Genomic DNA, 72,089 nt, shown 5'->3' on the forward strand with positions numbered 1-72,089 from the left:
TAGATCACACACACCTTCAACTGAATCAAAAAAGGGTGCTAGGTCAAAGCAATTTCATACAAAAAAGTACCCAAAGTTTACCAGAAAAAAATAATTAATTAATTAATGTTCTCTTGGCTCACGGCCTCCACGACTGCCGTTTCAGTTACATCCACCTTTGTCAAGAGTCAGCCACATGAATGAGCACAAATGAAGGCTTAATATAGCAAATATGCAACAGTTAATAGCAGCCTCCTGCACATACATACCCTACACCTGTGTAGCCTCCATCACCAGGGAATGACCCCCATCTAGTATACCCTGTGGATCCTCTGCACGCTCTTGGGAATGACTGTTTAGAAAGGTATATTTCCCCTTTTGTACTTGTACCTGGAAGTGACGTGCAGTGAGGGCGGAAGTGCAGTTCCTTGCCCACAGAGTTCACTAAAAAAAGAAAATTGTCCCCTCACGGGCTTGCCACACTTTGAGCTCAGTTATATTCCCCCTCAATGCCCTCTTGTATGGTAGGGAATGATGTTGGACAGTAACTGATGATGTCAGGGTACAGAAACTGAAGGGGATATAGCTGTAACCATGACTGTCCCGCTCTACCAGAAGTGACGTTGTGGGACCAGGACTGTCAACATCCAGTCAGCCAGACCAATGTGCTCAATCCCAGAGCGACAATGGACCCCAAAAGGGAACACAATATGCGGAACCCATGTATCCAACACTCATTCAGGGGAACAGAAAAGCAGACTCATCATGCCGTAAGTGACGTCGCCAGTCCCCGAGTCCCAACCTCCGGCCGGCAACAGCAGCTAGCTGAACCACCAAGCAGATTGGACCCACAAGGGAACCACAATCCCGGAAGTGACGTCATGAGATCTTGGCATAACAAAAAATGTATATATATTAAATATACTAAAGTGCATGTAAGACACAATTAAATCTAGATCCAAAACCAAATCTAAATAACATTTATCAAAACACATCTAACAGAATCTAATACACAAAAATCTATATTAGTATGGGGACATGGCAGGCCCCTTAAACAGCCCCCAGCAGCCCAAAATATTACCGACAGATGAGATGACCAATCAGAGAATGAGGTGTCCACATAATAAGACAATCTTAACCAAAAAAATTATATAATTACTAACAATTAACAATAAATTGTAGAAATAGCATAAGTCACTAAATATATAATATAAACAAAAATGGGTATGTATGTGAAGTAAAAAGCCATGTCACAACCACTTTAATCCAGAAGCGATATTAGGATGACAAAAAATGTGGAACTAATAATAATTCCTAAATGGAGAATGTAGCATAGTATGTAGTTACACAAAAATATTAAGCTTAATTTAAAAGAAAACACACTAGCAAGCAGCCCATTACAAACATCAACAATTTAGATAAAAGGTGTTAATATCAGTTCCTCATTTAGCCCATTCAGTGAGATCGTGTTTAATTTTTAGATCCACTCACACTCCCATTGAAGTAAAACATGATGCCTATCACCCCCTCTATGTAGAGGTGGGATATGGTCCACTGGCATAAATATAAAGTCTCTCAATGTGTGGCCACACTCCTCAAAGTGTTTCACCACTGGTGGTGTGCTGGAATCAATTGAATTGGTGGCTTTTATAGTCGAACTCCTGTGCATATTTTTTAGTCGAACTCCTGTGCATGCCGATGCGTTCTTTCGACATTCTAATCATTTTTCCCACATTGATTTTATTACAGGGACAAATGATTAGGTATATTATATATAGGTATATTATATACTTTGATTCACAAGTCATCCGATAGCGCATAGGGTAATGTCTGCCAATTGTATGGCGAAAGCTGGTCCCAGTGCTCATGAACCCATGTTGGATACATGGGTTCCGCATATTGTGTTCCCTTAGTGGGTCCAATGCCATTCTGTGGTTGAACACATTGCTCGGGCTGACCAGATGTTGACAGTCATAGTCCCGTAATGTCACTTCGGTACAGCGGAACAGTTGTTCCCCAGAGTGTGCGGAGGATTCCACAGGGGTTACAGTTAGATCCCCTTCAGTTTCTTTACCCTGACATCATCAGTTACTGTCCAACGTCATTCCCTACCATCCAAGTGGCCATAGAGGGGGAATATAATCTTGTGGCAAGTGTATTGAGCCATTGAGTCTGAAGTGCGGCGAGCAAACCTGCGAGGGGACTATTTTCTTTTATTATTGAACTGTGTGGGTTGGGAACCGCACTTCTGCCCTCACTGCACGTCACTTCCAGGTATAAATACAGAAGGGGAAATATACCTTTCCATTCCACAGGGTACAATACACGGGAGGTGTTCCCTGATTATGGAGGCTACACAGGTGTAGGGTATGTATGTGCATGTAAACATGTTTTGATTTTTTCATACTATGGTGGTTTGCTGGTCTCATGCAGTATATTTTTTCTGGTATACTTTGGGTACTTTTTTGTATATATATATATATATATATATATATAAATATAAATATATATATATATATACCGTTCATAATTTGCAACACTTCAGTCAATTTGTTGAAAGTGCAGGTCCCCATCATTGACCCCTTCGTTATAGGGTCATGCACAATAAATAAGTATGGGGCAAACAATCGTGAAGTATGTTTCTCCTTCATCCACCAGGGGACACTAGAGTATATACAATGGGGTATAGGCGGCTGATGAGTGGAGCCTGGCACTTTAAATTTCTTCAGAAGTGTAGTTGGCTCCTCCCCCTCTATACCCCACCTGAACTCTGTTTAGATTAACTAAGCCCAAGAGGAGAGGTATAAAAAAAGCCAAGAGAAGAGGCTGCCTGCGGCTAGTGTCCAGGTACCGGGGCCACAGGGTCAACGAGTCCTGGTGAGACCCTCCACAGCTGTCTGCGGCTTGTGTCAGTGTCCCCACATGCCCAACTGCGCATCGGTCGGCGTGTGTATGCTGTCCCGATGCAGGAGTGTCAGCCGATAAATGGCTTTTAACACTCCTGCAATGGTCGGGATTGGGTGGTCACATCCTTTGTACAGTTTAATATTTATCCTTTCGACCTCCCGATTCCAGAGAAGCCCATACACACTGTGCTATGTCTTGATGTGTACGCGGCTGACAGGGGGTCACACTGGGGACAGACTGCACGGCTGATTGGGACAGATTTACCCAATCAGCCTGCAATCAAAAAAGTGTGTACCCAACTTTAGAAAATGATTTAAAGTGAACTCCCGTGCAGCGGGGACCTGACGTAGCTGCTTGCAGCTGGGTCCAGGTCCCTGTTGTCCGCTGCTCTCCAGAGGAGTGGTTAAGTACCCAGCCTTCTCCGATTAGCGGGGACTGGCTGGTCAGCACAGCTGCCCTTCCTGCCATATCTAATACATCTCCCATGCTGCATTGTTTTTATCAGATGGGACTGCCGTTAATTACTATGTTGGTTAGATAATCATATTATAACTACCATACTGCAGCCTACGGCCAGGTCCAATGAAAGTAGCAGCAATATATCTCTACTATGACTTGACACTGAATATGTGTATGTGTATATGTATGTTGATTTTCTAGTTGGTTCCTCCTTGTCACTCTTCTCTTGCCTTTTTTTATACCTCTCCTCTTGGGCTTAGTTAATCTTAACCGAGTTCAGGTGGGGTATAGAGGGGGAGGAGCCAACTACACTTCTGAAGAAATTTTAAGTGCCAGGCTCCACTCATCACCCATCTATACCCCATTGTATATACTCCAGTGTCCCCTATGGATTCGGAGAAAGGGATTTATCGGTACGTACCAAAATCCTATTTTTTTTTAAACAATTTAGTTCAGCTGAAAAATTATTTAAAGCATTAATATACTTATCTGTGATTCCATGCTGAGGGCCTGAATCAGAGATGTATACAATGCGATATTTATGCAGATTGAGTGATTGTTTGCCATTGTGCATGCGTGTAAGCTGCACTGCACATGCACAGCAATTTCTTTGTGATTACGCACACACAAAGGATTCAATCGCAAAGTGATTGACAGGTGGTCAGCATTTGGGGGAAGGTAACAGGGGTTGGCTAGGCAAAATCAGGCATGTCTGACCGTTTAAACACCATTACATGGGCATGCATAATTTAAGCATTACGATTTCCTTCACAGCATGAGAGCTCTCTGCATGTCAGGAGAGATGCTGTGTTTGAGACAGGTCAGACATGCCACATATGCTGCTGGGCTGCCCGATCTGCATTGATGTTACTGATGTTTAACATTAACATATTTTTGCAGCTACATTCCATGCAATATTGCAGCTGTGATTGCATTAAAGTACAGATATATCCTGCTACATCTTTGCTCATAGTGAGCCATACCGGCTTCTAAGTCACGGCAGGAGAATATCGCAGCATGGCGCGGTAAGGTGCAGCGAGACTTGACAACATCCATGGCATGCAATACACAGCTTCACTGCTGGGTTGTCAGTGTTCCACTAAATAAGTGTGAATACAGTGTAAGTGGTGAATAATACAGCAGTGGATGGATGCAGTATGCACTACAGAATACAATAGAACAGTAAGCCCTGACAGGTGGACCAATCCCATACTGTAGAGTATTGCAGAGAGTAAACAGTGACTTTAATACAGTATACAATACAGCAGTAATTCTGCACAGCAGGCCATTTTCGGCAGTGATGTACGGCACTCACACAGTGATGGCATGCCTTAGAAATTAGTAGTTGGGTTTTAGCAGCGCTGTATGAAATTATCAATGAACCACACATCTCAGTCCAGAAAGAGGTGTCTTTAGAATGCAAACTGCATGATTTATGCAGCACACTTGTGGCACACTGCTGTGCCGATTGGAGTTTGCACAACATGTCACTAAGCGGTACACATCAGTAAGTCCCAGTCACTATGGCTCTGCAGAAAGTGGTGTGCAGACTCACATAGTGACTAGCAGTGGCGTCTGAACAGTGGTGCATAAAACCATCACTGAACTACAAGTCACTGAACTGAGACCCCCAGAAAGAGGGTCTCAGCCCAAAAAGAGTTGTCTCTGAATTACAAGCTGACTGTGTGTTTTATGCCGCACACCTGTGGCAATGTCGGCACTACTGTGCCGCTTGGAGTTTGCACAATATGTCTCTAATCAGTACACATCAGTAAGTGCCGGTCATCTTTGGAGCGGGTGCTTGATCACATTACAAGCTTGGTGTGCCTTCTAGGTTTCTTCCCCCAAAGCAAGCAAGAGCCTTACATAAACATAATAAAAAATGCTTTGTTAGCCATTTAAGCAGTCAGCTCAAAGTCTGCCCTTGCAATTACAGTACTTGTGTCCTGAAAAGGAGAGGAATGGTGACCATTTCTAGGACACCATCCTCCAGCCGCTAGGAGAACAGCTGTGCTGCTAGGAATGTGTTGGTCACTGCGGCATTATAGAAAGTAAAAGCCGAATGCAACATGGCCCCTGCCTTCGTGTGTACCCAGCTTTTTAGGGATGACCATCGGTGGGTTACCCATCAATGGTTTCATCCACCAGTGGTCATCCCTGTTTTAATACTGGATGTACAACGGGCCGAGCAAAACTAGTTAACATGCATGTAGGTCTGACGTGCGATGTCGTTGATGACACGCAGGGGCATGCATCTTCAGCGACATAGCGGGTACACACTGCCCAACGTGGACAATATTATAATTCTTTTATTTTACTTGCATTGTTTGTCTAGTCAAAAAACATGCCTAAGCCTAACCCCTAACCCTTAACCCTAACCCTCCCCTCTAACCCCACTACTTACCGTCAGGATGCTGGCGGAGCCGTAACTAGACTTTTAGGTGCCCTGTCCCAGAAAGAGCATTGGTGCCCCCCATCCCAATTTTATCAAATAGGGACATAAGATGTGCACCCAAAACAGGGCCATGGCTTTATGGGGAAGGGCCAAGGAAGACATAGGGGAGGCCAGGAAAGGCTGGTGATAAAAGAAGTGGAAGCTACAAGTGAAAATGATAATAAACAGAAAATTGACAGGCCGGAACAGCGCCCCCTGACCTGCGATGCCCTGTGCCATGGCACAGATCGCACCACCCTAGTTATGGCCCTGGATGCTGGCACCAGGATTCTGACTGGTGTCAGGATTCCGGTGCCGGCATAGACAGTCAGGATTTAAACTACATCCCCGTTAGCATACCTTTACTATTGTTCTAGAATAAAAAGAAGTGGTAGGTTTCCACTCATTGTCCACTAGAGAGCGCATTAGAAATATAAATAACTGTATACTATAACAAAGATATTTTTATTCAAAATGTACAAATGTAACATTAGCTAAAAATGCAGTTGTTTCTATACATTTCACATCTCTTATTTCATACATTTGTCTTCACATATTTTGTTGTACTGTATATATTTAAATTTTTCACTTGTTTCCAGATGGGGCTGCATACAGCACAAAGCTGCTTGCAAGACCCCTCATCAGTGTCAAGTGACATGTCATACCAGGAATGCTGATGAGGGGACTCAGGAGTCTTTCTGTGCTGTATGTAGAGATGAGCGGGTCTGGTTCAGAGAACTGGACCACTCGAACTTCACGATCCAGGCCGGGATCCAAGTCTGGCTCAGATTTTCCCGCCTGACTCAGATCCCAAAACAAGGCAACATGTCATCATCCCGCTGTCAGATTCTCGCCTGTTTGGATACAATAAAAGTACCCATTCATCAGCTCCATTTCACTCTGGCTGTGGAGAGTGAAGTGAACAGACATGTTGGGTCTGTCATGGGGTGATGTGTCTGTCCAGGGTTGCTTTGTCCTTCCAGGGGTGCTGTGTCTGTCTAGGGCAGGGGCTGCTGTGTCCATCAGGGGTTGATGTGTCCATCCATGAGCAGTGGCTGCTGTGTCCATCCAGGGCAGGGGCTGCTATGTCCAACCAGGGCAGGGTCTGCATCCATATAGTAGCTGCTATGTCCATACAGGGCAGGGGCTGCGGGTTTCCATCCAGGGGCAGGGGCTGCTGTGTCCATCCATGGGTGCTCTGTCCATCCAAGGGTGCCCAGTGTAAAAAAAAAAATAATAATATATATATTTTTTTTGTGCTGTACCCCAGTGTACAGTAATAATTAATTTAATTTTACTGTGTTGCTGCCGGTCAGACCGCAGTGTAATATTCATACTCGTATTGTGACACTATAAGTCATAGCACAGTGTAATATTCATAATCGTATTGTGACACCGTAAGTGTAACCGAAGTGTAATATACACATATTGTGACACTGTAAGTGGTAGCGCAGTGTATTCATAAAAAAATATAGTGACACTGTAAGTGGTAGCGCAGTGTATTATTCATAAAAAATATTGTGACACTGTAAGGGGTAGCGTAGTGTATTATTCATAAACAATATTGTGACACTAAGTGGTAGTGCAGTGTATTATTCATAAAAAATATTGTAACACTAAGTGGAAACGCAGTGTATTTTTCATAAAAAATATTGTGACACTAAGTGGTAACTCATTGTATTATTCATAAAAATATTACAACACTGTAAGTGGAAATGCAGTGTAATATTCATACACGTATTGTGACACTGTAAGTTGAAACAGTGTAATATTCACAGTTTTACAATTTAATAAAACAAAATTAGCAATAAAAAAATGCAACTTTACACTTCTTTCCTCAATCGTGAATAAATTATTAGTCTACACGCCGACTACAAGACTACAACAAAGTGCTAACATGCGTAATATATAAAACATAATGACATCACAAATGCCTCAGCTGAGATTCACATAAACATGTAACATAACTATCCAGTGGAGGAGTTATCCAGAATTGGTCCCTTGATAAAAGAGTCTGTGAGAGGTTTCCAGAGACCTCCACCATGTATATATATATATATATATATATTAGGGGTGAGCGGGTTCGGATTTCTGAAATCCGAACCCCCCCAAGCCCCCCCTCGATCCGAGGCAGATCCGAGTCAGGCTCGACTTTTCCCGCCTGACTCGGATCTGAAATCGAGGCAAAACGTCATCATCCCGCCTTCCGAGTCTCGCGGGTTTTGGATCCTATATAAGGTACCCGCGTCGGCGCCATTTTCTCACTCGGCTGTGGACAGTGAAGAGGGAGGGTGGGAGTTAGGGCTGGCTGGGCTGTGTAGTGTAGTGTAGTGCAGAGTAGTGTTGTGCTGTGCTGTGCTGTGCTGTGCTGTGCTGCTGTTGTCCACTACTTCAAAGTCCATAGGGGCTGGCTGTGTTGTGCTGTGCTGCTGTTGTTAATAGGGGCTGTGTCCACTACTTCAAAGTCCATAGGGGCTGGCTGGACTGTGTTGTGCAGTCAGTTCTCCATAGGGGCTGTGTCCTCTCCAAAGTCCTGTGCAGTGTCCCAGTCCTAAAGGGGTGCTGTAGTGTTGTCCAGGGGGTGCTCTGTCCATTAGGGGTGCTCCCCCCAAGAGCTAAAAAAATAATATTTTTTGTGTGTTTGTGAATTGTGTGCGCAGTAGCCGCACGTGCATCAACAAAGTAGTGCCAAGCGTGCGCCTGTGTCATAAGTAAAGGGCCGGCTGGCTTGACCGATAAAGGGTGCTGTAACCCCCAAAGTACACTCCAAACCAAAAAAATATATATTTTCTGTGTTTGTGAATTGTGTGCGCAGTAGCCGCACGTGCATCAACAAAGTAGTGCCAAGCGTGCGCCTGTGTCATAAGTAAAGGGCCGGCTGGCTTGACCGTTAAAGGGTGCTGTAACCCCCAAAGTACACTCCAGTCCAAACCTAAAAAAAATATATTTTCTGTGTTTGTGAATTGTGTGCGCAATAGCCGCACGTGCATCAACAAAGTAGTGCCAAGCGTGCGCCTGTGTCATAAGTAAAGGGCCGGCTGGCTTGACCGTTAAAGGGTGCTGTAACCCCCAAAGTACACTCCAGTCCAAACCAAAAAAAAAATAATTTTCTGTGTTTGTGAATTGTGTGCGCAGTAGCCGCATGTGCATCAGCAAAGTAGTGCCAAGCGTGCGCCTGTGTCATAAGTAAAGGGCCAGCTGGCTTGACCGTTAAAGGGTGCTGTAACCCCTGAAGTACACTCCAAACCAAAAAAAAATTATTTTCTGTGTTTGTGAATTGTGTGCGCAGTAGCCGCACGTGCATCGACAAAGTAGTGCCAAGCGTGCGCGTGTGTCATAAGTAAAGGGCCGGCTGGCTTGACCATTAAAGGGTGCTGTAACCCCCAAAGTACACTCCAGTCCAAACCAAAAAAAAATTATTTTCTGTGTTTGTGAATTGTGTGCGCAGTAGCCGCACGTGCATCAACAAAGTAGTGCCAAGCGTGCGCCTGTGTCATAAGTAAAGGGCCGGCTGGCTTGACCGTTAAAGGGTGCTGTAACCCCCAAAGTACACTCCAGTCCAAACAAAAAAAAAATTATTTTCTATGTTTGTGAATTGTGTGCGCAGTAGCCGCACGTGCATCAACAAAGTAGTGCCAAGCGTGCGCCTGTGTCATAAGTAAAGGGCCGGCTAGCTTGACCGTTAAAGTGTGCTGTAACCCCCAAAGTACACTCCAGTCCAAACCAAAAAAAAAATTATTTTCTGTGTTTGTGAATTGTGCGCGCAGTAGCCGCACGTGCATCACCAAAGTAGTGCCAAGCGTGCGCCTGTTGCATAAGTAAAGGGCCGGCTGGCTTGACCATTAAAGGGTGCTGTAACCCCCAAAGTACACTCCAGTCCAAACCAAAAAAAAAAATATTTTCTGTGTTTGTGAATTGTGTGCGCAGTAGCCGCACGTGCATCAACAAAGTAGTGCCAAGCGTGCGCCTGTGTCATAAGTAAAGGGCTGGCTGGCTTGACCATTAAAGGGTGCTGTAACCCCCAAAGTACACTCCAGTCCAAACCAAAAAAAAAATAATTTTCTGTGTTTGTGAATTGTATGCGCAGTAGCAGCACGTGCATCAACAAAGTAGTGCCAAGCGTGCGCCTGTGTCATAAGTAAAGGGCCGGCTGGCTTGACCATTAAAGGGTGCTGTAACCCCCAAAGTACACTCCAGTCCAAACCAAAAAAAGAATTATTTTCTGTGTTTGTGAATTGTGTGCGCAGTAGCCGCACGTGCATCAACAAAGTAGTGCCAAGCGTGCGCCTGTGTCATAAGTAAAGGGCCGGCTGGCTTGACCATAAAAGGGTGCTGTAATCCCCAAGGTACACTCCAGTCCAAACCAAAAAAAAAATTATTTTCTGTGTTTGTGAATTGTGTGCGCAGTAGCCGCACGTGCATCAACAAAGTAGTGCCAAACGTGCGCCTGTGTCATAAGTAAAAGGCCGGCTGGCTTGACCGTTAAAGGGTGCTGTAACCCCCAAAGTACACTCCAGTCCAAACCAAAAAAAAATTATTTTCTGTGTTTGTGAATTGTGTGCGCAGTAGCCGCACGTGCATCAACAAAGTAGTGCCAAGCGTGCGCCTGTGTCATAAGTAAAGGGCCGGCTGGCTTGACCATTAAAGGGTGCTGTAACCCCCAAGGTACACTCCAGTCCAAACCAAAAAAAAAATTATTTTCTGTGTTTGTGAATTGTGTGCGCAGTAGCCGCACGTGCATCAACAAAGTAGTGCCAAGCGTGCGCCTGTGTCATAACTAAAGGGCCGGCTGGCTTGACCATTAAAGGGTGCTGTAACCTCCAAAGTACACTCCAGTCCAAACCAAAAAAAAAATTATTTTCTGTGTTTGTGAATTGTGTGCGCAGTAGCCGCACGTGCATCAACAAAGTAGTGCCAAGCGTGCGCCTGTGTCATAAGTAAAGGGCCGGCTGGCTTGACCGTTAAAGGGTGCTGTAACCCCCAAAGTACACTCCAAACCAAATAACAAAATATTTTCTGTGTTTGTGAATTGTGTGCGCAGTAGCCGCACGTGCATCAACAAAGGAGCAGCGCCAATCATGCGCCTGTGTCCCATAAGTAAAGAGCCGGCTGGCTCATTTCTTAAAGGCTGGTGTAACCCACAAAGTGCACTACTCTCCAGCAAAAATAAAAAATATTTTATGTGTTTATCCGCACGGATATATCAAATCGATATAACATAAATGGAGGACCAAACTTTCTCCGATAAAAATAAAATAGAGAAAGATCAAGAACCACTTCCTCCTAGTGCTGATGCTGCTGCCACTAGTCATGACATAGACGATAACATGCCATCAACGTCGTCTGCCAAGGCCGATGCCCAATGTCATAATAGAGGGCACATACAATCCCAAATGACAAAGTTCAGGAAAATGACCTTGAAAAAAACATTTTAATCAGCTGAAGAGAAACGTAAACTTGCCAATATGCCATTTACGACACGGAGTGGCAAGGAACGGCTAAGGTCGATCCCTAGTATGTTCATGACTAGTGGTTCCGCTTCACATGACGATGGAAGCCCTCCTCCCACTAAAAAAATCAAAAGAGTTAAGCTGGCAAAAGCACAGCGAAGAACTGTGCTTTCTAAGAAGATATCACAAATCCCCAAGGAGAGTCCAAGTGTGGTGGTGGTTGCGATGCCTGACCTTCCCAGCACTGGACGGGAAGAGGTGTCTCTTTCCACCATTTGCACGCCCCCTGCAAGTGCTGAAAGGAGCACCCACAGTCCACTTGCTGATATGCAAATTGAAGATGTCACTGTTGAAGTACAACAGGATGAGGATACTGGTGTAGCTGGCGCTGAGGAGGAAGTTGGCGAGGAGGATTCTGATGGTGATGTGGTTTGTTTAAATCAGGCTCTGGGGGAGACAGTTGTTGTCCGTGGGATGAAAAAGCCCATCACGGTCATGCCTGGGCAGAAGACCAAACATTCCACCTCTTTGGTCTGGCAATATTTCTATCCAAATCCGGACAACAACTGTCTTGCCATATGTACCTTATGTAAAGGTGGAATAAGTAGGGGTAGGGGTAGGGACGTTAACCACCTAGGAACATCCTCCCTTATACGGCACCTGCAGCGCGTTCATAATAAGTTACTGTCAAGTTCAGAAACTTTGGCTAAGACCGTAAGCAGTCCAGGGACACCTAAATCCCGTTGTCCTGTTGTATCCAAGCGCCTGCAAACCACACCGTCAACTCAATTTCCTCCTTAGTCAGGATCGGAAGTAGTCCTGCAGGCTATGTCACTGGCATGACTGACTCTCCTATCGGGGATTCCTCCGGAGGATCCTGCATTGCTACGCCTCCTGCTGCCGCAGCTGCTGTTGCTGCTGCTGGGAGTTATTCATCATCCCAGAGAGGAAGTGGGAACACCACTACTTTTACTAAACAATTGACCCTCCAACAGTCCTTAGCGAGGAGGATGAAGTACGACAGCAGTCATCCTGAAGCAAAACGTATAACTGAGGCCTTGACTGCTATGTTGGTGTTAGACGTGCGTCCGGTATCCGCCATTAGTGCAGTGGGATTTAGACAATTGATGGAGGTAGTGTGTCCCCGGTTCCAAATCCCGTCTAGATTCCACTTCACTAGGCAGGCGATACCGAGACTGTACAGAAACGTCAGAAAAAGTGTCCTCAGTGTCCTGAAAAATGCCGTTGTACCCAATGTCCACTTAACCATGGATATGTGGACAAGTGGAACAGGGCAGACTAAGGACTATATGACTGTGACAGCCCACTGGGTAGATGTATCACCTTACGCAGCAACAGCAGCAGCGTCACCAGTCGCAGCATCTCGTTCCAAGGCAGGCTACACTGTGTATCACCGGTTTCAGTAAGAGGCACACCGCCGACAACCTCTTAGAGAAACTGAGGGAAATCATCGCCCAGTGGCTTACTCCACTTAGACTCTCCTGGGGATTTGTGATATCTGACAATGCCACCAATATTGTGCGGGCATTACATCTGGGCAAATTCCAGCACGTCCCATGTTTTGCTCACACAATAAACTTGGTGGTGCAGAATTTTCTGAAAAGCGACAGGGGCGTGCAGGAGACGCTTTGGATGGCCCGAAAAATTTCTGGCCACTTTCGCCATTCAGCGACTGCGTGCCGAAGACTGGAGCGCCAGCAAACACTCTTGAACCTGCCCCGCCATCACCTGAAGCAAGAGGTTGTGACGCGGTGGAACTCAACCCTCTATATGCTTCAGAGGATGGAGGAGCAGCAAAAGGCCATACAAGCCTATACATCCACCTATGACATAGGCAAAGGAGGGGTATGCACCTGACTCAAGCGCAGTGGAGAATGATTTCCGTGTTGTGCAAGGTTCTCCAGCCCTTCGAACTTGCCACACGTGAAGTCAGTTCAGACACTGCCAGCTTGAGTCAGGTCATTCCCCTCATCAGGCTTTTGCAGAAGCAGCTGGAGAAAGTGAAGGAGGAGCTAAGACGGAGCGATTCTGCTCAGCATGTGAGACTTGTGGATGAAGCCCTTCATTCGCTTTGCCAGGATTCCAGGGTGGTCAATCTGTTGAAATCAGACCACTACATTTTGGCCACCGTGCTCGATCTTAGGTTTAAAGCCTATGTGGTGTCTCTCTTTCAGGCCGACACAAGCCTGCAGAGGTGCAAAGACCTGCTGGTGAACACACTGTCAGCTGAAGCGGAACGTGACACGTCAACAGCTCCTTCTTCATTTTCTCCCGCAACTGGGGCTGCCAGGAAAAAACTTAGGTATCCTAAGCAACCCGCTGGCAGTGATGCAGGGCAGGCAGGACCAAGTTTGGACATCTGGTGGGGACTGAAGGACCTGGCAACAATTTCTGACATGTCTACTGTCACTGCATATGATACTGTCACCATTGACAGAATGGTGGAGGATTACATCGGTGACAGCATCCAAGTAGGCATGTCAGACAGTCCATACCTGTACTGGCAGGAAAAAGAGGCAATTTGGAGGCCCCTGTACAAACTGGCTCTATTTTACCTGAGTTGCCCCCCCTCCAGTGTGTACTCCGAAAGAGTGTTTAGTGCAGCCGGGAACCTTGTCAGCGAAAGGCGTAGGAGGTTGCTTCCACAGAATGTGGAGAAGATGATGTTCATCAAAATGAATTATCAGCTCTTCCAGGGAGACCAGCCTCCAGAACGTACAGAGGGACCTGTGGTGGTGGATTCAAGTGGGGATGAGTTAATACTTTGTGAGGATGAGGATGTACACACTGAAGAGGGAGAGGAATCGGTGGATGAGGAGGATGAGGATGACATCTTGCCTCCGTAGAGCCAGTTTGTGCAGGGACAGATTAACTTCCAGCTTGTTTTGTGGGGGCCCAAACGAACCAATCATTTCAGCCACAGTTGTGTGGCAGACCCTGGCGCTGAAATGATTGGTTTGTTAAAGTGTGCATGTCCTGTTTATACAACATAAGGGTGGGTGGGAGGGCCCAAGGACAATTCCATCTTGCACCTCTTTTTTTTCTTTGCATTATGTACAGTTTGGGGCCTAGTTTTTCAAACTGCCATCCTGTCTGCCACTGCAGTATCACGCCTAGATGGGTCACGTGTTTGTGCCGCCCACTAGTGTCGCTTAGCATAGTCATCCAGCTACCTCGGTGTAGCCTTTTGGACATAAAAACACTATTGTGAGGTGTGAGGTGTTCAGAATAGACTGGAAATGAGTGGAAATTAAGGTTATTGAGGTTAATAATAGCATAGGAGCAGAAAAACCTACAAATTCTGTGATTTTAGCTGTTTTTATGCTTTTTTTAAAAAAAATACAGATCCAAAACACAAAACCCAGAACCCAAAACACAGAAGGGTGGTTTTGGAAAAACCAATCCAGATCCAAAACACGAAGAAAGATCCAGATCCAAAACCAAAACACAAAACACGAAAAGTGGCCGTGCACACCCCTAATATATATATATATATATATATATATATATATATATATATATATATGTGAAAAACAAGAGAATTGACAATCAGGCGACTAGTTTGCTAGATGTGTAAATTCACACACAGTAAAATGTACAGTAGATAAGTTAATGGTTTACAAATGTAGTTATACCTCAAACCATATAGAGGGGCGTGTTTCACGCTAATTAATAAATATAATAAACCAATAAATAGCAAAGTGCTTAGTGCAAAATATGATATATCTGATTACATCTAGATAAAAAAAAAAAAAAATTTTTGTTGAACTCATATAGACAACAAAGTGCTAGTGCAAAAATATAATGAATCTGAAACAAAGTGCTAGTGCCAAGTATAATAAAAATTATGACAATTTATTGAAAAACAGTGCACATAAAAATATATAAATAAATATGACCATAAAAACAACGACTGGCAGTAAATAGATAAAAACAAAGTAGAGGAAAGTTGATATTTTTAAGCAGCTTATCTGATTGAAGGAGAGAGGTAGTTCTCCACAGTGCATGATGCAGCCAACAGTCCCAACGCGTTTCGTCACTATGACTTCATCAAGGGGATATTGCTTCAGTGTGGTGGTCCTGTATTCATACCACACTGAGTTCAAATGAGAGTCAGGTGTTCACCCTACTTCCTTTGTCTTAGGGAGACCTCAAAACCAAGCGATTTCATAATTCAGCAAGCCATCATTTAAAATAGTTTGTGTTACAGGGTTTCCCATAAAGAAATGTTAGTTATAAATAGTCAAACGGCGATCTTTTAAGTTCAACTTCCGCCCTTTGTGAACTGGCCTCTGCCCTTAATTGGAGCGTCACATCCGTTCCCGGCAGCTGTGTTAGACCATAGCGCGCGATCAAGCACTTCCGTTTTCTTCCTCGTGTTCCGAACTGGGCACGTCACTTCCGCCCGCCGTGTGTTGACGTGTTTGGAGGTGAGCCGTGTCACTTCCACCAACCCTTCTGTCGTTTCGCTCCAGGACGCGGCACATCACTTCCGCCCTTACTTAATAGATGTGTTGAGCTCTTCCGCCCCATTGTTTTCTCCGGACTTATTGCTTCCGCCCTTCTTGTCTATAGAATTAGTATGTTTTTTGCCCAAGTGTGAATAATGAGTAGGTGGTGTCTTCCATATTATCTGAAACTAAAATAATAAAGGATAAGCATTCCATTTAAGGAGGGTAATCTGTTTTGATGCTGGATATATAGGTTAGATCATTAAATGATTAGTCTAAGTATAACATTCTCCTTAGGCATAGATATATATTAGAATAATAATATATTAATAGTTTGATCTAAAAAACACTATGAATATGTACTGAATTGTTTTATGTATATAATTATATTGGATATTGTAAAAAGGAATTTCTTTAAAAGTTCAACCAAGAGGAGCAGAAATTCAGGGATATAATAAGTTGTGAAATGTTCTTAAGGTATGGGGATCATTCTTTCACTCTTTTCCTTGAAGAAGAGGTTCCAAAGACTCTGAAAATTTCTTGGATTTTCATATTGGTCCGACTCAGACAAACGACCTCTTTTCATCCAGTTAGATAGTTACAATCGGTTTTAAGATGTACTTGAAGTATGGGGATCATTCTTTTACTCTTTTTCTTGAAGGGGAGGTTCCAAAGACTCTAAGGATTTCTTGGATAATCATATAAGTCAAACCCAAGATCCACCTCTTTCCATTCAATTGGGTAGTTAGAATTGTAAAGTTCTGATATCATTAATCACTCCTTGGCCTTAAGGCTTGCAATTGTGAATATGCTATAATTCCCTTTTTAGGCATTATCATTCTCTAGCCTGGTTATATTCCAAACCGCCGGCTGAATTTGCAGCACCAGGTATTCTCAATGGGTTACCTTCCTTGGTACTAACCTGGCCCAATCATGCTTTGCTTCCAAGATCGGACGAGATTGGGCTCACACATGATGGTATGGCAGCAAATACATATTTCGATGGTCCATAATGCCAGATATTCTACCAAACCTGGACTTCCCTCAGAAGATGAACCTTCAGGGTACTACTCAGGCCCCTCCATAACCTGGGGGTATATTGGTAGATAGGAATGGAGCATATCACAAGAAAGGAGCAATTTCGTAGTATTCATTGAAGCCTTTCGGTGCCAGTGTGTCCAGTTCAAACAGCCAGAACATCTCTCTTCTTGATAGCAGATTGCCCAAATCCCCACCTCTTTCTCCCAGAGTAACGTGTTCTATTGCCTTGAAGGTGATATCTTCGGGATCCGAATTATGTTTTATTGAGAAGTGTTTGGAGACTGCATGTCCTTCAACTCTGTTTCTAATGTTCCTAATGTGCTCCTGAATTCTGATTTTTAGTGGTCTCTTGGTTTTTCCTATGTACTTGAGTCCACATGTGCACTCTAACAGGTATATCACTGATGTGGAGTTACAGTTCATAAAATTCTTTATAGTGTATTCCTTAGATCCGTCCGAATTCGTGAATGTTTTTCTCTTGGGGTGAAGAAATTTACAAATATTGCAATGTCCGCATTTATAGCTTCCATTGCACTTCAAAGTGTTCATAGTTGGTCTTTCATTTCCTTTATCCCTCAGCATACTCGGTGCCAGTAAATCTTTTAAGTTCCTTGATTTTCTATATATAATCTGTGGTTTTGTCGGTAGGATCTTTTGGAGTAAAGGATCCATCAGAAGGATATTCCAGTTTTTGTTAAGAGATTTTTTAATATGATTCTCGTGTCCATTATATGTTGTAATAAATGGTACCATTTCTTCTTTTTGTGGTTTCTCCGTCTTATATTGTAGTAGATTATTTCTCTGTAGGTTTTTCGTTTTCTGCATAGCTGTATTGATGATTGCTTCCGGATACTCTTTTTCTCTAAACCTGGTTGCATAAATATCAAGTTGTTCATTACAGACGTTAGCATTGCTGCAATTACGTTTAATTCTGTAGAACTGGGAGTATGGTATGTTGTTCTTCCATTTGTCCAGGTGACAGCTTTTGTAATGCAGGTAGCTGTTCGCATCTACTCCTTTTATAAAAAATTTTGTGCAAATTTGGTCACCTTCTGATGTTAAAATCAAATCCAAAAACTCAATACTTCTGTTGTTAAAATTTGATGTAAATTTAAGATTCATATTGTTATTTGAAATAAAAATTAAAAAATCGTTAAAAGATTCTTCCGATCCTTCCCAAATAATTAAAATATCATCAATATATCTCTTATAAAAAATGATATTGTCTTTAAAAGGGTTATTACTGTAAACATAATTCTTTTCCCAACATCCCATGAACAAATTCGCAAAGCTGGGAGCAAAAGTTGTACCCATTGCGGTTCCACAGATTTGACGATAAAATTGATTTAAAAATTTAAAATAATTATGAGTAAGTATAAAAGACATAAGATCACATAAAAACTCTTTGTGTGGAACTTCAATTTCTTCATCCAACTCTAAAAACATTCTTGATGCGTTGATACCTTTTTCATGCTCAATACATGTATATAATGATTGTACATCGATAGTTATCCAGTTATAAGTTGATCTCCATGTTATATTTTCGGTTTGCTGTAATACACTCGTAGTATCCTTTAGATAAGATTCTAGTTTGATAACATATTTTTGTAAAAAGATGTCAACATATTTGGAGAGGTTGGATGTGAGGGAGTCAATACCTGCTATTATAGGCCTCCCTGGAGGTTCTGTAAGTGACTTATGTATTTTTGGTAAAAAATAGAAAATCGGGGTTGTGGGGTTTGATTTCATTAAGAATTGAAATTCTTCTTTGGTTAAAATATTCCTCTGTAAACCAAAGAGTAGAATGATTCTAAGTTCTTCTGTATATTCTTCAACTGGATCTTTGGTCAATTTTTCATAAGAAATTTGGTCATCCAGTAATCTATGTGCTTCTTTTAAGTAGTAAGCATAATCCATGATAACCAAACCCCCCCCTTTATCAGCTGGTTTTAGAACTATCTCACGGTTTTCTTTTAAGTTTTTTAGTGCCTCCTTTTCTCTATTACTTAGATTTTGTTTTTTTATTGGTGCATAGTTTGTCTGATTATTGCAAAGGTCCTTCTTTACCATTTCATAGAAAACGTTTATGTGAGTCCCTTTTGATTCCAGTGGGTAATATGTTGATTTACCTCTAAGACCGGATTTTGAATTAGGGGCAATATAGTTCTTTAGAGGTGCTGATTCTTTTCTCAGGAAATGTCGTTTGAGTGTGAGATTTCTCACAAACTTGTTTAAATCAATAAAAGTGTCAAATTTGTTCATGCTTCTTGTCGGGGCAAAGTTCAAGCCTTTGCTTAATAACGTTATTTCAGATTTAGTGAGTGTATGCTGGGATAAATTAAATATGCCTTTGGATTTCGGATCTATTAAAAATTCCTCCTTTTTTGGTTTCTTCCTCCTGCCACCCCGTTTTCCTCTTCTTCTCTGTACCTTCGCTTCAGGGGGGAGGCTGTTTTGGTGGTTTCTCTGAACATTGGATTTTTGTTGCTTAAATGATCTTGTGCTGGTGATAAAAAAAAGCTCATTATCACTGTTTGAGTCCAGATGTTGTAATGTGGAAAACCTATTTCTAGGTTTAAGTCCTATTGGGCCAGTATAAGTAGTGGGGTCTCTGTTTCTTCTGTAGCTAAACCTTCTTGTGGGTGCTACTTTCCAGCTAAATCCTTCTCCAGACTCATATCTGGTGTTGGTTCTCTCTTTTTTCTGGAATCTCGTCCAATTCTTAACTTTATTCAACTCGTAGTCCTTCTTATCTCTAATAAACTTCTTTTCTTTGCTCTTCATGACTGATTCTTCTACTCTCTCCACCTTTCTAAGTAGTACTTTTTCATTTTCTTTGAATTCCTCTTTTTCTTTGTGTTCTTCCATCTGGGGTTCCATTCTAATGATTTCCTTCTCTAAATTTGAGAGTACTGCCTTTTTTTCCTCAATTATTAGTTTTATAAGCTCTAATGAGCATTTGTGTAAAATGTCATCCCATTTTTTTAAAAAATCTGAATTATCCAGTCCAAACGTTGGATTCTTAATAAGTCTTAGACCTCTTGGGATTCTGTTAACAGATAAATAGTGTTCCAGTCCCCTAATGTCCCACCATGCCTTTACTTCTTTTGTGAGCATTTTTTCCATTTCCCAGAACATATTATCCATGTTCTGTGTGGGGACATTTTCACATATTGGGGTGTTTTCATTGAACACTCTTTGGCATAGGTCACTCCTTTTATTCACACGATCTTTATTTCTAAACATATTAAACAAGTATAGGCAGCTATTCCCCCAATCAACACCAAAAAGAAAGAAGTATCAAGCAATAGATGGGTACAGCGCCACTACCTGTGTGACTTACTGAGTGAAACAAATAAATATTCAAATGTATAGCAACTTAGCCTATTATTTTTTTCGGCGTCCGCTCTGAGACAATAGTGTAATACTAGTGTGAGTATTTTTAAAAAGTGAAAAACAAGAGAATTGACAATCAGGTGACTAGTTTGCTAGATGTGTAAATTCACACACAGTAAAATGTACAGTAGATAAGTTAATGGTTTACAAATGTAGTTATACCTCAAACCATATAGAGGGGCGTGTTTCACGCTAATTAATAAATATAATAAACCAATAAATAGCAAAGTGCTTAGTGCAAAATATGATATATCTGATTACATCTAGATAAAAAAAAAAAAAAATTTTTGTTGAACTCATATAGACAACAAAGTGCTAGTGCAAAAATATAATGAATCTGAAACAAAGTGCTAGTGCCAAGTATAATAAAAATTATGACAATTTATTGAAAAACAGTGCACATAAAAATATATAAATAAATATGACCATAAAAACAACGACTGGCAGTAAATAGATAAAAACAAAGTAGAGGAAAGTTGATATTTTTAAGCAGCTTATCTGATTGAAGGAGAGAGGTAGTTCTCCACAGTGCATGAGGCAGCCAACAGTCCCAACGCGTTTCGTCACTATGACTTCATCAAGGGGATATTGCTTCAGTGTGGTGGTCCTGTATTCATACCACACTGAGTTCAAATGAGAGTCAGGTGTTCACCCTACTTCCTTTGTCTTAGGGAGACCTCAAAACCAAGCGATTTCATAATTCAGCAAGCCATCATTTAAAATAGTTTGTGTTACAGGGTTTCCCATAAAGAAATGTTAGTTATAAATAGTCAAACGGCGATCTTTTAAGTTCAACTTCCGCCCTTTGTGAACTGGCCTCTGCCCTTAATTGGAGCGTCACATCCGTTCCCGGCAGCTGTGTTAGACCATAGCGCGCGATCAAGCACTTCCGTTTTCTTCCTCGTGTTCCGAACTGGGCACGTCACTTCCGCCCGCCGTGTGTTGACGTGTTCGGAGGTGAGCCGTGTCACTTCCACCAACCCTTCTGTCGTTTCGCTCCAGGACGCGGCACATCACTTCCGCCCTTACTTAATAGATGTGTTGAGCTCTTCCGCCCCATTGTTTTCTCCGGACTTATTGCTTCCGCCCTTCTTGTCTATAGAATTAGTATGTTTTTTGCCCAAGTGTGAATAATGAGTAGGTGGTGTCTTCCATATTATCTGAAACTAAAATAATAAAGGATAAGCATTCCATTTAAGGAGGGTAATCTGTTTTGATGCTGGATATATAGGTTAGATCATTAAATGATTAGTCTAAGTATAACATTCTCCTTAGGCATAGATATATATTAGAATAATAATATATTAATAGTTTGATCTAAAAAACACTATGAATATGTACTGAATTGTTTTATGTATATAATTATATTGGATATTGTAAAAAGGAATTTCTTTAAAAGTTCAACCAAGAGGAGCAGAAATTCAGGGATATAATAAGTTGTGAAATGTTCTTAAGGTATGGGGATCATTCTTTCACTCTTTTCCTTGAAGAAGAGGTTCCAAAGACTCTGAAAATTTCTTGGATTTTCATATTGGTCCGACTCAGACAAACGACCTCTTTTCATCCAGTTAGATAGTTACAATCGGTTTTAAGATGTACTTGAAGTATGGGGATCATTCTTTTACTCTTTTTCTTGAAGGGGAGGTTCCAAAGACTCTAAGGATTTCTTGGATAATCATATAAGTCAAACCCAAGATCCACCTCTTTCCATTCAATTGGGTAGTTAGAATTGTAAAGTTCTGATATCATTAATCACTCCTTGGCCTTAAGGCTTGCAATTGTGAATATGCTATAATTCCCTTTTTAGGCATTATCATTCTCTAGCCTGGTTATATTCCAAACCGCCGGCTGAATTTGCAGCACCAGGTATTCTCAATGGGTTACCTTCCTTGGTACTAACCTGGCCCAATCATGCTTTGCTTCCAAGATCAGACGAGATTGGGCTCACACATGATGGTATGGCAGCAAATACATATTTCGATGGTCCATAATGCCAGATATTCTACCAAACCTGGACTTCCCTCAGAAGATGAACCTTCAGGGTACTACTCAGGCCCCTCCATAACCTGGGGGTATATTGGTAGATAGGAATGGAGCATATCACAAGAAAGGAGCAATTTCGTAGTATTCATTGAAGCCTTTCGGTGCCAGTGTGTCCAGTTCAAACAGCCAGAACATCTCTCTTCTTGATAGCAGATTGCCCAAATCCCCACCTCTTTCTCCCAGAGTAACGTGTTCTATTGCCTTGAAGGTGATATCTTCGGGATCCGAATTATGTTTTATTGAGAAGTGTTTGGAGACTGCATGTCCTTCAACTCTGTTTCTAATGTTCCTAATGTGCTCCTGAATTCTGATTTTTAGTGGTCTCTTGGTTTTTCCTATGTACTTGAGTCCACATGTGCACTCTAACAGGTATATCACTGATGTGGAGTTACAGTTCATAAAATTCTTTATAGTGTATTCCTTAGATCCGTCCGAATTCGTGAATGTTTTTCTCTTGGGGTGAAGAAATTTACAAATATTGCAATGTCCGCATTTATAGCTTCCATTGCACTTCAAAGTGTTCATAGTTGGTCTTTCATTTCCTTTATCCCTCAGCATACTCGGTGCCAGTAAATCTTTTAAGTTCCTTGATTTTCTATATATAATCTGTGGTTTTGTCGGTAGGATCTTTTGGAGTAAAGGATCCATCAGAAGGATATTCCAGTTTTTGTTAAGAGATTTTTTAATATGATTCTCGTGTCCATTATATGTTGTAATAAATGGTACCATTTCTTCTTTTTGTGGTTTCTCCGTTTTATATTGTAGTAGATTATTTCTCTGTAGGTTTTTCGTTTTCTGCATAGCTGTATTGATGATTGCTTCCGGATACTCTTTTTCTCTAAACCTGGTTGCATAATTATAAAGTTGTTCATTACAGACGTTAGCATTGCTGCAATTACGTTTAATTCTGTAGAACTGGGAGTATGGTATGTTGTTCTTCCATTTGTCCAGGTGACAGCTTTTGTAATGCAGGTAGCTGTTCGCATCTACTCCTTTTATAAAAAATTTTGTGCAAATTTGGTCACCTTCTGATGTTAAAATCAAATCCAAAAACTCAATACTTCTGTTGTTAAAATTTGATGTAAATTTAAGATTCATATTGTTATTTGAAATAAAAATTAAAAAATCGTTAAAAGATTCTTCCGATCCTTCCCAAATAATTAAAATATCATCAATATATCTCTTATAAAAAATGATATTGTCTTTAAAAGGGTTATTACTGTAAACATAATTCTTTTCCCAACATCCCATGAACAAATTCGCAAAGCTGGGAGCAAAAGTTGTACCCATTGCGGTTCCACAGATTTGACGATAAAATTGATTTAAAAATTTAAAATAATTATGAGTAAGTATAAAAGACATAAGATCACATAAAAACTCTTTGTGTGGAACTTCAATTTCTTCATCCAACTCTAAAAACATTCTTGATGCGTTGATACCTTTTTCATGCTCAATACATGTATATAATGATTGTACATCGATAGTTATCCAGTTATAAGTTGATCTCCATGTTATATTTTCGGTTTGCTGTAATACACTCGTAGTATCCTTTAGATAAGATTCTAGTTTGATAACATATTTTTGTAAAAAGATGTCAACATATTTGGAGAGGTTGGATGTGAGGGAGTCAATACCTGCTATTATAGGCCTCCCTGGAGGTTCTGTAAGTGACTTATGTATTTTTGGTAAAAAATAGAAAATCGGGGTTGTGGGGTTTGATTTCATTAAGAATTGAAATTCTTCTTTGGTTAAAATATTCCTCTGTAAACCAAAGAGTAGAATGATTCTAAGTTCTTCTGTATATTCTTCAACTGGATCTTTGGTCAATTTTTCATAAGAAATTTGGTCATCCAGTAATCTATGTGCTTCTTTTAAGTAGTAAGCATAATCCATGATAACCAAACCCCCCCCTTTATCAGCTGGTTTTAGAACTATCTCACGGTTTTCTTTTAAGTTTTTTAGTGCCTCCTTTTCTCTATTACTTAGATTTTGTTTTTTTATTGGTGCATAGTTTGTCTGATTATTGCAAAGGTCCTTCTTTACCATTTCATAGAAAACGTTTATGTGAGTCCCTTTTGATTCCAGTGGGTAATATGTTGATTTACCTCTAAGACCGGATTTTGAATTAGGGGCAATATAGTTCTTTAGAGGTGCTGATTCTTTTCTCAGGAAATGTCGTTTGAGTGTGAGATTTCTCACAAACTTGTTTAAATCAATAAAAGTGTCAAATTTGTTCATGCTTCTTGTCGGGGCAAAGTTCAAGCCTTTGCTTAATAACGTTATTTCAGATTTAGTGAGTGTATGCTGGGATAAATTAAATATGCCTTTGGATTTCGGATCTATTAAAAATTCCTCCTTTTTTGGTTTCTTCCTCCTGCCACCCCGTTTTCCTCTTCTTCTCTGTACCTTCGCTTCAGGGGGGAGGCTGTTTTGGTGGTTTCTCTGAACATTGGATTTTTGTTGCTTAAATGATCTTGTGCTGGTGATAAAAAAAGCTCATTATCACTGTTTGAGTCCAGATGTTGTAATGTGGAAAACCTATTTCTAGGTTTAAGTCCTATTGGGCCAGTATAAGTAGTGGGGTCTCTGTTTCTTCTGTAGCTAAACCTTCTTGTGGGTGCTACTTTCCAGCTAAGTCCTTCTCCAGACTCATATCTGGTGTTGGTTCTCTCTTTTTTCTGGAATCTCGTCCAATTCTTAACTTTATTCAACTCGTAGTCCTTCTTATCTCTAATAAACTTCTTTTCTTTGCTCTTCATGACTGATTCTTCTACTCTCTCCACCTTTCTAAGTAGTACTTTTTCATTTTCTTTGAATTCCTCTTTTTCTTTGTGTTCTTCCATCTGGGGTTCCATTCTAATGATTTCCTTCTCTAAATTTGAGAGTACTGCCTTTTTTTCCTCAATTATTAGTTTTATAAGCTCTAATGAGCATTTGTGTAAAATGTCATCCCATTTTTTTAAAAAATCTGAATTATCCAGTCCAAACGTTGGATTCTTAATAAGTCTTAGACCTCTTGGGATTCTGTTAACAGATAAATAGTGTTCCAGTCCCCTAATGTCCCACCATGCCTTTACTTCTTTTGTGAGCATTTTTTCCATTTCCCAGAACATATTATCCATGTTCTGTGTGGGGACATTTTCACATATTGGGGTGTTTTCATTGAACACTCTTTGGCATAGGTCACTCCTTTTATTCACACGATCTTTATTTCTAAACATATTAAACAAGTATAGGCAGCTATTCCCCCAATCAACACCAAAAAGAAAGAAGTATCAAGCAATAGATGGGTACAGCGCCACTACCTGTGTGACTTACTGAGTGAAACAAATAAATATTCAAATGTATAGCAACTTAGCCTATTATTTTTTTCGGCGTCCGCTCTGAGACAATAGTGTAATACTAGTGTGAGAATTTTTAAAAAGTGAAAAACAAGAGAATTGACAATCAGGTGACTAGTTTGCTAGATGTGTAAATTCACACACAGTAAAATGTACAGTAGATAAGTTAATGGTTTACAAATGTAGTTATACCTCAAACCATATAGAGGGGCGTGTTTCACGCTAATTAATAAATATAATAAACCAATAAATAGCAAAGTGCTTAGTGCAAAATATGATATATCTGATTACATCTAGATAAAAAAAAAAAAAAATTTTTGTTGAACTCATATAGACAACAAAGTGCTAGTGCAAAAATATAATGAATCTGAAACAAAGTGCTAGTGCCAAGTATAATAAAAATTATGACAATTTATTGAAAAACAGTGCACATAAAAATATATAAATAAATATGACCATAAAAACAACGACTGGCAGTAAATAGATAAAAACAAAGTAGAGGAAAGTTGATATTTTTAAGCAGCTTATCTGATTGAAGGAGAGAGGTAGTTCTCCACAGTGCATGAGGCAGCCAACAGTCCCAACGCGTTTCGTCACTATGACTTCATCAAGGGGATATTGCTTCAGTGTGGTGGTCCTGTATTCATACCACACTGAGTTCAAATGAGAGTCAGGTGTTCACCCTACTTCCTTTGTCTTAGGGAGACCTCAAAACCAAGCGATTTCATAATTCAGCAAGCCATCATTTAAAATAGTTTGTGTTACAGGGTTTCCCATAAAGAAATGTTAGTTATAAATAGTCAAACGGCGATCTTTTAAGTTCAACTTCCGCCCTTTGTGAACTGGCCTCTGCCCTTAATTGGAGCGTCACATCCGTTCCCGGCAGCTGTGTTAGACCATAGCGCGCGATCAAGCACTTCCGTTTTCTTCCTCGTGTTCCGAACTGGGCACGTCACTTCCGCCCGCCGTGTGTTGACGTGTTTGGAGGTGAGCCGTGTCACTTCCACCAACCCTTCTGTCATTTCGCTCCAGGACGCGGCACATCACTTCCGCCCTTACTTAATAGATGTGTTGAGCTCTTCCGCCCCATTGTTTTCTCCGGACTTATTGCTTCCGCCCTTCTTGTCTATAGAATTAGTATGTTTTTTGCCCAAGTGTGAATAATGAGTAGGTGGTGTCTTCCATATTATCTGAAACTAAAATAATAAAGGATAAGCATTCCATTTAAGGAGGGTAATCTGTTTTGATGCTGGATATATAGGTTAGATCATTAAATGATTAGTCTAAGTATAACATTCTCCTTAGGCATAGATATATATTAGAATAATAATATATTAATAGTTTGATCTAAAAAACACTATGAATATGTACTGAATTGTTTTATGTATATAATTATATTGGATATTGTAAAAAGGAATTTCTTTAAAAGTTCAACCAAGAGGAGCAGAAATTCAGGGATATAATAAGTTGTGAAATGTTCTTAAGGTATGGGGATCATTCTTTCACTCTTTTCCTTGAAGAAGAGGTTCCAAAGACTCTGAAAATTTCTTGGATTTTCATATTGGTCCGACTCAGACAAACGACCTCTTTTCATCCAGTTAGATAGTTACAATCGGTTTTAAGATGTACTTGAAGTATGGGGATCATTCTTTTACTCTTTTTCTTGAAGGGGAGGTTCCAAAGACTCTAAGGATTTCTTGGATAATCATATAAGTCAAACCCAAGATCCACCTCTTTCCATTCAATTGGGTAGTTAGAATTGTAAAGTTCTGATATCATTAATCACTCCTTGGCCTTAAGGCTTGCAATTGTGAATATGCTATAATTCCCTTTTTAGGCATTATCATTCTCTAGCCTGGTTATATTCCAAACCGCCGGCTGAATTTGCAGCACCAGGTATTCTCAATGGGTTACCTTCCTTGGTACTAACCTGGCCCAATCATGCTTTGCTTCCAAGATCAGACGAGATTGGGCTCACACATGATGGTATGGCAGCAAATACATATTTCGATGGTCCATAATGCCAGATATTCTACCAAACCTGGACTTCCCTCAGAAGATGAACCTTCAGGGTACTACTCAGGCCCCTCCATAACCTGGGGGTATATTGGTAGATAGGAATGGAGCATATCACAAGAAAGGAGCAATTTCGTAGTATTCATTGAAGCCTTTCGGTGCCAGTGTGTCCAGTTCAAACAGCCAGAACATCTCTCTTCTTGATAGCAGATTGCCCAAATCCCCACCTCTTTCTCCCAGAGTAACGTGTTCTATTGCCTTGAAGGTGATATCTTCGGGATCCGAATTATGTTTTATTGAGAAGTGTTTGGAGACTGCATGTCCTTCAACTCTGTTTCTAATGTTCCTAATGTGCTCCTGAATTCTGATTTTTAGTGGTCTCTTGGTTTTTCCTATGTACTTGAGTCCACATGTGCACTCTAACAGGTATATCACTGATGTGGAGTTACAGTTCATAAAATTCTTTATAGTGTATTCCTTAGATCCGTCCGAATTCGTGAATGTTTTTCTCTTGGGGTGAAGAAATTTACAAATATTGCAATGTCCGCATTTATAGCTTCCATTGCACTTCAAAGTGTTCATAGTTGGTCTTTCATTTCCTTTATCCCTCAGCATACTCGGTGCCAGTAAATCTTTTAAGTTCCTTGATTTTCTATTTATAATCTGTGGTTTTGTCGGTAGGATCTTTTGGAGTAAAGGATCCATCAGAAGGATATTCCAGTTTTTGTTAAGAGATTTTTTAATATGATTCTCGTGTCCATTATATGTTGTAATAAATGGTACCATTTCTTCTTTTTGTGGTTTCTCCGTCTTATATTGTAGTAGATTATTTCTCTGTAGGTTTTTCGTTTTCTGCATAGCTGTATTGATGATTGCTTCCGGATACTCTTTTTCTCTAAACCTGGTTGCATAATTATAAAGTTGTTCATTACAGACGTTAGCATTGCTGCAATTACGTTTAATTCTGTAGAACTGGGAGTATGGTATGTTGTTCTTCCATTTGTCCAGGTGACAGCTTTTGTAATGCAGGTAGCTGTTCGCATCTACTCCTTTTATAAAAAATTTTGTGCAAATTTGGTCACCTTCTGATGTTAAAATCAAATCCAAAAACTCAATACTTCTGTTGTTAAAATTTGATGTAAATTTAAGATTCATATTGTTATTTGAAATAAAAATTAAAAAATCGTTAAAAGATTCTTCCGATCCTTCCCAAATAATTAAAATATCATCAATATATCTCTTATAAAAAATGATATTGTCTTTAAAAGGGTTATTACTGTAAACATAATTCTTTTCCCAACATCCCATGAACAAATTCGCAAAGCTGGGAGCAAAAGTTGTACCCATTGCGGTTCCACAGATTTGACGATAAAATTGATTTAAAAATTTAAAATAATTATGAGTAAGTATAAAAGACATAAGATCACATAAAAACTCTTTGTGTGGAACTTCAATTTCTTCATCCAACTCTAAAAACATTCTTGATGCGTTGATACCTTTTTCATGCTCAATACATGTATATAATGATTGTACATCGATAGTTATCCAGTTATAAGTTGATCTCCATGTTATATTTTCGGTTTGCTGTAATACACTCGTAGTATCCTTTAGATAAGATTCTAGTTTGATAACATATTTTTGTAAAAAGATGTCAACATATTTGGAGAGGTTGGATGTGAGGGAGTCAATACCTGCTATTATAGGCCTCCCTGGAGGTTCTGTAAGTGACTTATGTATTTTTGGTAAAAAATAGAAAATCGGGGTTGTGGGGTTTGATTTCATTAAGAATTGAAATTCTTCTTTGGTTAAAATATTCCTCTGTAAACCAAAGAGTAGAATGATTCTAAGTTCTTCTGTATATTCTTCAACTGGATCTTTGGTCAATTTTTCATAAGAAATTTGGTCATCCAGTAATCTATGTGCTTCTTTTAAGTAGTAAGCATAATCCATGATAACCAAACCCCCCCCTTTATCAGCTGGTTTTAGAACTATCTCACGGTTTTCTTTTAAGTTTTTTAGTGCCTCCTTTTCTCTATTACTTAGATTTTGTTTTTTTATTGGTGCATAGTTTGTCTGATTATTGCAAAGGTCCTTCTTTACCATTTCATAGAAAACGTTTATGTGAGTCCCTTTTGATTCCAGTGGGTAATATGTTGATTTACCTCTAAGACCGGATTTTGAATTAGGGGCAATATAGTTCTTTAGAGGTGCTGATTCTTTTCTCAGGAAATGTCGTTTGAGTGTGAGATTTCTCACAAACTTGTTTAAATCAATAAAAGTGTCAAATTTGTTCATGCTTCTTGTCGGGGCAAAGTTCAAGCCTTTGCTTAATAACGTTATTTCAGATTTAGTGAGTGTATGCTGGGATAAATTAAATATGCCTTTGGATTTCGGATCTATTAAAAATTCCTCCTTTTTTGGTTTCTTCCTCCTGCCACCCCGTTTTCCTCTTCTTCTCTGTACCTTCGCTTCAGGGGGGAGGCTGTTTTGGTGGTTTCTCTGAACATTGGATTTTTGTTGCTTAAATGATCTTGTGCTGGTGATAAAAAAAGCTCATTATCACTGTTTGAGTCCAGATGTTGTAATGTGGAAAACCTATTTCTAGGTTTAAGTCCTATTGGGCCAGTATAAGTAGTGGGGTCTCTGTTTCTTCTGTAGCTAAACCTTCTTGTGGGTGCTACTTTCCAGCTAAGTCCTTCTCCAGACTCATATCTGGTGTTGGTTCTCTCTTTTTTCTGGAATCTCGTCCAATTCTTAACTTTATTCAACTCGTAGTCCTTCTTATCTCTAATAAACTTCTTTTCTTTGCTCTTCATGACTGATTCTTCTACTCTCTCCACCTTTCTAAGTAGTACTTTTTCATTTTCTTTGAATTCCTCTTTTTCTTTGTGTTCTTCCATCTGGGGTTCCATTCTAATGATTTCCTTCTCTAAATTTGAGAGTACTGCCTTTTTTTCCTCAATTATTAGTTTTATAAGCTCTAATGAGCATTTGTGTAAAATGTCATCCCATTTTTTTAAAAAATCTGAATTATCCAGTCCAAACGTTGGATTCTTAATAAGTCTTAGACCTCTTGGGATTCTGTTAACAGATAAATAGTGTTCCAGTCCCCTAATGTCCCACCATGCCTTTACTTCTTTTGTGAGCATTTTTTCCATTTCCCAGAACATATTATCCATGTTCTGTGTGGGGACATTTTCACATATTGGGGTGTTTTCATTGAACACTCTTTGGCATAGGTCACTCCTTTTATTCACACGATCTTTATTTCTAAACATATTAAACAAGTATAGGCAGCTATTCCCCCAATCAACACCAAAAAGAAAGAAGTATCAAGCAATAGATGGGTACAGCGCCACTACCTGTGTGACTTACTGAGTGAAACAAATAAATATTCAAATGTATAGCAACTTAGCCTATTATTTTTTTCGGCGTCCGCTCTGAGACAATAGTGTAATACTAGTGTGAGAATTTTTAAAAAGTGAAAAACAAGAGAATTGACAATCAGGTGACTAGTTTGCTAGATGTGTAAATTCACACACAGTAAAATGTACAGTAGATAAGTTAATGGTTTACAAATGTAGTTATACCTCAAACCATATAGAGGGGCGTGTTTCACGCTAATTAATAAATATAATAAACCAATAAATAGCAAAGTGCTTAGTGCAAAATATGATATATCTGATTACATCTAGATAAAAAAAAAAAAAAATTTTTGTTGAACTCATATAGACAACAAAGTGCTAGTGCAAAAATATAATGAATCTGAAACAAAGTGCTAGTGCCAAGTATAATAAAAATTATGACAATTTATTGAAAAACAGTGCACATAAAAATATATAAATAAATATGACCATAAAAACAACGACTGGCAGTAAATAGATAAAAACAAAGTAGAGGAAAGTTGATATTTTTAAGCAGCTTATCTGATTGAAGGAGAGAGGTAGTTCTCCACAGTGCATGAGGCAGCCAACAGTCCCAACGCGTTTCGTCACTATGACTTCATCAAGGGGATATTGCTTCAGTGTGGTGGTCCTGTATTCATACCACACTGAGTTCAAATGAGAGTCAGGTGTTCACCCTACTTCCTTTGTCTTAGGGAGACCTCAAAACCAAGCGATTTCATAATTCAGCAAGCCATCATTTAAAATAGTTTGTGTTACAGGGTTTCCCATAAAGAAATGTTAGTTATAAATAGTCAAACGGCGATCTTTTAAGTTCAACTTCCGCCCTTTGTGAACTGGCCTCTGCCCTTAATTGGAGCGTCACATCCGTTCCCGGCAGCTGTGTTAGACCATAGCGCGCGATCAAGCACTTCCGTTTTCTTCCTCGTGTTCCGAACTGGGCACGTCACTTCCGCCCGCCGTGTGTTGACGTGTTCGGAGGTGAGCCGTGTCACTTCCACCAACCCTTCTGTCGTTTCGCTCCAGGACGCGGCACATCACTTCCGCCCTTACTTAATAGATGTGTTGAGCTCTTCCGCCCCATTGTTTTCTCCGGACTTATTGCTTCCGCCCTTCTTGTCTATAGAATTAGTATGTTTTTTGCCCAAGTGTGAATAATGAGTAGGTGGTGTCTTCCATATTATCTGAAACTAAAATAATAAAGGATAAGCATTCCATTTAAGGAGGGTAATCTGTTTTGATGCTGGATATATAGGTTAGATCATTAAATGATTAGTCTAAGTATAACATTCTCCTTAGGCATAGATATATATTAGAATAATAATATATTAATAGTTTGATCTAAAAAACACTATGAATATGTACTGAATTGTTTTATGTATATAATTATATTGGATATTGTAAAAAGGAATTTCTTTAAAAGTTCAACCAAGAGGAGCAGAAATTCAGGGATATAATAAGTTGTGAAATGTTCTTAAGGTATGGGGATCATTCTTTCACTCTTTTCCTTGAAGAAGAGGTTCCAAAGACTCTGAAAATTTCTTGGATTTTCATATTGGTCCGACTCAGACAAACGACCTCTTTTCATCCAGTTAGATAGTTACAATCGGTTTTAAGATGTACTTGAAGTATGGGGATCATTCTTTTACTCTTTTTCTTGAAGGGGAGGTTCCAAAGACTCTAAGGATTTCTTGGATAATCATATAAGTCAAACCCAAGATCCACCTCTTTCCATTCAATTGGGTAGTTAGAATTGTAAAGTTCTGATATCATTAATCACTCCTTGGCCTTAAGGCTTGCAATTGTGAATATGCTATAATTCCCTTTTTAGGCATTATCATTCTCTAGCCTGGTTATATTCCAAACCGCCGGCTGAATTTGCAGCACCAGGTATTCTCAATGGGTTACCTTCCTTGGTACTAACCTGGCCCAATCATGCTTTGCTTCCAAGATCAGACGAGATTGGGCTCACACATGATGGTATGGCAGCAAATACATATTTCGATGGTCCATAATGCCAGATATTCTACCAAACCTGGACTTCCCTCAGAAGATGAACCTTCAGGGTACTACTCAGGCCCCTCCATAACCTGGGGGTATATTGGTAGATAGGAATGGAGCATATCACAAGAAAGGAGCAATTTCGTAGTATTCATTGAAGCCTTTCGGTGCCAGTGTGTCCAGTTCAAACAGCCAGAACATCTCTCTTCTTGATAGCAGATTGCCCAAATCCCCACCTCTTTCTCCCAGAGTAACGTGTTCTATTGCCTTGAAGGTGATATCTTCGGGATCCGAATTATGTTTTATTGAGAAGTGTTTGGAGACTGCATGTCCTTCAACTCTGTTTCTAATGTTCCTAATGTGCTCCTGAATTCTGATTTTTAGTGGTCTCTTGGTTTTTCCTATGTACTTGAGTCCACATGTGCACTCTAACAGGTATATCACTGATGTGGAGTTACAGTTCATAAAATTCTTTATAGTGTATTCCTTAGATCCGTCCGAATTCGTGAATGTTTTTCTCTTGGGGTGAAGAAATTTACAAATATTGCAATGTCCGCATTTATAGCTTCCATTGCACTTCAAAGTGTTCATAGTTGGTCTTTCATTTCCTTTATCCCTCAGCATACTCGGTGCCAGTAAATCTTTTAAGTTCCTTGATTTTCTATATATAATCTGTGGTTTTGTCGGTAGGATCTTTTGGAGTAAAGGATCCATCAGAAGGATATTCCAGTTTTTGTTAAGAGATTTTTTAATATGATTCTCGTGTCCATTATATGTTGTAATAAATGGTACCATTTCTTCTTTTTGTGGTTTCTCCGTTTTATATTGTAGTAGATTATTTCTCTGTAGGTTTTTCGTTTTCTGCATAGCTGTATTGATGATTGCTTCCGGATACTCTTTTTCTCTAAACCTGGTTGCATAATTATAAAGTTGTTCATTACAGACGTTAGCATTGCTGCAATTACGTTTAATTCTGTAGAACTGGGAGTATGGTATGTTGTTCTTCCATTTGTCCAGGTGACAGCTTTTGTAATGCAGGTAGCTGTTCGCATCTACTCCTTTTATAAAAAATTTTGTGCAAATTTGGTCACCTTCTGATGTTAAAATCAAATCCAAAAACTCAATACTTCTGTTGTTAAAATTTGATGTAAATTTAAGATTCATATTGTTATTTGAAATAAAAATTAAAAAATCGTTAAAAGATTCTTCCGATCCTTCCCAAATAATTAAAATATCATCAATATATCTCTTATAAAAAATGATATTGTCTTTAAAAGGGTTATTACTGTAAACATAATTCTTTTCCCAACATCCCATGAACAAATTCGCAAAGCTGGGAGCAAAAGTTGTACCCATTGCGGTTCCACAGATTTGACGATAAAATTGATTTAAAAATTTAAAATAATTATGAGTAAGTATAAAAGACATAAGATCACATAAAAACTCTTTGTGTGGAACTTCAATTTCTTCATCCAACTCTAAAAACATTCTTGATGCGTTGATACCTTTTTCATGCTCAATACATGTATATAATGATTGTACATCGATAGTTATCCAGTTATAAGTTGATCTCCATGTTATATTTTCGGTTTGCTGTAATACACTCGTAGTATCCTTTAGATAAGATTCTAGTTTGATAACATATTTTTGTAAAAAGATGTCAACATATTTGGAGAGGTTGGATGTGAGGGAGTCAATACCTGCTATTATAGGCCTCCCTGGAGGTTCTGTAAGTGACTTATGTATTTTTGGTAAAAAATAGAAAATCGGGGTTGTGGGGTTTGATTTCATTAAGAATTGAAATTCTTCTTTGGTTAAAATATTCCTCTGTAAACCAAAGAGTAGAATGATTCTAAGTTCTTCTGTATATTCTTCAACTGGATCTTTGGTCAATTTTTCATAAGAAATTTGGTCATCCAGTAATCTATGTGCTTCTTTTAAGTAGTAAGCATAATCCATGATAACCAAACCCCCCCCTTTATCAGCTGGTTTTAGAACTATCTCACGGTTTTCTTTTAAGTTTTTTAGTGCCTCCTTTTCTCTATTACTTAGATTTTGTTTTTTTATTGGTGCATAGTTTGTCTGATTATTGCAAAGGTCCTTCTTTACCATTTCATAGAAAACGTTTATGTGAGTCCCTTTTGATTCCAGTGGGTAATATGTTGATTTACCTCTAAGACCGGATTTTGAATTAGGGGCAATATAGTTCTTTAGAGGTGCTGATTCTTTTCTCAGGAAATGTCGTTTGAGTGTGAGATTTCTCACAAACTTGTTTAAATCAATAAAAGTGTCAAATTTGTTCATGCTTCTTGTCGGGGCAAAGTTCAAGCCTTTGCTTAATAACGTTATTTCAGATTTAGTGAGTGTATGCTGGGATAAATTAAATATGCCTTTGGATTTCGGATCTATTAAAAATTCCTCCTTTTTTGGTTTCTTCCTCCTGCCACCCCGTTTTCCTCTTCTTCTCTGTACCTTCGCTTCAGGGGGGAGGCTGTTTTGGTGGTTTCTCTGAACATTGGATTTTTGTTGCTTAAATGATCTTGTGCTGGTGATAAAAAAAGCTCATTATCACTGTTTGAGTCCAGATGTTGTAATGTGGAAAACCTATTTCTAGGTTTAAGTCCTATTGGGCCAGTATAAGTAGTGGGGTCTCTGTTTCTTCTGTAGCTAAACCTTCTTGTGGGTGCTACTTTCCAGCTAAGTCCTTCTCCAGACTCATATCTGGTGTTGGTTCTCTCTTTTTTCTGGAATCTCGTCCAATTCTTAACTTTATTCAACTCGTAGTCCTTCTTATCTCTAATAAACTTCTTTTCTTTGCTCTTCATGACTGATTCTTCTACTCTCTCCACCTTTCTAAGTAGTACTTTTTCATTTTCTTTGAATTCCTCTTTTTCTTTGTGTTCTTCCATCTGGGGTTCCATTCTAATGATTTCCTTCTCTAAATTTGAGAGTACTGCCTTTTTTTCCTCAATTATTAGTTTTATAAGCTCTAATGAGCATTTGTGTAAAATGTCATCCCATTTTTTTAAAAAATCTGAATTATCCAGTCCAAACGTTGGATTCTTAATAAGTCTTAGACCTCTTGGGATTCTGTTAACAGATAAATAGTGTTCCAGTCCCCTAATGTCCCACCATGCCTTTACTTCTTTTGTGAGCATTTTTTCCATTTCCCAGAACATATTATCCATGTTCTGTGTGGGGACATTTTCACATATTGGGGTGTTTTCATTGAACACTCTTTGGCATAGGTCACTCCTTTTATTCACACGATCTTTATTTCTAAACATATTAAACAAGTATAGGCAGCTATTCCCCCAATCAACACCAAAAAGAAAGAAGTATCAAGCAATAGATGGGTACAGCGCCACTACCTGTGTGACTTACTGAGTGAAACAAATAAATATTCAAATGTATAGCAACTTAGCCTATTATTTTTTTCGGCGTCCGCTCTGAGACAATAGTGTAATACTAGTGTGAGTATTTTTAAAAAGTGAAAAACAAGAGAATTGACAATCAGGTGACTAGTTTGCTAGATGTGTAAATTCACACACAGTAAAATGTACAGTAGATAAGTTAATGGTTTACAAATGTAGTTATACCTCAAACCATATAGAGGGGCGTGTTTCACGCTAATTAATAAATATAATAAACCAATAAATAGCAAAGTGCTTAGTGCAAAATATGATATATCTGATTACATCTAGATAAAAAAAAAAAAAAAATTTTTGTTGAACTCATATAGACAACAAAGTGCTAGTGCAAAAATATAATGAATCTGAAACAAAGTGCTAGTGCCAAGTATAATAAAAATTATGACAATTTATTGAAAAACAGTGCACATAAAAATATATAAATAAATATGACCATAAAAACAACGACTGGCAGTAAATAGATAAAAACAAAGTAGAGGAAAGTTGATATTTTTAAGCAGCTTATCTGATTGAAGGAGAGAGGTAGTTCTCCACAGTGCATGAGGCAGCCAACAGTCCCAACGCGTTTCGTCACTATGACTTCATCAAGGGGATATTGCTTCAGTGTGGTGGTCCTGTATTCATACCACACTGAGTTCAAATGAGAGTCAGGTGTTCACCCTACTTCCTTTGTCTTAGGGAGACCTCAAAACCAAGCGATTTCATAATTCAGCAAGCCATCATTTAAAATAGTTTGTGTTACAGGGTTTCCCATAAAGAAATGTTAGTTATAAATAGTCAAACGGCGATCTTTTAAGTTCAACTTCCGCCCTTTGTGAACTGGCCTCTGCCCTTAATTGGAGCGTCACATCCGTTCCCGGCAGCTGTGTTAGACCATAGTGCGCGATCAAGCACTTCCGTTTTCTTCCTCGTGTTCCGAACTGGGCACGTCACTTCCGCCCGCCGTGTGTTGACGTGTTCGGAGGTGAGCCGTGTCACTTCCACCAACCCTTCTGTCATTTCGCTCCAGGACGCGGCACATCACTTCCGCCCTTACTTAATAGATGTGTTGAGCTCTTCCGCCCCATTGTTTTCTCCGGACTTATTGCTTCCGCCCTTCTTGTCTATAGAATTAGTATGTTTTTTGCCCAAGTGTGAATAATGAGTAGGTGGTGTCTTCCATATTATCTGAAACTAAAATAATAAAGGATAAGCATTCCATTTAAGGAGGGTAATCTGTTTTGATGCTGGATATATAGGTTAGATCATTAAATGATTAGTCTAAGTATAACATTCTCCTTAGGCATAGATATATATTAGAATAATAATATATTAATAGTTTGATCTAAAAACACTATGAATATGTACTGAATTGTTTTATGTATATAATTATATTGGATATTGTAAAAAGGAATTTCTTTAAAAGTTCAACCAAGAGGAGCAGAAATTCAGGGATATAATAAGTTGTGAAATGTTCTTAAGGTATGGGGATCATTCTTTCACTCTTTTCCTTAAAGAAGAGGTTCCAAAGACTCTGAAAATTTCTTGGATTTTCATATTGGTCCGACTCAGACAAACGACCTCTTTTCATCCAGTTAGATAGTTACAATCGGTTTTAAGATGTACTTGAAGTATGGGGATCATTCTTTTACTCTTTTTCTTGAAGGGGAGGTTCCAAAGACTCTAAGGATTTCTTGGATAATCATATAAGTCAAACCCAAGATCCACCTCTTTCCATTCAATTGGGTAGTTAGAATTGTAAAGTTCTGATATCATTAATCACTCCTTGGCCTTAAGGCTTGCAATTGTGAATATGCTATAATTCCCTTTTTAGGCATTATCATTCTCTAGCCTGGTTATATTCCAAACCGCCGGCTGAATTTGCAGCACCAGGTATTCTCAATGGGTTACCTTCCTTGGTACTAACCTGGCCCAATCATGCTTTGCTTCCAAGATCGGACGAGATTGGGCTCACACATGATGGTATGGCAGCAAATACATATTTCGATGGTCCATAATGCCAGATATTCTACCAAACCTGGACTTCCCTCAGAAGATGAACCTTCAGGGTACTACTCAGGCCCCTCCATAACCTGGGGGTATATTGGTAGATAGGAATGGAGCATATCACAAGAAAGGAGCAATTTCGTAGTATTCATTGAAGCCTTTCGGTGCCAGTGTGTCCAGTTCAAACAGCCAGAACATCTCTCTTCTTGATAGCAGATTGCCCAAATCCCCACCTCTTTCTCCCAGAGTAACGTGTTCTATTGCCTTGAAGGTGATATCTTCGGGATCCGAATTATGTTTTATTGAGAAGTGTTTGGAGACTGCATGTCCTTCAACTCTGTTTCTAATGTTCCTAATGTGCTCCTGAATTCTGATTTTTAGTGGTCTCTTGGTTTTTCCTATGTGATGCAGTGCAGGCAGGACCAAGTTTGGACATCTGGTGGGGACTGAAGGACCTGGCAACAATTTCTGACATGTCTACTGTCACTGCATATGATACTGTCACCATTGACAGAATGGTGGAGGATTACATCGGTGACAGCATCCAAGTAGGCATGTCAGACAGTCCATACCTGTACTGGCAGGAAAAAGAGGCAATTTGGAGGCCCCTGTACAAACTGGCTCTATTTTACCTGAGTTGCCCCCCCTCCAGTGTGTACTCCGAAAGAGTGTTTAGTGCAGCCGGGAACCTTGTCAGCGAAAGGCGTAGGAGGTTGCTTCCACAGAATGTGGAGAAGATGATGTTCATCAAAATGAATTATCAGCTCTTCCAGGGAGACCAGCCTCCAGAACGTACAGAGGGACCTGTGGTGGTGGATTCAAGTGGGGATGAGTTAATACTTTGTGAGGATGAGGATGTACACACTGAAGAGGGAGAGGAATCGGTGGATGAGGAGGATGAGGATGACATCTTGCCTCCGTAGAGCCAGTTTGTGCAGGGACAGATTAACTTCCAGCTTGTTTTGTGGGGGCCCAAACGAACCAATCATTTCAGCCACAGTTGTGTGGCAGACCCTGGCGCTGAAATGATTGGTTTGTTAAAGTGTGCATGTCCTGTTTATACAACATAAGGGTGGGTGGGAGGGCCCAAGGACAATTCCATCTTGCACCTCTTTTTTTTCTTTGCATTATGTACAGTTTGGGGCCTAGTTTTTCAAACTGCCATCCTGTCTGCCACTGCAGTATCACGCCTAGATGGGTCACGTGTTTGTGCCGCCCACTAGTGTCGCTTAGCATAGTCATCCAGCTACCTCGGTGTAGCCTTTTGGACATAAAAACACTATTGTGAGGTGTGAGGTGTTCAGAATAGACTGGAAATGAGTGGAAATTAAGGTTATTGAGGTTAATAATAGCATAGGAGCAGAAAAACCTACAAATTCTGTGATTTTAGCTGTTTTTATGCTTTTTTAAAAAAAAATACAGATCCAAAACACAAAACCCAGAACCCAAAACACAGAAGGGTGGTTTTGGAAAAACCAATCCAGATCCAAAACACGAAGAAAGATCCAGATCCAAAACCAAAACACAAAACACGAAAAGTGGCCGTGCACACCCCTAATATATATATATATATATATCTACAGGCCCTCTTATTAGGGACATCTGGTAATTCTCCAATTTTTAACCACTTGTATGCCATGAATATTTTCTGTTGTGCAGTTCACCACTATTGATATACTGCACTCATATTACATATTGAAATTTGTGAAGGAATAAATTAAGTTTGCATTTGTTACACTATGGTTTTTGCATATTTTATATTTTGCATATTTTATAGTTTACATGTTATGAATCACGCCTATCAAGGGAAAGAACATTAGACCAACAAGCCAGTTTTTTTTACACCTGGGGAAAGTATACTTTTCATGAGTTTATGTCACTAGCGCAATCTTGTTTTCACTATTTTTGTTATTATATTTTCAAAAAGTGAAATCAGAGGATATGGTTTAAATAATTGAATAAAGCAGCTAAAACTGCATTCTCTGATATAGTGTCTCTACCCATGGCCCCTCTACCAGAATTTCAGCGAGTCAGAGGGACAACTCTATGGAGCCGTATTCCAGTGTGCAGCCGCTCCTCCTGTAGCCCAGGTCAGGGTGATGGTATAGGCTGTGGTAACGATATAAACTGGGGTTATAGGCTGGGGTGACGATGTAAACTGGAGTGACAATATAAAATAGGGTTACAGGCTGGGGTGACTATACAGGCTTGGGTGATATAATTCTGTGGTGATGGTATAGACTGGGGTAACAATATAAACTGGAGTTAAAGGCTGGAGTGACGCTTGGGCATAAGACCAGAAAAGCGTCTTTGGTATGGAATTATTTTAACCAAAATCCTGACAACAGTTTTGATGGCATCTGTGCCATTTGTGAAGCCAAAGTTAGTAGCTGTAAGGACATTAACCATCTAGGTACCTCCCCTCGTTACATCATTTGCAGCGAGTTCATGCAATTTATTTAACCAAAATTATAATAATTTGTAAATTAATAACAAGCAGTCCAGTACCACCTCCCACCAGTTTGGACCAGCAAATTCAATTTCCACCATCAACACTCTAATCAACCTCCTCCTTAATGATTGGAGGTAGTCCTTCCAAAATATTGTTTTGTTGGGGCCCAAACAAACCAAAGGCTTCAGCCACAAAAGTGTCAGTCCTTGTCGCTAAAGTGCTTGGTTTGTTAAACTGTGCATGTCATTTTGAATATCCCACATAAGAGTGAGTGGGAGGGCCCAAGGACAATTCCATCTTGTACCTCTTTTATGCACATTTTGCACAATTTGGGGCATTGCTGACTGACATTATTATAGTTTATTAAACTGCCATCCTGTCTGTCACTGCTGTGTGGCAATGTTTCATAGATGTCCTATATCTTTTTAAACTACCGTGCATTTGTGCCGTTGCTCTGTCGCTTACTTTAGTCAGCCAGCTTGCTGCAGCCTATGGCCTATATTGGTGAAAAAAAGCAGTGAAAACAATATTGTGAGCTGTGAGGTGGTTAATAATGACTGGAAATGCCTGAAAATTATTGTTATTAAGGTTAATAATACTATAGCAACAAAAACAGGCCCAAATTATGTGATTTCAGCAGTTTTTATAATTTTCTAATAAAAATACAGATCAAAAACCAAAACACACAAGGGTGGTTTTGCTAAATCAAATCCAGATCCAAAACCTCAAAGGAGATACAGATCCAAAACTGAAACATGGAGGTCGGCTCACATCCCTAGCTGTATGCTCTGTGACTGCATGCTAAACACAGAGCTGTCAGAGCTGGAATGGGAGCACTGAAAATGAGCCTGGCCAGGTGAGTAATCATGGGCACAGGGGAAGGGGGGTGCACAGTGAGGCATAAAGGGAAGCATTGTGGGGGATATTGGGGGATGCAGTGTGTGGCATATTCCCCAATATGTGTGGCAAATAGGAGGAGCACAGTGGGACATATTGAGGGACACCATGTGGCATTTAGGATGAAAATTGTGGTAAAAAGTTGAAGCATAGTGGAAAGGTGTCAATTTCATTGGAGAGGGGCCCACAAGGATTAATTTGGACCAGGGGTTAATACCAGTGGGTAATCATATGCCACTGGGGAATCTATTGCCACTGGTAGGTAATATTAAAATGGGGACCTACAGACACTGAGGGTGGGGTGTTAGACACCCCTAGGGATATTTTTTCACTAAAATATTTGCAAATGTTTTTAAAAATGTTTTGAAAATTACTTTTTTTTAAAAAAGCAACAATTTTTTAGGTCAAATTTGAAAAAAGTTATTCCCAGGTAAATGGATATTAACCAAGAAACAAAGGAGAATATATGTAATACTGTGGTGTAATAAGGGTGAAAATGATGTGGTGTAAGTGCAGGTCATGGTGACCTTGGTGAAGTATTCTTAATTTGGCATTGATCTTTGTCCTATACCACTCCCCTGCAGAGAGGCAAAGTATCCCCAGGCAGACACAAAGGGGTACATTTACTAAGAATCGTATATAGTCTGGGTTTAAACATGCTGGACATCCCTGGGACACATAATAGTTTTTCAAAATCAAACACTGAAATTTACCAAGATTTGTGTTTGACAGAATTGTGTTTTCTGATGGTGTATGCAATCATGTTTACTCATGTTTAATACTGTGCAAGTTCAGTCGTGTTGTTCCCTAATTCTATGCACTACCCTGTGAGCAGCATATTTGCAGATGCCTGCACAGATCAGTGTGATCTGTGCAGTGCTCCTGTGTGTGTAAATATACAGAAATATTTAACAATCTTGAAATAAACTTGCGTGGGGTCACTCCCTAAAATCATAACCAGAATTCGGCTCATTGAGCCGCCCCTGGTCCTATAAATACAGGGAAAAATTAATGTAGGGATCTCCCATATTTTGAGAACCAGCTCCTTTATTGGGGGTTCTCCCCTTGCCAAGGAATCTCCAGCCTGGGCTTACTACTTGGGTGTGTGAATGCTTTGGCTGGGGTAACCTCGTCAAGTGTGTCCCCTCACTGATGCATTACTTCCCTGATAGTTGAGCCCAATGCTGGCTCTTAATATACAGGAGACCCCTACACAAATGTTTCCCCATATTTTTAGGGACAGGGCCGACTGAAAGAGCCCAGTGCTGGATATGCTTTTAACTCTTTCTGTACATTTACACACAGAGAAGCTGTCAGGGTTCAGCCTAGGATCAGCCTCTCTCACCTCCTTGCCGGCTTCCCCTGACTTCCTTGCGGTCAGACATCTGGTGCAGTGATGGATGTGGGGCTGAGTATTCTGCCTTAGGTGCTTTTTGCGAGCTTCCATGGTTGGCTGTGTGTGCTGGGGATCGGAGTTACCATCATGGGCAGCGCCATGACAGTTCCTCTCATGTGACAGTACTCCTAACCTATGGTAGCATAATTTCAGTCAGCTGATGCTGTGCTCCAGTAATCTGCTACCCCTGGGTATAAATCTGCCTCCAGAACTCCAGGAAGATGCTGTTCAACTTCGTTATTCCAAGTGCCTGTGTTACTCCCACTGTTGCTTTGTGCTAAATCCTTCAGCGTGTTGCTTCATCCTGCTCACAGTTTCCCAGTTTCCTGTATTAGCTCCATGCTAAACCTTACTCTGAGACTTTAGCTTTCTCACAGTACTTCAGTGTTTCATGTCCCTTCCCTGTGTGTCTTTGTATATGGCTGCTAATTCTATTGCAGCTTTCCTGTGGCTATTACCCTGTATCACTGAAGTGTCAGATTACCTACTGGTATTAATTAGCTCACAGCTGGACCCCCCCACCACATGTCTGTGTCAATCTGCTCTGTGTCTTGTCAGTGCAAATCTGCACTTGCAGTTAGCACTCTCCCAGTGTATGCCTATCTTCTCTATATGTCTTGTCTGTGCAATCTGCACCTGTATATATAATTATTTCCAGTATTTTGCCTTTGCCCAGTACCAGCATTTCTAGCTTTCCCAGTATTTTGCCTTTGCCCAGTACCAGCATTTCTAGCTCACCCAGTATTTGGCCTTTGTCCAGTACCACATTTCTAGCATTCCCAATATATTCCTTGAGTCCACTCTACTCTTGTATGTGCAATCCCTAGTATATGTTGTGTTTTCCTGCATATTTAGCAAATTCCAGTACCTGCCTGTGTCCACATCTCCCTGAGCTGCTGAGCTAGTCAGCTCCTGGATTTGTTAGTGAGTCTTAGTACTTTCTCAGTAATCTCATGCAAGCCGGTGATCAGGATTTCTAATTGTGTTCCAGTGTATCTCCAGTGTTCTAGCAATAACTTAACGTAATATAGTTCCGGTCTTCTGCCATTCCCAGGTACCTGTCCAGAGGGCCGCGACCTGCTCACTTGGTGCAGCGGAAAACCAAATCCCAATTGGAGGGGTCACTGGAGAAAACCACCAAGTGAGTTAGACTCTGCGCCTCTGGGCAGGTCTAGCCAAACCTGGGTCCGGCCGCAAATAGGAGACCTAGCCACAGTCACTCCTATAGTCACCTGAACCCCCCGGATCACCGTCCTCCACAGAGGATCACTTTCACCGGATTGTGACAGTTTGAACAGCCTAATATGCAAGCCGCCGGGTTCCAGGTTGAAGCAGGTTTTCAGGATTTACTCTCTCGTGTGTCTGCACAGGAGACAGCTTTGCAATCCATCAGACAGCAGCTGCAAGAACTCTTTAGTCAAATGATGGTTATTCATTCAGTTCTATCTGCTTTGTCCCCAGACACACCACAAGTTCCGCCAGTGAATTCTCCACAGTTTTGTTCCGAAGTTTCAATTACCCCTACAGATGAAAAATTTTCTGTGCAAGCTAGTGAACCTTTCAAGTGTCCTCTGGTTCCCCAATTTCCTGATATTCGTGACCCTGAACCTTTCAAGAGTTTCTAGTGGCTTCGAAAACAACTACAAAATCTCCATCCCAAAATTTTGCAAGTTATTTCCAAGCTTTCTAGTGCTACTCCTGACTTGACTAACAGCTTTTCCAAGCAAACTAAAGTAAAGCATCAAAGTTACCTGCACCCTAAACTTACTGAGGTTGAAGGCAGCGATGCCGGGAACTGCATCTGTGTTTATATTGCGGTTATGATGATCACTTTCTTAAGGACTGTACTCTGCGCCCACTGAGAAGTGGTGACAAGTGTGTGACTCCTAATGTCTGCATTTTCAGTTCTCCCCATCATCCATCAGTGATTCCCGTTTCTTCAGTTACAGATAAGGAGGTGATGTCCACTAAGCAAAAGAAAGTTCAAGTTTTCGATTGGGGCACTGCTACAAGATGCTTCAACCCTCATCTAAGAAATATTGGGAGGATATTTCAACCTTCTAAAGTCATGGACACTACTCATTCCACTTCTACTGGTCACGGCCCGGATTCCATTTCCATCAGTCCCAGCCCGGATTCTGCCTGTTCCGGTCCCAGTCCGGATTCTGCTTTTCCCAACATGGGACTCCAGTCAGTAGCCCCAGGAGGCGTCTCAACTTCCTTACCCCAGCAAGGGGTCCCAAGTCTCGCACCCCAGCAGGAGGTCTCAAGTCTCGCACCCCAAGAGGGGGGTCTCAAGTTCCACACACCAGAAGGGGGCCTTCGTTTCAAGTTTCATGCCCCAGGAGGGGGTTTCAAATCTCTCACCCCAGAAGGGGGTTACAAGTGTTGTACCCCAAGAGGGGGCTTTCATTTCAAGTTTCACGCCCCAGGGAGGGGTCTTCATTTCGAGTTTCATGCCCCAGGAGGGGGCCTTCGTTTCGAGTTACACGCTTCAAGAGGAGGCTTTCGTTTCGAGTTTCACACCCCAGGAGAGGGCCTTCGTTTTGAGTTTCATGCCTCAAGGGGAGGCCTTCGTTTCGAGTGTTATGCCCCAGGAGTGGACCGTAATTTCAAGTGTTACTCCCCAAGAAAGGGTCTCAAGTTCCAAACCTCAAGAGGGGGTTCTGAGCCACTCACCCCGGGAGGAAGTCTGTGTTCTTGCATCCCAAAAGGGGGTTTCATATTGCATACCCTGAAAGGAAAAGCCAAGTCAGCTTCCCCAGAAGGGGGTTTTAGGTCCTATACTCCAACAGGGAGTGTCAAGTTCTGTACTCCAGGAGGGGACCTTGAGTCTCTCACCCCAAAAGAAGGTTTCAAATCTTGTTTCCCAGGAAGGGGCCTCAAATGCTATCCCCCAGGAGGGTGTTTCTTGTGTTATACCCCAATAAGGGATTTCAAGCTTCACGCCCCAAGAAGAAATCCTCATTTCATGTTCTTTACCCCAGGAGGGGGTTTCAAGCCTCTTACCCAGAGAGAGGGTTCCTAGTGTCCTTCCCCTAGAGGGGACTTCGTGTTTCACCCCAGGATGGGGTTCCCAGTGTAATACCCCAGGAGGGGATTTCCAGTGTTACATTTCAAGAGAAAGTTCTTGTTTCAAGTTCTTCACCCCAGGACAAGGGTCCTAGTATCCTACCCCAGTATGGGGTTCCCAGTGTTGTGCCCCAAGGGGGAATTTCAAGTGTTATTCTCCAAGATGGGACCTCAAGTGTCTCACCCCAGGATGGGGTTCCAAGTGTTATACCTCAAGATGGGATTCCCAGTGTTATACCCCAGGAGGGGATTTCAAGTGCCTCATCCCAAGATGGGATTTCCCAGTGTTAAACCCCAGGAGGGGATTTCAAGTGCCTCATCCCAAGATGGGGTTCCCAGTGTTATACCCCAGGAGGGGAATTCAAGTGCCTCATCCCAAGATGGGGTTCCCAGTGTTATACCCCAGGAGGGGAATTCAAGTGTCTTACCCCAGGGTGGGGTTCCCAGTGTAATGCCCAAAGATGGGGTTTGTGGTGTTATTCCCCTGGAGGGGACTTCAAGTGTCTCACCCCAGGATGGGATTCCTAGTGCCATCCCCCAGGGGGGGATTTCGAGTATTACATTTCCGAAGAAGAGTTCAAGTGTCTTACCCCAGGAGGGGGTCTCAAGTCTTGTTCCCCAAGAACAAGGGTTTCCAAGAGTTACTCCCCAAGATGGGGGTTCAAGCATCATACCTCCAGAGGAGGTTTCTAGTTATGTACCCTGGCAGGGGGTATCACATCTCATAGTCCAGGAGAAAGTCTCAAGTTTTACATCTCAAAAAGGGATTTCAAAATCTGTATCCCAAGGAAAGATCTCCGGTTCTTTACTCAAGGAAGAATCTTCTAGTGTTGTGTCAAAGTCAAATGCTTTAGTGCCCAATCCATTAAGAGGTTCACAAGATGATGCTACCACTACATTTAAAGGTATACCCCAGGATCCATCTGATGTTTCTATGTCCATTTTTTTTGATGGAGATATAACGCAGTATTATGCTTTGGTGGATCATTTCATCGCTATTAAGAAATCCTCTCCATGGTCTGAAATCAAGCCTACTAATGTAGTAAAATTTATAATTTCATCTTTCCGAGGTAAAGCTTGGGACTGGGTTGAGCCTATTTATGATTCAAAGGATCAGATGCTGTCAGATTTAGTAGCCTTTTCTGCAGCAGTCATTAAAGAATTTGGTCCAACTTATCCTTACAGTTCTCTCGAGGATCCTCATCTCAACAAAGTCTCCAGTTCTGGGGTACCACACTCTGTTATTAAGCTCAGATGCATTTCTTTGAGTCCTTCTCAAAAAGATCCAGTACAAAAACAACCTGTCCAGAAGGATAAGACTCAAGGAGGCATAAGGATGATGAATTATAACACAGATTCTGACTATGATCCTGAGTATGATGAAAAAACAATTTCGGTAGTTCCCATGAAAGACACTTTGCAACTAAAGTCGTCTTCTTCAAGTGGTTCGAAAAATTCTCGGAAAAAGAAGAAGAATTGATGACTTCCTGGTGACCAACCTTTCTTGGACCAAGTTGACTATTTCTTCCAATTACTAGTCTCAGAATCCATCTGGTATTGGGAACCTTGTTCTTCTAAATTTTCCGGTTCTTATTGTATCTTCAATCAAGATTTTCGAGTTTCCTGTGTTTTTCAAATATATATATTTTTTTTGTGTCTTTCTGAGGAGCTCCAGTTGAGCCTTTATGGGTGTTCGGTGCCCACCCTAAAAGGAGGGGGTACTGTCAGGGTTCAGCCTAGGATCGGCCTCTCTCACCTCCTTGCCGGCTTCCCCTGACTTCCTTGCGGTCAGACATCTAGTGCAGTGATGGATGTGGGGCTGAGTATTCTGCCTTAGGTGCTTTTTGCGAGCTTCCATGGTTGGCTGTGTGTGCTGGGGATCGGAGTTACCATCATGGGCAGCGCCATGACAGTTCCTCTCATGTGACAGTACTCCTAACCTATGGTAGCATAATTTCAGTCAGCTGATGCTGTGCTCCAGTAATCTGCTACACCTGGATATAAATCCGCCTCCAGAACTCCAGGAAGATGCTGTTCAACTTCGTTATTCCAAGTGCCTGTGTTACTCCCACTGTTGCTTTGTGCTAAATCCTTCAGTGTGTTGCTTCAGCCTGCTCACAGTTTCCCAGTTTCCTGTATTAGCTCCATGCTAAACCTTACTCTGAGACTTTAGCTTTCTCACAGTACTTCAGTGTTTCATGTCCCTTCCCTGTGTGTCTTTGTATATGGCTGCTAATTCTATTGCAGCTTTCCTGTGGCTATTACCCTGTATCACTGAAGTGTCAGATTACCTACTGGTATTAATTAGCTCACAGCTGGACCCCCCCACCACATGTCTGTGTCAATCTGCTCTGTGTCTTGTCAGTGCAAATCTGCACTTGCAGTTAGCACTCTCCCAGTGTATGCCTATCTTCTCTATATGTCTTGTCTGTGCAATCTGCACCTGCATATATAATTATTCCCAGTATTTTGCCTTTGCCCAGTACCAGCATTTCTAGCTTTCCCAGTATTTTGCCTTTGCCCAGTACCAGCATTTCTATCTTTCCCAGTATTTGGCCTTTGTCCAGTACCACATTTCTAGCATTCCCAATATATTCCTTGAGTCCACTCTACTCTTGTATGTGCAATCCCTAGTATATGTTGTGTTTTCCTGCATATTTAGCAAACTCCAGTACCTGCCTGTGTCCACATCTCCCTGAGCTGCTGAGCTAGTCAGCTCCTGGATTTGTTAGTGAGTCTTAGTACTTTCTCAGTAATCTCATGCAAGCCGGTGATCAGGATTTCTAATTGTGTTCCAGTGTATCTCCAGTGTTCTAGCAATAACTTAACGTAATATAGTTCCGGTCTTCTGCCATTCCCAGGTACCTGTCCAGAGGGCCGCGACCTGCTCACTTGGTGCAGCGGAAAACCAAATCCCAATTGGAGGGGTCACTGGAGAAAACCACCAAGTGAGTTAGACTCCGCGCCTCTGGGCAGGTCTAGCCAAACCTGGGTTTGGCCGTAAATAGGAGACCTAGCCACAGTCACTCCGATAGTCACCTGAACCCCCCAGCTCACCGTCCCCCACAGAGGATCACTTTCACCAGATTGTGACAGAAGCACTACACACTGATCTGTGCAAGTTTCTGCAAACATGCTGCTCTCAGGGTAGTCTATTTGAAAAGTCTATTTTGGGTGGAACAAATACAAATCACCCATATTTTTTAATATAGTGGTAAGTATAACTTAGCTATTATCTACAGTCTTTCAAGGACGAATTGTGTACCTGCCTTGATGTGAATTGGAGAGACTGTGACACCATTTAGTAATGGAGTTGTATTTCATTTGTGTTTATTCTCTTTGTACTTTGCACCTTTTCGTGTCTATTGAAATTTTTTTTTTTTTAAAGAAAAGTACATGTTTACCATCCCTGTCATTTGTTTTGTAAATGTTATTTTTCATGTCCTATGTACTCTTGAATTCTGTGTTTGTGTAGAACATAATCATTAATTTCATCCTCCATAGACAATTTGAATTTAAATATAACCAGCTCAGCCTAACAGTTTAGGCATGGGTATAGCAGGAGGTGGCAGTGCTCTGGGGCCAGGAGGCTTAGGGGGCCTCGGCCCTGGTCATATAGTTGTCTATCAAGTTCATGGATTTGTCCACTAAGCAATTGGTCAATTGTCCAGCCTGAATAGGGGAACTTGTCAATGCTAATATAGGTGTTGGTCTCTATGTTTCCTTCTCAGTAAAGCTCCACACTAATACCTCTTTCACACAAACCTAGCTTTTTACTATAAGTTAATGCAAACAACCTAGATCTAAGTCCCATGTCCATGACCCTGCTCTGTACCAGGGTCAGAGAGTGAGACCCGAGAAATTCATAGGTTGATAAACTCGTATATTTCCAGGGTCGACGGTCTGAAAGGGGTATAATATCATCCATCTTACAGACACAGCTGAGGTAAGCAGTGAGCTTAGCACTGTCAGGCAATAGGCTTCTTCATTACAGCCTTTGTAAAGTGAGCTGGGGACGTAGTGAGCAATGTGGCATAATATGAAGTGGGGGCAGTCCAATGTGGCATAATATATACTGGGGACATGGTGTGGCACAATGTGAACTGGGGCCACATTTGGCATAATGTGTACTGGCAGCACTACAATGTAGCATAATATGAATTGGGGGCACTAAGGGTGCTTGGGCACTACTATGAGGCATAAATTGTACAAGGGCACTACTATGGAGCATAAATTGTACAAGGGCACTACTATGGGGCATAAATTGCACACGAGCACTACTATGGGGCATAAAATAAAAACCCAATGTGGAGAGAGGGGGGCCCTTCAAAATGTTGCTATGGGTCCCTCAAAGTTTTGGCTATGCCCCTGAGTTTAGATATCCAATATGTGAAGTCATTCTATAGTAAAACTCCCACTGTTATAAATAATTGCTTCATCACTTCATTTTTTTTTAATATAGTGTTTGTCCTTTATTGAGGCAAATCAGATCCATTTTAAGCCGGGCAGCTACTGTACTTCCAATATAAAGACAAAAAGGAGTATATCTGCACACAGCAAATTTCTGTTATGGTCAAATGCCTCATGAAAAAACCCTTATGTCTATTGTAAATATTGTAGTAGGGGGTGCTGCCTAGACAACCATTACTAGAAAAGTGTCACAGCCAGGGTTTCTCGGCATTGTAGTCACTGGGTATTACCTGTGAGGTCGTTATGGCGAGGGGTCTCTGGCAGCGGTGCTGGTGTTTGGCGAGGGGCATTGGCTGCGCGTGGTTCTGTGTGGGCACATTGTCACTAGGCCTGGTGAGGTCTGGCGGTGTTTCCATTCCGTTGGCATGGGCGCCGCCATCTTGCCTGCAGCCATGTGATTCCGGCTGTCCAATCCTGGTAGGCCATGTGCTCATTCCAGCCAGTCACAGAGCAGCACTGAGTAGTTAGGAAGGTCCAGAACCTTCCTTCCTTTGCCAGTGCAACGTGTTTCTCAGCTGCGGCTGTATCTTACCTGCCTGACTGTCTGTTACAATACTAGCCTGAACCTTGCCTGCTCCAACCTGCTGGATTTACCCTGCACCCTCCACATACCTTTCACCTGCCTGAGTACCTGAACTTGCTGTTCCCTGCCTCCCTTCACTCCCAGCTGGACTTCATTACCACAGCCTGCATTTGTTTCAGCTCATCATTCCTGCATTTGTTACAGCTCATCATTCCTGCATTCAGTTACAGCTCATCATATCTGCACTCTGTTACAGCTCACCATATTTGTTTACTGGACTGTTCCTGCCTGTCACTATCTGGACATTTCCCATTAACCCCCACTACAGTTATCAAGTGCACTTTAGTGCTATACCTTGACTCTTTATTTGCCAATCCCATGTCTTCTAAGTTACTTAAGTCATTTAAGTCTGCTTCTGTGTCTGCTCCTATCACCACCCCGGGTCCACAACAAAGGTATACAATCGGGAAACCGGCTGCCTTAATACCGACAGCCGGCTTCCCAACTGTCATATCCCGGCAAGGGTGAAATGCCAGGTGTCTATATCTAAATGCCTGTCATTTCCCCGACACTGGGAGACAGGCGCCCGGCATCCCGATCGAAGGGATGCTGGGCGCCGCAGGCGGACAACTGCGATGGGGGGAGGGTTAGTTTAGGGCACCCGGGGGGGGACTTAGTGTTAGGCACCCCCCCAGGAGGGTTAGGTATCCCCGGGGGAACTTAGGTTTAGGCAGCGGGGAAGGGGGGGTTACGGTTAGGCACTAAGAGGGGAGGTTAGGGTTAGGCACCCCTAAGGAGGGTTAGGGTTAGGGATTTAGGTTAAGTTAGCTTATACTTACCTTAACAACGATCGGGATTTCCAGCGCTGTCAGGCTTCCGCTGCCGGGAACTCTGCTTTTGTTGGCCAGGCGCTGCCGGGAATTGAACCGCCGGCCATGCGGCCGGTGGTAATTCATTCTGATTCCACAACAAATTCAGAACCTCACAAAATGTAAAGAAAGAGAGAAAAAGTGGTTGTATCTGACAGGTGCACTAATAAGAGTTTATATTAAGTACTCATACGCGCACGCAGGGGGGGTTTCTGAGTACCTAGAAACCCCCCCTGGCCGCCGCTCCATCGCCGCACAGCTAAACAGCATTTTTATATATTTTTTTTATTAAAAGGAGCTGCCGGAGCCGCAGGAGCAACTGTGCCTGCAGCTGGAGCTGGGCTGGCTGACTGTAGGGGGAGCAGTTGCGGCAGCGCGCAGCTCCTCCTAGGAAGGATTGACTGCAAGAGGGCCAGGCTGTGAGCTGCCGCCGGGTGACTGCGTTACCTGCGCTTTCTCCTGGACCTGGAGCCAAGGTGAAGTTATGTGGGGGGTGCCCAGTGGGAGAGGAGCCGCCGGCGGGGGTTTACTGTCAGCACGGGGGGGGGGGGGGGAGGTTGCCAGTATGGGTGTTTAATAACTGACGCTGTACTTCTTTGCCTGTGCTTATGTTCGTTTGTGAAAGATGTGTGTGTGTGTATGTATGTGTGTCAGTGTCTGCGTTGGTGTGTGTGTCTGTGTGTAGTCTTTGTGATTGTCTGTCTAGGTTAGAGTGTGTGTGTGTCTGTTTGCGTGTCTGTGTCATTTTGTGTGAGATGCCGAACTGACTGTCCATCATCCAAATATATGTATATACTGTGTATGTATGTATGTATATATATATATATATATATATACATATATACTGTGTGTGTATATACATATATATATATATATATATATATATATAGTGTGTGTGTGTGTATGTATATATGTGTGTATATATATATATATATATATATATATATACATACACACACACACACTTCTGCTGGCACTCTGAACAATGCTGTTAAAACTTGATCCTGTGCCAGAATCCAATATCATACACCTCCAAAAAACAAACGGCACTAAGACACTGGTGTAAAGAACAATAGATTTTATTGTAAAAAGATCAACAGTTTGTATGGTCCTGATGACAAGCTATTGTTCTTTACCCCAGTGTCCTAGTGTCGTTTGTTTTTTGGAGGTATATACAGTATTTGGAAACCCCCCTTTCGAATTCCTGCGTTTGCCACTGAGTACTCATGCATTACTAAAAACCATAATTATTAGGGATAAGCATATACAGAGTAAACAAGCGAGTCCCTCTGTCATTTGATCTCATATGTGTATCAAGATAAAATCCATCTTGAAAATATTCAATAATTTTTTATATCATCTGTCAGTCGATAATTAGTGCATGCAGCACCATTTGCTTATTGATATTCAATACAAGACCTATTAGATTGTATGCAGTGGTGCCGAGAGGGGGGGGAGCAGGTACTAATTACCCGGGCCCAGCTATGCCAGGGGGCCCGGGCCGTCCTCCGCAGTGTTGTAGTTTTGGTTTTTTTCCAACCTTTTTTTTTTTTTAGAAATGCACCTTTATTAAAACTCCGTGGACGGCAGTCCCGGGGGGTGGGGGCGACAGTCCCGGGGGGGGGGGTTGCAGTCCAAGAGTTTGGGTAGTGTTAGCCTCGGTGACTTCACTCTCTGTTTCTCTCTCTCACATCTACTGCCACCACGCCACTGCGGAGCTAGAGATCTCGCGAGATGATGATGTAATCCATCATCTCATGAGGTGATCTCTTCTCGAAGCTCCGGACGCTCAGGGCAGTGGGTGGAGACTATGAGGGACAGGCATGGTGATCATCGGCGTGGACAGTAGTGGTTGTGGCAGCGGCACAGTCAGACTAAAGAGCTCTGAGTCACAGTGGTCTGTGTGTGTGACTGAGGGAGGAGCACAGCAAGCGCCACTGTCTGCTGTAAAACTGTGAGCGACTTGTGAGTTGTGCTGCAGCTGTTGAAAGCTGTAAATGTATTAATTCTTTAAAATTAATTTATACATATAATGCATCCATCACCATTAGCAAGCCATGGATATTGGTATATACAATATATCATATATTTATGATATAGATCATATATTTATTATAATATATATATATATATATATATATATATATATAAATATATATATATAAATATATATGTATAACTATATATATTACTTAAAAATCGGAAGCACTCAGTAGTAATAAACACACGACAGTGTTAGGTGAACCAACGTTTCAGTGTTCTTATTCACGCATTTTCGTCATGGTGCGTGAATAAAGCATTGAAATGTTGGTTCAACTAACACTGTTGTGTGTTTATTACTACTGAGTGCTTCCGATTTTTAAGTTTGTACTAAGCTACATGCATCATGTATATAGCGTGGAGGGCATCGGATTGCAGTTTGAATTTTTTCATTGCCTTTTAAACACCTTGAAGAGTGTCGCTTTACTAATATATTTATATATAAATATATTACATAAAATATATATATTTATTAGGTATATTATATATATTATATATAATATATATACATATATATATATATATATATATATATATATACACACATACTGTATATATATATATATATATACAGTATGTGTGTGTATATATATATATATATATATATATATATGTATTTATCATATATATGTAGGTATATCCATCTAAAGGGTTGGGTTTGGGATGCTAGTGCTTGGGATCCTGGCAGTCAGCATCCCGACAGGGTTAGGATACCGACATCTATTGGTCATTATCCTAACCCTCCCCCTCTCCTTAACCCTACCTCCCTGGTGTCTAAACCTATCCTTCACCCTAGTACCTAAACCTAACCTCCCCGCTCCCTAAACCTAACTCTCCCCCTTAGTACATTTCCCATACCCTTCACCTAGTGCCTAACCCCTAACCCTGCTCATCCTGCTACTTACCTTCGGGATGCTGGTGGTCTGGATGCCGGGATTCTGACAGATGTCAGGATTCCAGTGGCGGCATTCTGAGAGCCAAAATCCCCAAAGTATTATGACCGCATTTGTATCTAAATGTGTGTGTAATATATATATACTGTGTACATATATAGGGGGGGGCTGGTAGTTGCTGTAACGGGGCCCAGCATTTCTCTTGGCAGCCCTGATTGTTTGGGATATTTGATACACTGACAGAGGTTGAAATACATATGATACTATGATACTGAAATATTAATTCCACAGAAGATATAATAACCTAACTTTGGTAGCGCATGACCCAATATATAGCACTGTAATTATATGTGATATTTGCTGAATTATGACCAATCCGGCCCACTAACTGTGGTGAATTATATGGACAGTGCATTTCAGAATTCATAAATACATTAGACATCATAAACCAGATAGTTTTTTAATTTATTTTTATTTATTATTTTTTGTTTGTGCACCAACACACATTTTTTTTCACATGATAAGAAATTCCCTTCTAAGCTATATATTTCACTGATCTCCAATCTGAACCTAGTGATAGGGTTCTTGTGTATTAATGGAATAAATTGATTAAAGTTATATTTTAGTTGTTTATTAGTGCGCCTGTCAGATACAACTGCTTTTCATCTCTTTCTTTAAAGCTACTGTACTTATTACATTTAGGTATAGATATGGCAATTTTATTTCTATATAAATGTAGCTCACTATTTAAAAAAAAATTATATAAGATATTGCATATTTTTATACATTTGACTATTTATTTATTTTGTTTATATGCATGTGGAGGATATCACCTATTTTACAGCTGTACATGTAATTGGGTTCAGTCTCCCATTCTGTATTTCTTGTTGTTCGATAACATCGTTTGTACTGTGATTTTAGACTGTGTATATTGTAAAGTAAGATCCAAGGTGAATTTTACTAAGCGGCTGCTTTTTGAAACTGATGGGCATTGGTGGACCACAACACAGTATTTTAGTATTCATCAGTTCTAATGGTGCTTTGTACACCACTGTCGATGTACTGTACTTCATTATCTAAACCCCTATCCTGCCACAATCCCATTGCCAACCAACAGGGTTTAGAATCCCTTCACTAATGTCAGAGCGGTCTGCAGCACTACACTGTCTACACACTGAAACAAATACACCGATGCTGGGTAGTGCAATCACTGACAGCCAATAAGAGACAGACAGACTCTTATTGGCTGCTGCACCCAGGGACTACTGGGGGCACTGTCTAAGGGTCACTACAACTGGGGGCACTGTTCAAGGGGAACTACTGGGGGAACTATATAAGGAGCACTACTGGGGGCACTGTATAAGGGGCACTACATAAGGGGTGTTACTGGCTGCACTGCATAAGGGGCACTACTGGGGCACTGTATAAGGGGTACTACTGAGGGCACTGCATAAGGGGTACTACTGTGGGTACTGCATAAGGGACAATGCTACTGGGGGCATTGCATAAGAGGCACTACTACAGGGGGCATTGAATAAGGGGCAATACTACTAGGAGCATTGCATAAGGGGCACTACTACTTGAGGCAATGCATAAGGGACTCTACTACTAGGGGCACAGCATAAGGGGCACTACTAATTTGGGCATTGCATAAGGGGCATTACTACTGGGGGGTATTAAGGTGCATATGGAATGTAAAAGGACTGTACCCAGAGTAACGCAAAATGGTGGCGCGTCATCTTGACATGCCCCCATTTTTCAGTGGCGTAAGCACACAATGGAGTGGGGCATTTTTAATCTTGCCCTGTGTGCCAAAACCCCAGTTATGTCATTAATCTAAAACAATGGGTCAGTCGCTCTCAAATGGGTGACTCCCAGATCACAGATATATATATAAAGTCCACTGGTTCAACCATCCAGTCCAGTCTCCTATATCCTCATATCAATTTAGTATCAATTCCAAAGGATTTTCATCAATAATAATCAATCTGTGCAGTTTTTCTTAAGTCTTTTATCAATCCCAACACTCAGCACAAAGGGAAAAGAATAAAACACTCAGCACATAGGGAAAAGAATAAAATCGTATATAGTGAAGTACTATTTTATATATCATAAAAACATATCCAACATAAGTAGTGCTGTACTGCATACCAGAGACAAAGGTGTATCCAGTACACCAGCATGCGTATATTAAAACAGATTTCAATCCGGACTTAAAACCAGCGTCAGCGAACACCAGTGCAGATTGTTCATCTTGATGTTCTTCCCTGGATTTAGTCAGCTCCCACCTTACACCAATGCATTTCATCTACTGTAGACTTTGTCAAGGTGTATCTACCTGGTGGATTCTAACCCTTATATCATTGGTTAATGATCAGGAAGGGGAGGTTACAATTCCAAACAGCGCTGAAAAAACTTCCTCTAGACAGTCTAATATTATGAGCACATTCCATTCAAATATAACCCACCTACAGGTGGTTATTACCTTCTAACAATGATAAAAGGCAGTTTGAGAGGTCCTTAGTTACTTTCAGCATTAGCGTTTACACTGGAATGCACCCATGGTATTCTGGGTCTACCCTCTCCTAGTTCGCTACCTTCCGATCACATTGTTGTGTTCCACTCTTCAAACACAACTCAGGTGACAGTCACATCACTTCCATCTCCCTCTTATAAAAGTGACCTAGTTATCAACCGCAATGTCAACTGGCTGGAATTCTATAGAGTGGGCGTGTCAAGGGAGTATGCGTTCACCCTCATGGAATGCAAACCTTCCCCACATGTTGTGATGATCCGCTCTCCCATAATACCTCCAGAATTATACCTGGAAGGCTGCGTTACATCTGTTGGAATGCAAGCCTCTATTCTAAGGTAATATTAGTAAGGGGCTAGTATTACTATACTTTTTAGAGATATTAGACTCTCTCTCATATATCTAATAAAAAATATTATTATTATAGAAGGGCATAAATTGATATTAAAGTGCTAAGTGCTATAAAATGCAATGTGCACATAATTTACAAACTTAAGTCACAATAACAGTGGTTACATGATTTACAGTTATACACTCATATCATTTGTGATATTATTACTCCCTTTTTTACCCAAAATATAAAATATAAAACATTCCAATAAATAAATACAAACAATCTATAAATTTAAAACACATATTCAATAAAATCTTTTATCTCAAAATCATTATTAAGACCCTATGGTGACAATGTTTTTAATTAATAAATAGCTAAAATAGCAATGAAAACTATGGACAATGAGTTAGCTAAAATAGAAATGGAAACTAACTCATTGTCCATAGTTTTCATTTCTATTTTAGCTAACTCATTGTCCATCCCCCTTTATCTATAATGTGGTTTGGCCTGTTTAATCCCAACTACTCTATTAATTCCTTTTACAGAACAGGAATGGCATTTTTTAAAATGGTGCGAGAGAGAGTGGTTCTCATATTCTGTTTTAATATTCCTAAGGTGTTCACCCCATCTCTCTTTTAGTGTTCTAGATGTACGTTCAAAGTTCTGCATACCACATGTACATTCAACTAAATACAGGCAATTTTTACTATTACATGTGATGAAATCATCGATTACAATTTTTTTTCATGTGGAGTTTGAAATGTTTTCATCAATTTTGCCTTCTTGTATTGTGTGATTTCTACACATTATACATAGTCCACATCTGTAGAAACCTTTATTCTTTATCCTACTTATTTTTTTTTAATGGGGATCGCACTTTTGACCAACTTGTTCTTTATGTTGGGGGCCTTCTTATACACAAATTTGGGATGGTTTGGAATTATTGATTTTAAAACTGGGTAATGTATAAGTAAATACCAATGTTTTTAATGATTTTTCCATCAATTTATGTTGACCGTTATAAGTAGTGATAAATGGTAAGATGAAATCTTCTTTTTCTTTATCTTGTTTCAATAATTCTCTATTGCTACTGGTCATTTCTTCTATACATGGGTCTAAATCCTTGTTTTTATACGCTTTATGTAAAAACTTATTTTTCAAGTCCCTGACTTGGTTTTTGAAGGTTTCAACATCTGCACAATTCTTCTGATTCTTCGTATTTGGCCCTTGGGTATGTTTTTTAACCATAGTGGATGATGATTACTTTTTATATTAATATAGGAATTACTATCTGTGGGTTTATAGAAATATCTAATTTTAGTCATATTAACTTCTATATAAATTATCAAGTATAGAAAATTCACTTCAGTCTTATTGAAGCTGAATGTTAATTCTATATTTAAAGTATTGTTATTAAGATACTTAGAAAAACTTTCAAGACTCTTCGCATCACCCTCTCAGATAAAAAAAGATATAATCTATAAATTTATACCATTTCTAAAAATTCTCAATGATCTCTCCATTGTTCCATAGTATGTTTTCTTCCCATAGACCAGAGGTTCCCAATCATGGTCCTCAAGGCTCCCCAACAGTTCATGTTTTAGAGCAGGGTTCTTCAACCTTTAAGGCAGTGTGGGCCATATTAAAAAATTCAATGAAGCCTAGGGCCACTAAGCTATACTGCAGTATTTAAACTCTGCCCCCTCCTCACACAATTATGACCCATAACTACCCCATCCTACAATTTTAATTAAATCCCATAACTGTCCCCCTCTGCAATGCCTTCAGTAGTGCCCCCAGTAGTGGTCTCCCCTATGCAGTGGCCCCCATTATGCAGTGCTCCCAGTAGTAGTCCTTCCTACTGTGCCCCAAGCAGTAGTCCCTTCTATGCAGTGCAAATCATGTACCCATTGCTTTCCCTCCTAATTGTTGATAACATAATTTATTAAACCAGAAAAAAATATTATTTAAAATAAATAAAATCCCTTTTCTGATAAAATTAATCTTTTTCTCTGACATGCCTCTTTTTTATGATTTCATGATCTATAATCATATTTAAGGAGCTGATGTCACTAAAAAGTACTCTTTATGCCAAATAACATCTTGAATTTTATTTAAATCATCTGATGTATCTTTCAAATATGACTTGATCTTAACAACCAAGATTAGAAGTGACCGAGTCAGTCCCCGCTACAATGAGTCATCCGGGTGGATTCACACTATCTTTATGTACTTTGGGTAGAATATAATAAACCGGTATAGAGGAATTTCTCATCATCTAATTGTCTTAAAACCTCTGTTTCATAATTACACTTGTCCATGACCACTACCCCACCACCCTTATTGGGGGGTTTGATAATGATCTCCTGATTTTTATGTAAATTGTCAAGAGCTTTCCTTTCTTTAAATGTGAGGTTACTAGTCTTACCCAATTTTACATTTATGAGCTCTAATTCAGAGCTAAACACATTATTAAAATTCACAATAAAACAACCACGGTTAAAAGTAGGATTAAATGTTGATTTAGGTTTAAAAACATCTCTACTGTTATTAAGTACCCCGTTTTTCTTCAAGAAATATTTCTTTAGGGATTCTTTCCTAATGCATTTTTGCAAATCTATATAGGTTTCAAATTTATTCAACTTATTGTTAGGGGTAAACTTCAAGCCTTTTTTTTTTACTGAATTCTCCTCATTAGTTAATATGTTTACTTAAATTAAAGATTTTCGTCTCTATTAAATCTACTTGGCCAGTGGATGAGGTCTCATCCTCCTGGTTTATTGCAGATCTCTTTCTTGCCCCTCTTTTCCCTCTTTTCTTTCTAAGTTTTTTAGATTTTAGTCTCGATATCTCTCTCTCCAACTCTTCCCTAAATAATTTTCCTCATTCAACAAACTGAACCTATTCGATGTGGGTATTGGTTTCTCCCTTTGACTATCTCCCTCATACCATTCATCCTTGGTAATGTAACCATCTTTAAAGGGGGTAAAAAAAATTTTATTGGTGAATAAGGGACTTCTTCCCTCTCCCCTTCTTTTATTAATCTGAAATCTATAATTATATTCTCTTCTGTAGGTATGGTGAGTTTGACCTGTAAGGGCTTCTCTTTCTTTCTTGTTGGCCCCTTAATTGTTGGCCCCTTTCTGCATCCTACTTTCTTTTGTGGAAAAACTTCACAAATACAGGGAGATTTTTCTCATTCCCCTTTAGAGATTTTGAATCATTTTGAGATCAAATGTTTTTTATAGATTTTGTGAATAGCTAATTGTTCTTAAATTTAATTGGTTTGATTTTTTTAACAGTGTGATCATCTTTGAATATGTGTTTTAAATTTATAGATTGTTTGTTTGTATTTATTATATATATTTACTGATATGTTTTATATTTTGGGTAAATAAGGGACTAATTATATCACAAATGATATGAGTATATAACTGTAAATCATGTAACCACTGTTATTGTGACTTAAATTTGTAAATTATGTGCACATTGCATTTTATAGCACTTAGCACTTTAATATCAATTTATGCCCTTCTATAATAATAATAATAATAATAATAATAATATTTTTTATTAGATATATAAGAGTCTAATATAGCTAAAAAGTATAGTAATACTATAATACAAAGAAAAGTATATTATTAGAGAGAATTCCTCCATATAAGTTGTCACGGACCTGCCAGCCGACCCTCCAGATACGCCAATCTGAGAATTGCTTCCTGTGACTTTTTCAGGTTACCTCAGCACATGTGGTAAAATAAACAAGGTAACTGCCACCAGCAGAGAAAATGTTTAATGCTAAAGCATAACATGGGCTTCTTGTCCCACCTGCACACAGAATTATCAATATTTAGAAAAATAGGTAACATGAGCCATATGAGGTCTAGGGTCATAAAAATAAAGTTCTAGAACTAGAATTAATGTTTTAATTCAAGAATGTCTTCAAGGCTTAGTTACAAAAAGTTACAAGATTATAATAATGTTAAAATAAAGGAATCACACAATTACTTGCAAGTTCAGAAATAAAATAAAAATGGAATAAGCAAAACACATCACTTAAGTGGTTCTGGGATGAGGCAGTCCCACTGCCGAACTCTGGATCCTCTGTACCCTGCAATAGCCTCTGTCAGAATGAACAACAAACTATAGTTGAATCACATATTTTATGCCTGCCTTTCACGGACACCCCGACACCCCCTCCCTGGGGGATTTTAACCCTTGTCATCTCCGAGAGGGTTGTCCAGCTGGCTGGAGCTCCAGGGTCTCCCAGTCATTTAGCAAGGGTTCCTTTATTATACCTTTAGCTCTATTGTGAAGCTTGGGTTCATAGGCTTATGTCAATAAACTTGCACACTGTTTATGTGATGGGATCCACACCTCTAGAGACTGTGTGTCTCTGGTATAAGCAACCTTCTTTGATCTCTGAACCTAAGTAGAACACAGGGCTCTTAAAGACTGATTATCAAGGGTCTGGTCAGATGTGCTGTAATTCCATGGACATCTTTCTTAAATGCTTCATACAATTGGACACATTTATGGCTGAAGCAGGAAGACAGAACCTCCTAAACTTCTCTCACAACTTGTCCATCTTCAAAGGTTTGTCAATTCCTATACACAAATAACATTACATTGACATTTACAAGGGAAAGTTATGGATCTATGCTAATACACTATCATGGGCAGTTATGCCCATGTGGATGCAAATCCGCTTGTTCACTACGCAAGTGTTTTATATTCTACCCAAAGTCCATTGTAGCAGTCACGGACTCGATTACTTCTAATCTTTCCCATTACTGTATTTAGATCATCACATTCAACCAGAGGTTGAAGATCAAGTCATATTTGAAAGATACAATGGACATTTTAAATAAAATTCAAGATGTTGTTTGGAGTAAAGAGTACTTTTTAGTGACGGCAGATTTCAGCTTTTTATATATGATTATAGATCATGCACATGCAGTGGAAGCAGTGGAATATTTTCTTTAAAAAAGTGGGATGTCAGAGAAAAACATTGATTGTATCAGAAAAGGGATTTTATTTATTTTAAATAATATTTTTTTCTGACTTAATGAATTGTTTTATTAACAATTAAGAGGGACAGCAATCGGTACATGATTTGCACCCTGATATGCCAACTTGATTACAGGTCTATGGGAAGAAAACATATCATGGAACAATGGAGATATCATGAAGAATTTTAAGAATTGGTATAAATTTATAGATTATATTTTCTTGTCTGGGTGGATAATGAGAAGAGTTTTGAAAGATTTTTAAGTAGCTTAATAGCAATACATTAAATATAGAATTTAACTTCAGCTTCAGTAAGATTGAAGTAAATTTTCTAGACTCGATCACTTATATAGAAGATGATAATATAAAACAAGAAATTTTTATAAACCCACAGATAGTAATTCCTATATTAATATAAAAAGTAATTATCATCCACTATGGTTAAAAATCATACCCAAGGGCCAAATAAGAATAATCAGAAGAAATTCTACAGATGTTGAAACCTTTCAAAACCATGTCAGGGACTTGAAAAATAAGTTTTTACATAAAGAGTATAAAAACAAGGATTTAGAGCCATGAATAAAAGAAATGACCAGCATCAATAGAGAAGAATTATTAATGAAACAAGATAATGATAAAGAAAAAGAAGATTTAATCTTACTTTTTTATCACTTCTTATAATGGTCAACATAAATTGATTGAAAAAATCATTAAAAAACATTGGTATTTACTTAAACAGGACCCAGTTTTAAATGAACAATTCCAAGCCTTCCCAAATATGTATATAAGAAGGCCTCCAACATAAAGAACAATCCCTGTTAAAAAAATAAGTAAAATAAAGGTTTCTACAGATGTGGACTATGTATAATGTGTAGAAATCACAAAATACAAGTAGGCAAAATTGATGATTACATTTCAAACTCCACAGGAAAAAAAATGTAATCGATGATTTCATCACATTCAATAGTAAAAATTGCCTGTATTTAGTTGAATGTACATGCGGTTTGCAGTACATCAGATGTATATCTAGAACACTATAAGAGAGATGGGGTGAACACCTTAGGGGTATTAAAAAAAAGTATATGCATTTTATAGCACTTAGAACTTTAATATCAATTTATGCCCTTCTATAATAATAATAATCATTTTTATTATATATATAAGAGAGAGTCTAATATATATATATAATAGTAATACTCCTTACTAATATCACCTTAGAATAGCGGCTTGCAGTCCTACAGATGGAACGCAACCTTCTGGGTATAATTCCGGAGGTATTATGGGAGAGCGGATCATCACAACATGTGGGGAAGGCTTGCGTTCCATGAGGTGGAATGCATATTCCCTTGACACGCCCAATCTATAGAGTTCCAGCTGGGTGACATCTCAGCTGATATATAGGCCGCTCTTGTTAGGGAAAGATGGAAGTGACATGACTGTCGCCTGAGTTGCATTCCAGGAGAGATGTCCGATCATGTGATCAGAATGTAGCAACTTAAAAACTTGAAGATGGTAGACCTAGAACACCATGGGTGCGTTCTAGGTATAATGCTAATACAGGAAGTAACTACAGACACTTGAGGAAGGTCACACACTGTGACTGAAACGTTGAGGTACCTTTATATGTCGTCACTTTAATAAAGGTAGATTTATCTTTTTAAGCCTTTTTGTACTATATATATATATATATATATATATATATATATATATATATATATGAATGATGTGGGAGTCACTCATTTGAGAGTGCCTGACCCATTGTTTTAGATTGGTATTATGTACAGGAGTGATTGTCCCCTTTTGGTGTTAATTGTCAGCACTCAATTTGAAGTGCAAAATGTTCTGTTTTTATTGTATACCTAGTTATGCCACTGCTTGTGGGGCAACATTTCTTATGTGGGCACCACTTCCCTAGGGATTGTAGCCCAGTGCTGACCAGCCTATGTGTAGATGGCACCATGGCAGTGGGGCTGCATGCTGGGTGTGTCCACCCTGCTATAGTGCCACCAGTCCTGGCTGGTAAAGCCTATTGCTTGTTAGTGGAAATTCAGAGGAACCCAACGCTCTTGAGCTTAGTAAACTGTGCAAATACAACTGAGTTTCAAAAGTGATGATTAGTAAATTATTTTGAACTTTACATTTAATCTAGTTTTTATGGCACAGTGTCGTTACATCATACTGAACCCGTGGACCGAATGCCAGGACACTCTCTGTCAGGTCAGGGACTGTTAGTTCTTTAAGCTGTCGCTGACATCATCAACCGGACCTCTGGCATGGAGTGATCCGCCCTCCTCAGCCCCCCAAGCTACAGGAGGTGAAGTGGCTATGGCGGAGTGTCACTAAGAAGCACATACGGTATTTGCCTCTGCTGTCTGTGTGTATGTGCTGGAGGCAGGCTGAAGAAAAGGAGTCCGCTGGGTCCTGCTGGAAGAAATGTGCCCTCAGTTTGAGTTCCATTAAAAACTTATGAATAATCCTATGGTGGATGAATTTGTATATGCCTGTGGAAAAACATTGAGATAAGCTTACTCATTGATTATTCTGGTACGGGTCCACTTGTTAGCTTTTTGGGCACATATTGGTGGCATTTGCACTTTATTGCACTAGGCGGCGCCTTTGTCAGTTTATATATTACAGAATAAAGGAGGTGGTGTGGATCCAGACAAGGAGCTCTGTTGCTGCCCTTCATATGGAATTTCCTATGCACTTCTGGAACTGTAACCCATTGGATTGATTTGGACCTTTGCATTACACAGTTTTTATACTTTTTCACATATTGATTTACATTGTATTCACTTTAGCACCAACTGTTTTTTTCTTATATATATATATATATATATATATATATATACAGCGTGTATATATATATATATATATATATTAAAGGTATATATATATATATATATATATATATATATTAAAGGGATACAGTGATTGACAAATAGGCGACCAGTCTGCTACAATGTGCTAGTGCATATAATGGTGAATATAAATAGGAATGTGATGATTTTCAAAAATATATATAGATAAAGTGCAACAGTGATAATAAATTGATAAAAATATGTAAAGACAATTGATGGATAAAAGGAGGATATCAGCTTATCTGAGTAAATAGGAGTCAAAGTTCATGGGCTAAGAGGCAGCTACACCCAACGCATTTCATCCAGAGACTTCTTCAAGGGGATACTAGTCTGGAGGGGTGACTCTCTATTTATACCCCTCCATGTGCTCATTAGGGGTCGAAGGATCATAAGTGCTTCCGGGTTACTCAAAATATTGAGATTCCTACATAAAGTCCAAAACAAAGTCACAATAAGACAATGAGCAACCTGCTGTAATGTTACATTGGGTCATGCAATGACCAGTCTGTTACTGAACATGGATATGTCACTATTTTAAGTAAGGGCTACTTCCACCCTTACTATCCATTTAAGTATTTCCGCCCAAATAGATGGATCCCACGATGTCATGTGAGTTGTGCGCATGAGAGCGCTGGACCTCAGTGTATGCCATCACATATCCTAAGAGGTTCCACTTCCACATTCCAATCTCAGGGAATGGGTGCCCATCACCGTTCATGTGACAACTTTCATCACTTCCATCCTTGGATGGCTTGATTCTGCCCGGACACTGCATACTCGATGGACATACATCACTTCTGCCCTTACTTGTCAGACCGCATCTTCTCCACTTCCGCCCTCTTAGCACATTAAACATGTTCTTTCTGCAACTAATGAAAATTAAAAACATAAATAAAGATCTCACATATGATTCTTTATACCATGAGACCCAGAATGTTTTTCTTGAAGATTGCATGCTAGTTTGTATGAACAATATTAGGGGGTAGTGTGAGAGGAAGCGTATGCTAGTATTTAGAGTGTTACAAAACATGACTTAATACAGGTAAATTGGATATAAACAAACTCGATATTCAGTGTAGTGAACTGGTACATGGAGGAACAAATGTAAGTATATAAAATTGGATTCAAGATATCTCTCATCTCTTTGCATAATTTTAAGGTTTTTCTGGCTGGGATATCATCCTCCAATCTGGTTTTAGAGACAATTATAAATAGTCATTGTTCACAGTATCTCTATTATATTGATTATAAATAGTCATTGTTCACAGTGTCTCTTTTATACTGATTTCAAAGAGCCATTATACATGCACATGCGTGTTGGTTCAAAAAGTCCAATAAAGAAAAGAAGTCCAATCGGTGTGTGGAAAATTCGTTCTTCTCATCTTCACGGGACTTATGCAAAATGGATGTATGTGTTCAAGTAGGGTGTTATGTCTATAGCACCTGGTATTCTTGGGGGGTCTCCCCTCATAATACTAGCCAAGCCCAGCCATGTATAGCTTCCAAGATCAGATGAATTTGGGCACAGATATGGTGGTATGGCTGTAGGAACCAGCATTACCCCAAACATTTAACATCTGGGTAGTCCCTACTTAGGTTATGAGCCTGAGAAAGGTATCTACTACACAGGTATTCCCAGGAGGTCACCTTCCCTAGTACCTACCTGGCCCACCTATGAAAAATACATGAATATGGGTTATCTAGTCACACCAAAAATACATTGTACCCTCAATAAGGGACAATGGTAGTCCACAGTATTAATTATAATCTGTTGGGGGGTGCTACAAAAGGCAATGGATATTAGACCAAAGGAATATAGAAGAAGAAAAATGAAATGCCTAAAGTGGTGCACTGGGATATCTAAAATATAACTTTTATTAATTTAATTAATATTGTCTAACAAGACAAATTGAACAGCAAAAAATTAAAACAATTAAAGAGTGAAAAAAGTAAGGAATTCAGTGAATTAAAATATATGCAACGCCCCTGTATTTCCACATAATCATATATTGGATCAAAGTTGTTATATATAGCACTTATCCTGCATTAGGCATGCCAAATATATTGATCACAAATTTCTTTTGCTGCTGTTATTCCAGCATGTATACATACACGTGTCTTAATTATATACGATTAGCAGTTGTGAATGCCAATCCCAAGTAAATCTGTAATTACTATTAAGCCATCAAAATCTGTTTTTGCACAGATGAATATGATCAGTAATTAATGAGTAATATTTAATGATTGCTTGTGTAGTTATAGCAATCAAAATTAATATATGTTTATTAAATAAATTATGTATCTCTTCTGTGTCACTTTTATTTATCCCAGATTGTGAACATACAAATATTAAACTTATCACATTCAATATAACATTGATTTTATATAACCCAAATCTTAGGTCTCATAAGAATGCTCATGGGAAATATATATGCAAATTTTTACACACAGCATGAGTTCTGATCTCCCTGCTTCTCATACAATCATTAACAAACCCTCCCGGGTATTTATTAGGAAGCAAGGTAGAAATTACTTTCAATATCTAATTACAGAACAATTACACAGCATACGTTCTGATCTCCATGCTTGTTCATGTGACTATTGACAGACCCTCTTGGGTTTTCATTAAGAAGCAACAGAGATATTTTTTACCATAGTGAGTGGCAACAGGGTGCTCCACAGACTGAATCGGTGTTTCGCTTAGAAGCTTTATCAAGGTAAGCCGAGCCACGTACCGGAACTGCCTCATATACCCGCAAACGTGTCATTGGTAAGCGGGATGTCAATCAATCCTAAAGCTCCTGTCATGTCTAACTGCATCACTAAGTACCACCCTCTCTGGCTTATGCTGATACTAGGGCTAGTGACGTGGTATCCCAAGGATCCTCAATCGTTCTCTGGTCTACATAATAGCCATCAAGCTAAAGTAATCAACCTCAGAGAACGATGTCTCTATTAGCTTTGATATGAAAAAAGAACAGTATTCGTCAGTATTCCATTGATCATAATCCCTCTAAAGGCTTATAATATTAATATCAGGATATTCTCCTGGATGTATTCAGGTCAAAAGTCAGTGATAATCTTCAAGATAGGTCACATGATCATTCTGTAATGCTAACTATTAGAGTCTATTCAGGTTTGTCCAATAGATGGACGATCAGAAATTCACTCTTGACAAGGCATCCTCAATCTATCGTCTATGATATAGATTTAGATTATCTCTCCAAATATTTATTATATGATTAAATGATCTAATGTTTACAGTTCCATTTAAGTATATTATTATTATTGAAATGCTGTTTATTTTAAGTTCATTACATAGAATATATATTATATATAAATATTCTGTGGTTCTCAAAAATATTAATATTAAATTCCCCACTTACAATTAGTATGATTGTCATAAAATATACAGTTTTAATTGTGACATCAATTATCTTATACTATAAAAAATTTGAAATTTAATAATTGGTGTAAATAATGTGAAATAAAAAAATATACATAAGAAAAATGTTAGAAGGATATTTAATAATCATATATCTCCTAATAAGTGATGAGTGTAACTGGAATCATCCAGTATTATTGTGAATGGTTAAAAAAACATGTGAGATATGTATTGATTCCATCAGAATCATATGTCAATAAATAAATAAATATAAATATAAATATAAAATTAATAAATCCATATAAAGTGAAAAAAGAAGAAAGAAAAATTTTATAAAACCAACCGTCTAAAACGAAACCAATATTAAACATGATAATGACAAAAATTCAATATAATGAGACATAATATAATGTGTATATGTGTTACTTAATTTTAGATCATGAGTGTACAAAGTATTTTCCCTAATTGCTGTTATAATAATTGTGACAATCAAATTCAAATAACTATTAAATATAACCATAATCATTATATTTAATAAATCTGGAAAGAAGTTAAATAATATTCCAAAATAGTATTGCTTGTACAATTAAATGAAAAATAAGTCAGTATAATAATATTTCCAAAGTATTTTTGTTATTATCTAGTTATTCCTTAAGAGTGGAGGTTCACCAGTCAATAGGGGAATGAATATTATATAACCCCAATAATGCCATAGTACATCTAAAAGTTCTTGGTCATTATCCATCAATATGCCTACATGATGTACTTGGCATTATTTCAGGAAGGCTGAGTAGCTGTTTTTTGTTCATTTAGACCCTTCGGTGTTAATGAATCCAGTAAAAAATAAATTTGGATTCCTGTTTTAGGAGTTCAACATCCACATCTCCCCCTCTGATGTTCATATTGATTCTTTTTAATCCAAAGGCTTGCAAATCTTTGGGGTTTCCATCATGATACTTCAAACAATGTCTGGCTATAGGAGTCAGAGATCTAAACTTCTGTTTGTTTGGCTCCGCATTTCTTATGCTTCCTATGTGTTCTAGAACTCTTTTTTGAAATGGTCTCTTGGCCTTTCCAATATAGATCTTTTTGCCCCTGGTCCTTGGAGATTATAAATTACCCCTGCAGTATCACAATTGATATGCTCCTTAATGTGCCAGGTGTTATTATATCTATCACTGAATGTGGTAGTTGTGATCATAGTTGGACATGCTTTACATGTTCCACACTTTCTGGATCCATTTTTGAAGTATAGTTGTTTTCTCAGAGACTCCAAATGACTTTTCACCAAAATATCCCTCAGATTTCTTGATCTCCTCCAACTCATTTGGATTTTTTCTCCAACTATCTTAGCTAGATTCTGATCCGTACTTAAAACATCCAGATGTTTATGTAAAATTTTTTGGATATTCTTCCATTCATGACAGAATGTTCCCACGAACCTGATACATTCTTGTTCTTTCTCTTTCTTCTTGGGTACTAAGAGTTGAGAAGCACTCAATGAAATGCAAAAATGGGATGACATAATCTTTAAGCCATCAGATAAAGGAGGCAATGTGGTTCTGTGGCCTCATAACAAATATATTGATGAATTAAATTGACAATTGGATGATAAAGCTTGTTATAAAAAAATTAACATTTAATCCAACTAAAGATTTTTGGAGATGTATAACAATATTATTGGTGAAGCCAGAAACAATGGAGTAATATTAAAGAAAGATTTTGAATTTTTACAAACAGAGAATCCAAAAATTCCTACCTTATATCTGTTGCCTAAGATCCACAAAAATGAGACTATCCCACCCGAAAGACCAATAGTCTCCGGAATGGGTAGCCTCACAGAAAATGCGAGTAAACTCCTGGATGTTTATCTGAGAAATTATGTCCAAGAACTACCATCATATGTAAGGTACACTTTGGATGTGCTAACTAAGGTCCAGGATATTATTCTAAATGATAACACTTGGCTAATAACAATGCGACATGGAAAGTTTATACACGAGCATTTCCCATGAATATGGAATTAGAGCAGTTGAGTATTTCCTAAGTATGGATCGTAATAATGACTTCAATACCTTTCTCATCTCCCTCTTAAGATTTGTACTTACTAAAAACTACTTTGTTTGTAACAACAACTTCTATCTCCTGGTATGAGGAACAGTTATGGGGACCCGTGTGCCCCCATGTATGCTGGCCTCTACCTGGGATGGTGGGAGAGGGAGTGGGTGTTTAATGAGGAAAATGATTCCTACACAAACCACATTCTTTTATTGTTGAGATACATCGATGATCTCTTGATAATTTGGGAAGGGGAAATTAAACTCTTTGAAGAATTTTTGATGAGGCTCAACACCAATGAGTTCAATTTGAAATTAACACACGAAGAAAGCCAAGAAAGAATACACTTCCTTGACATTACATTGACAATCAAAAGTGATGGACATATCTCATCTGATTTGTTCCGTAAAAAGACATCCACTAACAGTATTTTGCATAAAGTCATTTGGAGTCCCCGAGAAAACAACTATACTTCAAAAATGGATCCAGAAAGTGTGGAACTTGTAAGGCATATCCAACTATGATCACATCTACCACCTTCAGTGATAGATATAATAACACCTGGCACATTAAGGAGCATATCAATTGTGGTACTGCAGGGGTAATTTATAATCTCCAATGCAAGGGGCAAAAATATCTATATTGGAAAGACCAAGAGACCATTTAAAATAAGAGTTCTAGAACACATAGGAAGCATAAGAAATGCGGAGCAAGACAAACAGAAGTTCAGATCTCTGACTCCTATAGCCAAACATTTTTTGAAGTATCATGATGGAAACCCCAAAGGTTTGCAAGCCTTTGGATTAAAAAGAATCAATATGAACATCAGAGGGGGAGATGTGGATGTTGAACTTCTAAAACAGGAATCCAAAATTATTTTTTTACTGGATTCATTAACACCTAAGGGTCTAAATGAAGAAAACAGCTACTCAGCCT

The 72,089-nt window shown here is 39.6% G+C and overlaps 5 pseudogenes; all 5 read right to left on the minus strand.

The window, feature by feature from the left end:
• Nucleotides 1–16,574: 16,574 nt before the first annotated feature.
• Nucleotides 16,575–16,693, minus strand: LOC148509444 (5S ribosomal RNA; annotated as a pseudogene).
• Nucleotides 16,694–21,989: 5,296 nt separating this feature from the next.
• Nucleotides 21,990–22,108, minus strand: LOC148509445 (5S ribosomal RNA; annotated as a pseudogene).
• Nucleotides 22,109–27,403: 5,295 nt separating this feature from the next.
• On the minus strand, nt 27,404–27,522 carry LOC148509446 (5S ribosomal RNA; annotated as a pseudogene).
• A 5,295-nt stretch (nt 27,523–32,817) lies between these two features.
• On the minus strand, nt 32,818–32,936 carry LOC148509447 (5S ribosomal RNA; annotated as a pseudogene).
• A 5,295-nt stretch (nt 32,937–38,231) lies between these two features.
• On the minus strand, nt 38,232–38,350 carry LOC148509448 (5S ribosomal RNA; annotated as a pseudogene).
• Between the last annotated feature and the right edge of the window lie 33,739 nt (nt 38,351–72,089).

This window comes from Taudactylus pleione, unplaced genomic scaffold, assembly GCF_031769625.1.
Source record: "Taudactylus pleione unplaced genomic scaffold, aTauple2 ptg000326l, whole genome shotgun sequence".
Classification (NCBI taxonomy): Eukaryota; Metazoa; Chordata; class Amphibia; order Anura; family Myobatrachidae; genus Taudactylus; species Taudactylus pleione.